Source organism: Numenius arquata, chromosome 2 (genome assembly GCF_964106895.1).
Source record: "Numenius arquata chromosome 2, bNumArq3.hap1.1, whole genome shotgun sequence".
NCBI lineage: Eukaryota > Metazoa > Chordata > Aves > Charadriiformes > Scolopacidae > Numenius > Numenius arquata.
In genome coordinates, this window is record NC_133577.1 from 124160197 (window position 1) to 124215580 (window position 55384).

At 44.6% G+C, this 55384-nt stretch overlaps 2 protein-coding genes across 2 annotated transcripts; one reads left to right on the forward strand and one right to left on the reverse strand.

Annotated features, from left to right (window-relative positions):
* The first annotated feature begins 632 nt into the window (after window positions 1-632).
* Window positions 633-26430, forward strand: DMTF1 (cyclin D binding myb like transcription factor 1). Its single transcript, XM_074168162.1, has 17 exons — window positions 633-705; window positions 2324-2440; window positions 2927-3046; window positions 3971-4065; window positions 4799-4913; window positions 7931-8007; window positions 9522-9679; window positions 10515-10547; window positions 11902-12011; window positions 13305-13533; window positions 15247-15398; window positions 16721-16936; window positions 19328-19413; window positions 20063-20221; window positions 20943-21329; window positions 24127-24274; window positions 25097-26430. The coding sequence occupies exons 1-17, from the start codon at window positions 633-635 to the stop codon at window positions 25204-25206; spliced, it is 2385 nt and encodes a 794-aa protein (XP_074024263.1). The 3' UTR covers window positions 25207-26430.
* Window positions 26428-37486, reverse strand: TMEM243 (transmembrane protein 243). The gene is made up of 4 exons (XM_074168163.1): window positions 37333-37486; window positions 29290-29340; window positions 28148-28252; window positions 26428-26937 (listed from the first exon to the last, which is right to left on the reverse strand). Exons 1-4 carry the CDS (start codon window positions 37408-37410, stop codon window positions 26815-26817), a joined length of 357 nt encoding a protein of 118 aa, XP_074024264.1. The 5' UTR covers window positions 37411-37486; the 3' UTR covers window positions 26428-26814.
* Window positions 37487-55384: the final 17898 nt, after the last annotated feature.

Here is a 55384-nt window from a genome sequence, read left to right on the forward strand (position 1 = left end):
CATTCTTAGCAAATACTGAGTAACTGGTGAAAGAACGGCCCAGCTTTGCTATCTGTTTATTCACTTTGCAGTATCGTTTCAACAAAAAGAAGGAATGGTCTGCTGCTGTATATGGTGCTATAGTTTCTGCTGCTTCTAGATCAGCTTTAGGTGAAGTGCATGATTGACATAACATGTTTTATAAAAATATATCTGTCTTTCAAGTGGTGAAAAGGAAAATAGGTGCTTTCGGCTGATTATAGAAAAATAAATGTTTTCACTGTCTGTTCACGTATAATTAAAGAAGAATCCTCAATGGCATTTCAGGTAACTTTGGGAAATTCTGCTACAGCATTCCCTGTAGTAAAAGTTATTCAGAAAGTGCACATGAACACAAAAAAGAGAATCTTAATTATTTCTTTTGGCCCTCCAGAATTATCCAATTTGTTCCTTCCAAGAAGTTAAATGAATAACTCAAAACTGAATTGAAGAAGTTACAGTCTCCTAATTTAGCTATAACACTTTGGATTTCTTTCTTCTATTTTTTAGAGTTAAGGATGCTTCTTTTGGTTCTTAAAAATCAGTATTATAGCCAAGCGGCAAACATCGCTTCTAGTAGAGGATAGGTCAGAGGCTGTAAAACTGAGAAACAGATGAATCCCAAGGAAGTTACTGCCTCCTACGCTTGCATGTGGCAAGGTGCTGTTGCTGATGGTAGATATGAAAGTCAATTTGAGAACCCTCTGATTTAAAATGTCAACGGTATCTGAAATACTTGACGTGTTCGGAAGGGTAATATCACTTCATTCCAGAAATCAGTCACTACATGTACTTAAAGATGTGCCAAATCTTCATCAAACTTGAGAGGTGATAAGTAATTTTATTGAAAGACTAGCAGTAGTTTTATCTTTCAAAGAAAACGCTGCTCTTGGGAATCTTCAATACCAAAGAACATGTTTTCAGATTAAAAATGAAATAATTTCCTGCTGAAGCAATATTGTTAACGTTATACAGAGAATTTAAAATCCAGGTTGTAAATTCCACTTATGTATGCCTAAGTGGGTGTACCTGCCTGGTGCATGGAAACTTTGTAATGTAATTGTGACTGTTTTTTTTTAAAGCTTATAGCTTTAAAGAAGCTATAGTTAGTGATTTTTTAACAATGTAAGTTAAAATTTGTGGTAGCAGTATTTTGGCTCCAAAATGGAAGTTAAAACTATTTTTTTTTTCCGAGAAAGCACTAGCACTTCAAGGACAAATAGATGATGTTTTCTTTGTACAGATGTCTGCCCAAGACAGTCACCAAACCCACATGCTCAAAATTGCTGAAATCATTGCAAAGCTTCTGAATATTTTAGGTGTAATTTCATTTAGCTTCTGCAGCAGAAAAGCTTACATTTCTTTGATGGATTAGAACTCTTTTGTGGGGTTTTGTTTTATTTCAAAATTAGCAATAGTGATGGTTTACATTGAAATTCTCATAAGCTTTGGGTTTCTTCGTAGTATTTTTATAGTGGAAATGAGATTATCAGAAGTACTTTGCATTGCCATAGTTCACTGACATCAGTGTATACTGCTTATCCTGGATAACTTATTTTCTGAGCAATTTTTTATACCAATGATTGCTCGCACCCTATTTTTCTGTTGCTCCTGTTCTTTCAATGGTAAAGAAAAGAGACTGGCTTCACAAGTTAGTTATATACACGGAAGGAGAATAGAACTTTGCAACTTAGCAATCTATAAATAGCACAGCTATGAGTAGTATGACACTACAAAAATATTTTTCAGTCCTGACTAGCGTTGGGTTATATAATAGTAAAATTATTAAATGAACAGTGGAACAAATATTAGAGAGACAAAAAATACCAGATGTGGAAAAGTAATAACCTAGGTTTGTGTTTAAAAAGAAAATAGTAGTAGATTGCACATACTCCTGAATTGGGAGTCTAGGTACTATTTTTAACTGGAAAAGCTGCTTTGAAACTGATGTTACCCCGTGTGATGTGTAAGTGGGCAGGAAAAGGAAAGGCCGGTGAGTGTCTTAAACCGTGGAATTGTTCATGTAAAAGGACAGACAGACATTCTCCATTCTCTGTGGGAGTTTATGCTGGGTGTTCGAGATAAAGGAAGCAGCATTATGGTCAGTGACCGTCTGAGTGGATGCCCCATCCCTGGAAGTGTTCAAGGCCAGGCCGGATGGGGCTTTGAGCAACCTGGTCTAGCAGAAGGTGTCCCTGCCCATGGCAGGGGGGTTGGAACTCGATGATCTTTAAGGTCCCTTCCAACTCTAACCATTCTATGATTCTATGAGTGAAGAAAAGTAATCTGTGTGTTGCTCTTTCAGGTTTGAGTATGAGCACAGTTGAAGAAGAGTCTGACACAGTGACAGTAGAAACCGTGAATTCTGTGACTTTGACTCAGGACACTGAAGGGAACCTTATACTTCATTGCCCTCAAAATGGTATAGAAGTGTATTGCATGGTATTTTTTCTTCTTTTTTTTCATTGATCCAACCATCATACTTCCCTGCTCTCAAAATTTTGTGAGCTACTTAGATTCAGCTTACTGCACTGCACTTTTGTTCTGTTTCAGTTTAAAGAAGAATAGTGTCAAATTCAGTGTAAATGACAGAATTCTGTATGTGTGTGCCTAACAAGAATATAGCTGTTCTGATTCATTTCAGTGGAAATGGCTTCTTAGAACCAAGCATGTACCCTGTAGACTTAAGGGATTGGTTTGTGTGTAATGGACCGAGGACGGAATTTACAAAGAAAATCTCACAGAAAATATATGTAGAAGAAAGTGTGTGAACTGTTACTGCCCATAACTCAGACCAAGTGCCTGGGCAGTAGTAAAACACCGAAACAACCTATCACATCTGCTTCTACCTTTTGATTTGGTCCACTTTGTTAACAGAAAGTAACCTGTGTTATGTTTTTGTTGTTAGAAGCCGATGAAGTAGACTCTGAAGACAGCTCTGAACCTCCACACAAGAGGCTTTGCTTATCAGAGGATGATCAAAGCCTTGATGATTCCACTCCTTGCATTTCTGTTGTTGCAGTTCCGAGTAAGTTCTCTTATGTACTCTTGTAGCAAATGTTTCTGTTGGTAAGGGTTAAAAGTGGATTCTTTGGATGACATTAGAATATTTCACGTTTTATTTTCAAATTCTATTAATATAATTAGGTATCATCTTTATCTCTCAGAGCCTTGGATAGTTTTACAGCAATTGTTATCTATACAGTACTGACAAAATAAACCTGCCTTGCAGATAGAAGATTGCAGTGCACTGAATAAGTTCAAGGATAAGTGAATGAACAACAAACTAGATACAGAGAGTGATTAGGTTTTTTTTAATGATCAAACACTATAGTTAGTATTCCCGTGTTTTGTGATATTGAGATGCATGGTCTTTTTAAGGTAGAGATTTGTACAAAAGATAGACTGAGTACTGAATTAGTCCTGAGGAAGCTGATTGTGTATTAGAGAGTTCAATATAATTTCCCAAAGGGAGGCAAAACCAGATCTAGCAAGTTAAAATACCAATTTACAATACGTAGGGTGGCTGTTTATTTGGTGGAACTTAGTAGAAAGTCCTTAGAAGTAAAGGCATTATCATGTTGAAGTTGAAGGAAAACGGGAGAAGAGGAATGCAGCTGAAAAATATAAATGTTGTCCTTTAGTAACTGGAAAAGGGAGCATTGATACAGTACCAAATGTTTGCACCAAATCAAACACCTTTTATTTATGTGTTTCACATTAGGTTTTAGTTATAGACAAGTACAAAATTGAAAGTTTCAAAACCCATATTTAAATTTTACAAAGAGCAACAGTGGATAGTCATCTTGATAATTTTACTGTGTCAACAAATCAATACCAATTAAGGCCTCTTTAAAATATTCAGTGCAAAATTAGCAATTTATAAAAACTGTAGCATGCATAAAAAAAAGTTACAGGAGAAAGGCGGACAACTAACTTGTCCATTCTGAAGTTTCAGAAAATGATCAGAGCTTTGAGGTGACCATGACTGCTACCACTGAGGTAGCTGAAGATGAGATTAATGAAGGAACTGTTACTCAGATTCAGGTACAGTAAAACTTCAAAATTGACCTATCTGATATACATTTTTAATGAAAAGGGAAACAAATAGCAGAAAGGACTTATTAAATGAGTAAGATTATTTTTAGTCTGAAACTAATGTATTTGAGCATGGATCTTGTTTGTAAAATGTTGTTCTTTAAAAATGCAGTTGAATCATTTTATGTATGAAAGAGGTTATTTGTAGTGTAACTTCCTGCCCAAAGAACAGTACAGTAAACAGAAATAGACGTAGCCTTCCACTGATAATTACTTGCTCTCTGGTGATCTGCGTAGAAGACGAGTTTATCTGTTACTTCCATCATTCTTTGATTATAAATCCAGCTTTATAACTGGCCTAAAAATGCTTTGTTTTGTCACCAGTCCTACAGTTCTCATTGTGTGTGTGCCACGTTTAAAAGTTCTAAATTGGAGATGCCGGATGTAGCCCTCTTTCCACCAAAGCCAGTGAGACACTTACTATTCACTGTACATTAAACGGGAGGAAGAATGTTACCTAATGAATTCTCAGAACATCTGTATGTTAAGGTGTTAAATCTTACTCATGTTTTAAGAAAAGTGTATGCGCTTTTATTGCCATTTCTAAAAAGTTAGCAAACAGTTAGCAAGGTAACCAGGTGTGCTGGTTTCGTTTTCCTTCACGTTATGCCTCCATGTTAAATGCAAGGTGACAGAAAGAACTGCAGATCTTACTGGATGATTTCATATTGGTCTTTTCAAGATTCTTCAGAATGAACAGCTGGATGAAATCTCCCCAATGGGCAATGAAGAAGTGTCAGCTGTTAGTCAGGCCTGGTTCACAACCAAAGAGGATAAGGATTCTCTAACAAATAAAGGTAAGATATCTCAAATGCAACTCTCCCATGCTTTAAAAAGGTAAGTTATTCCAAATGCCTCAGAACATCTTGCAGGTTGCATAAAGTAATCTCTGGTCTGGCTTTTTTAGCGAAGATACTTGAGAAAACTGATTCTAAAAATGCTGAGAGTAGTAATGCATTGTCTTCACCATCCCTCTTACACCTTGTATGCAAGAAGAAAGTTGGAACTGCACATACACTTAGAGAGGAAGAGGGGACACGCTTGCACTGGTGACAGTGATTCCAGTGGCTGTAGTAGAGAACCGCTGTGTGTCGGCACAGGCTGGGCAGACGGTTGTGTTTGCTCTGTTGCACTTTTACCTGGTTAGGAGGTGAGAAGCTACAGTGAGAGGAGGGTACAACAGGGAAAAAACTAATCTGTGCTGGGGTTAATATGTCTTCCTCCAAAGAGGGCTTGTTAGTCTGGCTGCTGTGTTGTGATTCATACTAAACAGTTTCTGGAATGGAGTTGCCTCAGAAGAAGAGGGATTATGCAGATCAGGATATACTGAAATAATCACCGCTGCTCCTAAAACTGCCACCCCATTGGCATTTCTCTTTGTCAAAATGCATCTGTGCGATCACATAGTAGTTGCTGAACTTTAGAGCTTTTCTGTTCTTTTTTTCCCCCAAGGGAAGTGCCTTTCTAAACCTGGAGAAACAACTCGGTGTCAGATGAAGCCATGTTGTCTCTTCAGTTTCCTCAGTCTCTGTACTATTTTTCTGACACTGACTTTACCTCTTTCTTGGGGAAAAAAAAAAAAGTATCTCATTCAATCAGTCCAAAGCAACTCCCTTTTTTGCTAGAAAACTTTAAGAAAAAAAGTAATGGTTTTCTGTCATAGAAGCAAATCATCTCTTACCCAGTGAGTTCTACTCTAGAAAGCTGAGAGTCCTGCTGAGCCAGTGAAAAAATGTGAGTGAGGCACCCAGAACCTGGGTTTTGGGTATGGAAAATTCAGAGAAAGGGAACTGACCAACTCAGTTAATGACCGTTTCACTCACTGATCGCAAGTGTGCACTAAACAGCCAATAAATATTTTCTCCCCGACATCTCTGTCCTCCTTTATTAGATTTATAGGGCATCAAAGCTATTGAGTGTTCACTGAGAGGACTGGGGCAGAGATGGGCTAGCAAAGAGAGCCCTTTGCATCACTGGCAACTGGGCAGAAGTAGAGAGAAATCATGTTACTGTGCTCCAGCGTGAGAGGAAGCACAGAGATTATGATCTTCCCAGTAGCCAGTGGTGAAGGACTTAGGGAGCAGCATGTTCTCAGCTGTGAGTGGGGGAGCAAGTACTGGTGATTTGGCAGAGAAATGACTGTTTTCATGTGACTTGGTAGCCTCGTGTTTGATGTGTGTCTTGTTAAACATATTAGAAACTTAAAGCATTTGTTCCTTTTGTAGCTGTCTCATAGGCATGTCAAGTGACCACACATCACAAGGGATGAATGAGAGCACTAAACCTGGTGATTCTAATTAAGAGATAAATAATTTGGGAAGACATTTCCGATAAAATATACCTAGAAATATATTTGAGAATCCTCACTAGCGGAACTTTTCTTGGGGTCTCCGTGCTCTGTCACAGAGATGAGCTCTGAAAGAATCTCCCTGTGAGTCTTCTTTTACAGGAGTTTGACGCGTGTTGCCTGAGCTCATAATTTTATAGCAGTCTCCACCTGATAATGCTTTCTTTGAAGACCTGTAGGCAGGTTATAATAATCTTGGCACTGAATATGCAGACACGTGAAGTGCTAAAATAGTTAGGTGTTAAAGATCATTCCATGTCAAGAGTAACAATGTCCCTTTTAAGTCAGTTCAGCTGCTTGGATAGAGGTGTGAATTGCAGCAACAATGGTAGGGTATTGTTCTGTCTCTGTAGCTTTGGAAGAAGAGATTGAAGCCATTGGGCCCAAGGGAGGAGTTTTCTCTCATCAGTTCCAATGGAATTAGTAATAATGCCTGTACTTTTCATTATAATTGGATTTGAGTAAACAGTCTCTTTGGTGTGTTCTGCCTCTCAGCTCTGGTAATTAGCAGGCTGAGAAGGAAGTACCCTGATTTTTCTGAGCAGAGATGGGCAGGTATCCAGCACACACCAGTATGTAAACTGGGTCACCAGCGTAATCTTAATTATAAGTGATTGTTAATATTAAGTATGGTATGAGCATGAGGGGAAAAAGGAGGAATCTTTATATAAATTCAGGGAAGGAATGTTTTAATGTTTAATTGATAGACCTCAGGTTTGACATTTTCTCTCTGAATAAAGTTGATTGGTTTTGCTTTTAAAGCTTAGCTGGCGTTGTAGTTACTAAGGGCATAGACAGAGACGAATCATAATGTTTGTTTCTATTGGTTTGCCACTTTTATTTGAGAAATAAAACACTCAGTATGAGTCTTTATCTTGCCTGTGACCACTGGGCATGATTTCCAATGCAAAAAAAGGGAGAGACAGGGAGCAGCTTGTCAAAATCAACTAGGTACAGTGTTTATGTCTCTGAAAGCACTCACAGTAGGTAGCACTACTCATGTTGGGAAGTGATAAGGTGCATAAGAGAACCCCACGTTGTTGCCAATTCCTCAAGTTATATTTTGAGTCACACGCTAAGTCCCAACTTCTGGAATCATTTGAGCGCATGGAAATTTCAGCTGTCAGTTTAAAGACAGAGATTTTCTAGTTCAGGCTGAAGAGAAAGCCTGAAAATGTGACTTGACAGCACATAGAGGAATCCATGTTCTGTTTTTAAAAAATGGATGGTTTTGAAGAGGGCTCTGACTCACATTATTTAAACATTAGTTGACAATTACTAAGGATTGTTTATCAGTTCTGAAATAACATCTGTTTAAGATTCATTCTAGTGAGTTTAAGTAGCTAAAATTACTACTTTGTTTTCTTCATTAATTGAAATAATGAGAGTGGTGTTTTTCTGATATTTTTGTTGTTGTTGTTTTGCTGACTTTCACTTTGGTAATTAGTTTGTCATTTCTATTTTCAGGCCATAAGTGGAAGCAAGGGATGTGGTCAAAGGAAGAAATCGACATTTTGATGAGTAACATTGAGCGTTATTTAAAGGTATGTGTTAGAGTATGGTACCTGGTAGTTGGCGTGGTGATGCAGCTCCTGCTAGAAAACAACTTTCTTTAGTACTTCCCACAATGTGCAGTAAGTGATTCTGATCAGTTTGTAGTAGAAATGGCGATTACCCACTTGAAATACATAAGATAGTTATATCCATATACAGGATTTAAGACTACTGAATGTAACATTGCTTTCAATTTGTGTACTTAATATAACCCATTTTAAAATTTCACTTCAGGGTGCTCAAGTGGCTTAATCTCTTTCTCTGAATATACATCACTCATGAAATCTTTGAAGAAAGAGGGAAAAATTGCTCTAGGAATAGAGATAATTTTCCTTACAAAGCATTGAATATAACTTCCAGACTTTGGTGCTGTATCTGTATTCTTTACTACACTCACAGTAGTATGTACAGATGCCTATATCAGCTTTCTTCCCTTTAATATATTGTTGTCAGAGTTCAGTGTTAAAATAGGCAAGCAGTTAACACGCTGACAGTGATAATTGCCCATAAGTCATATTGATGGGAGGCTTACAGCTGGGAGTATTTGAGCTGAGCGCTTACAGCTGAGAATGTATGACCTGGGTATTACAGGTTCACTAGCCTTCATTTGTGAATCAAAAAAAACCCTGAGTATAGTCTTCATTGGTATAAGAATCCTCAGTATTAGTGGTAGAAAGCGTGCCTGCCCACGTGTGTATTAGAATTTCTGCCACAAAATCATTCATAGGTAATATTTTTTAAATCTAGAGCAGCTTTTTTTAGCTAGCTAAAAAAAAGTTACTGATAATTCATTTGATTTATTATTTTCCCATTTATCTGCTTTCTTGTACTGCTTCGAATAATTGAAATATAGTGATTCTTAGTTTAAGCTGAAGTTAAATTAAAGCTTTCCTTTTGTACTTAACTCCAGTGGTTTTGTATCAAATTTGCTTATAGTTTCCATCAGAACAAGAAGAGTAGTTTAATTGAAAAAATTGCTTTCAGACAAAAAATATCTGAAATTATGTAATGAATTGATATGGCACTTTTTGACAGCCTTCTGCTATATAATCCCAGGGTAATTCCACCAGAATTTTTCCATGATGTTTATTTTCCATAATGTTCTAAATGATGCTCCAGTTTTTGATCTTAAATATACATTGGATGGATTTTTTTAAATGTAGATTAAAGTTAAAATTTCCATGTCTACCTGGAGTCCAGTGTAAAAAAAAAAAAAAAAAAAACAAACAAAAAACAAACAAACAAAAATAAAACCCCAAAAAACCAAAACAAACAAACAAACAAACAAAACCACTAGTGTTCAAGGGTTTGTATTTGAGGTAGCTAATTTATAATTATTCAGTGTAACTTTTGGACTGTAGTATTTGAGATACATAGAATGTTGCATAATAGCGTGCTAGGCTTTAGTTCTTAAGTATTTCACTTCTTCATTTCTAGGAGACTTTATCTAAGGTGTCTTGTTTGTGATTTGTTTGGTTGGTTTTTTTTAAATGTTTTCTTCTAGGCCCGTGGAATAAAAGATGCCACCGAAATTATATTTGAAATGTCAAAAGATGAAAGAAAAGATTTCTACAGGACAATAGCTTGGGGTCTGAATCGGCCTCTCTTTGCTGTCTATAGAAGAGTTCTTCGCATGTATGATGACAGAAACCATGTTGGAAAGTATGAAAACCTCTAATGCTGCATGGTTTTATTGGTATGAGTAGGGTCGTGTATTTAATGTTATACGTGAGACAGAAGATTCCAGCCAGAATCAGAAGATTCACTCTTCTGAATCATAAGTCACCTCTGCTGAATTCTGGTAGATCAGCCTTGACAATAGTTCTGTTAAATTGATGGTATCCAGAACTTTAAAAAAAAAAAAAAACCAAAAAAACCAACAAAAGAAAGGTGGAGAGAGGATTCTGATATGAATAGAAGATTTTGATGCAAGTGTGGATCTGCTGAGATGTAGTTTCTTTCTAGAACTGTAATCTTGAGCTAATTGATTTTCATCCTTGTGGCCTTAGTTTGCCCATCTGTAGAGCAGTGGGTATGGCACCTTCCAGAAGTGCTGAAAAGGTTGTTAGATTTTATTTTTTAAAGGTAGTTGAAAATTAATAATACCATCTCAGTGCTGATTTTTTTTTTCTTTAAATGGAAAGTCAGCCTTATGGTGATTGTGAACTGAGACAGGAAGGAAAAAATGACTTTTTATCTGAGAGACTAATACACAAAATTCTAATTCTGTTCTTAGTAGTAAGATCACCAAGAACGAGGAATTTTACTGGTAAATGAGAGGAATGTTAAACCTGATAATCTTAGAAATGCACTAATGTGGAAAATGACATTTGTTCTTCACGTTCTTCTGAAGCGTTCAGTCGGATTGTTTCTTACAGCTGAAATTCCTTAACCTCTCGTTGTAACTAAATGTGTACTGTGTGGCTAGTAGAACAAAAATATTTATGCTGTATGCTTTCTGTTTAAAATCATGTCTTTTTATTTACCTGTTGCTTAGGTATACTCCTGAGGAAATTGAAAAGCTTAAAGAGTAAGTATTTTTATTAACCAGGTCACGCTACCTTGTTTATATTGAGTGGTTTTTACAGGTTTTGTTATGTATCACTGAAAAGTTACAAGTAAATTTGACTGCTCTAACTCTATCAGAAAATAGTGGTTACTAAATGAATTTGAAGAAGAATGAAGCCACTACAGTCGGTTTTCTAATGTGTATTCAGGACATGAGCAATATGAAACAAAGTTCTAAAGCAAGCCTTCTGTTGAAACCAGTAATGTTTCGGTTTTTTACAAGCACAGTCAACATTTGCAGTTATGTTTGTGAAAAACAGAAAGTCTCTTTCTCTAGGAACCTGAGCAAAGGTTATTTTTAAAGAAAGTGGCAGGTCAAGGCTAGGATCTCCCCGATGAAGTGTTAGAAATACATAAATTGTCATTAAGGCTCTTTGATTTTGACTATGAACCTGATAGATCAAGGAGGGGCTGCAGACTTTATCTCCTCTTGCAGCTTTCTGGGGTTGAGCAGTTTGAAGAAACCATGTTGGACTGAAGGAAGGAAGGGAGTCTGTTGCATTGTGTTGGTGGATATGCTTGGATCAATTTAGCTGGTTTGTGTCAATCCCAAGGTGCCTGGGGTTCCAGATGTGCCAAAAGCAGTCATGGCTCAACATGTTAAGCAACCTGTTGTCATTTATGGGAGGAACATAACAGTTAAGATTATGAACTTTATTATACAGTGTTTTGCCTCATTTAACTTGTAGGATGCCTGGGTTTTCATCAGGCATTATTTAGATTTCTCAAGTGATCTCTGTACCACCTGAAGATCTTTGATGAGCTTGTGTGGAATGGATGTCAGCTGTTTATCTAAACATGCATGTTGTATGTTTACAACATACAACAAGAAATTCTTTACTGTGAGGGTGGTGATACACTTGAACAGGTTGCCCAGAGAAGTTGTGGATGCCCCATCCCTGGAGGTGTTCAAGGCCAGGCTGGATGGGGCTTTGAGCAACCTGCTCTAGTGGAGGTGTCCCTGCCCATGGCAGGGGGGTTGGAACTCAATGATCCCTAAGGTCCCTTCCAACTCTAACCATTCTATGATTCTATTTAACGCAGTAATTAAGCCTCACAGCATTCCTGCAAGACAAGTGGATATTAAACATTTTATAAGTGAGTATCCTGTGGCTTCGCTGGCCCAAAAGGCTTCTAGAGCACATAGAATTAGGAGACATGACAGAAAATACGTTAATGCTGTAGTATCAAAATGGTTCTCCATTCTGTCTTTAAGCCTGTAAACTGCACGTTTATCCTGTTTTTATTAGAGCATATTTGATATTTTTGGTAAACTCTTAACTGGATATAGTGCTAATGAGCATGTTTCTGTTTAGGCTGAGAATAAAGCATGGTAATGACTGGGCCACAATAGGAGCTGCACTGGGGAGAAGTGCTTCATCTGTAAAAGATCGGTGTAGACTGATGAAGGATACCTGCAACACGGGTGAGGCAAATGCTGGAGTCAGGAAGGGATATTCTAGTTAAAACTCTGTCGCCTTTGCCTTTGTCAGTGGTGTTTTGAGAGATGTGTAACTCTGAACTGAGGAACTTAGAGTGTTCCTCAATGTACAGTTTACAATCTGAGGACGTTTTTAGAACATATTTGGTATAGGTTTCTCTAGCTTCACTTCTTAAAGACCAGAACAGTCTGTTTAGTTTTGCAGTCCATTATCCATCATAAGTTTATGCCACTGGAGCATATTTTGTTGAAGTGTATTTAAAAGTACTTTCCCTGGTGTTTAATGTTTGTAAACATACATTATATATTTTATGTCAGTTAAGAGACACTTTAGGAGTAAAGTATGTTTATTTTGTAGTGTATATAATCTAATAATAATAATCTACCTGAAAGGAGGCTGTAGAGAGGCAGGGGTCGGTCTCTTCTCCCAAGTTACAGATGATAGGACAAGAGGCAATGGCCTCAAGTTACGCCAGGGGAAGTTCAGGTTAGATATTAGGAAATATTTCTTTACTGAAAGGGTTGTCAGGCATTGGAATGGGCTGCCCAGGGAGGTGGTTGAGGCACCATCCCTGGAGGTATTCAAGAGAGGAGTTGACATGGTGCTTGGGAATATGGATTAGTGTTGGGTGGTGTGGTGGTGTGTGTAGTTTGTTTGTGGGTGTTGTGTGTTTTTTGTTTTTTTGTGGTGGTTTGTTTTTTGTTTTTTGTTTTTTTTCATCGGTTGGACTAGATGATCTTAAAAGGTCCCTTCCAACCTAGGTGATTCTATGATTCTGTGATTCTGTAATGGAAGGAAAATTTAGTCAGACCTCATGTAATTGCCATATGCTAAATTGTTGCATAGTTAATTTACTTCAACTAACACAATTCAGGTAGCTTGGACCAGTTTGCTTTGGGTTAGTATTTTGATTAAGTTCTATGTTGTTTCATTTATCTGCAAGAAGAAGAGAAGAGAAAGAAACTTGGCAGCAAAACAATGGAATTATAACATCATAGAATAGTTTGGGTTGGTAGGGACCTTTAAAGGTCATCTAGGCCAACCCCCCTGCAATGAGCAGGAACATCTTCAACTAGATCAGAATTATGCATTTATTAATCAAGAATGGGTATAATATAAATTGTTAGTAAGTAAAAACAGTTATATCTTCTTCGCAAGTCAATATTTGCATCTGGAATAAGGTGTTAGGCACTGAAGATAAATGTGTGTTGACGAGTTACAGATCAGAACAGAGGGCATCTGCTGTCAGTTAAGTTGGAGGCTTTTCTCTTTTTCAGGAAAGTGGACAGAGAAAGAAGAAAAAAGACTAGCAGAAGTAGTGCACGAGCTCACTAGCACAGAACCAGGTGACATTGTCACACAAGGTGTATCGTGGGCTGCCGTAGCGGAACGGGTCGGGACACGCTCCGAAAAGCAGTGCCGCTCTAAATGGCTCAACTATCTCAACTGGAAACAAAGTGGGGGCACTGAGTGGACCAAGGAAGATGAAATAAATCTGATTTTGAGGTTTGTTATTTTAGTTACTTTTAAAGCTTTGTAATACATGACGCTAGCAGGATTCCATTGGGGTCCCTTTTGCTGGTTTCTTAGACACTAAAAACTCTAGAACCCTCCAAAAATCACTGCTGTGTTTACAGTTCCCAGAGATTTATTATTGAACATATTTTTTGTTTTTTGTTTTTTTAGTGAATGTTAGTGTTCGTGAAAGGTGTCAGATTGAAAACCCTGGAGACTGAAGTCTTCTTTATTCCACAGAAAAGGTACAGCACAGGCAGCGACCGTGCAAGCTTCCCACACGTGGCCCCACCAATGCGCTTCAACCCTTAACTGGAGGGTAGTTCAGTCTCCCTGCCCGTTCAGTCCTTGGCCTCTCTGCTGAGATGACCAACAAGGGTCAAGTGTGGTGGTGGTTTCTGTGATGTGGACATCTTGTCTACAAAGAACTAAATCGAAACTGCAAATTAATTTCATGTAGGCCACCAAACACTGATTAGATATCAGCATCTTTGAACTACATTTGAACTGGCAACCTGGTAGTAACTTTTGCTCTCTCCAGTCCTCCTCCCATTTTGAATGCCTTTACCTCAGGCTTTTTAGCCAGTGGATTTTTATGGGTTGATAGTTTTGGGTGGGAATAAAAAGCCAAGACATACAGGGAACCTAAACATTTGCAGAGCAATATTCAGTGATTTGCTGAGGCTGTTTGACTTGAACTCAAAATGAGGAACCTGATTCCACATTTCAGAAGGTGCTGGTTATCTGGTTATAATTATTAATATATCTGTACAAATGGGTATCTGTTTTGGTCTGTCCAGATATCCTTAACTCATCCTGCAGGGTTGCTTGGTTGGTTTTGGTAGCTTTTTTCTTTTTTTCCTTTTTGGTTTTTGTTTGTTTGTTTGCTTATTGCTGTGGGTTTTTTTTTTTTTAGCTAGCAAGAGTATTCAGTGCTATTTCTTTCTTTGTGAAGAAAACTCTTAACTTTCACAAAAATCTTTTCCCTCTCACTGTTCACCTCTTTTTCATAAGCTCCAGGTACAGATGAGCTGGAGGTAATTCAGAGATATTTATAGTATTCGAACAGATTCTGATAAAATCCAATGTGTGCATAACATCTGCCAAAATTATGTGAAGACTGTCTCTCACCTGGAGAGCCTGATGGGATTGATTTATGAGGAACTGTTTAATACTGTAGTTAACTTCATCTACTTTGACTAAGAAGCATCTGAGAGGAGGCAAAGATCTATGTTAAGGATGGATGAGTGTTATTTAGGAAAAAACAGAAGTAAATATCATAACATGAAATTAATTAAGTGGAAGTTCAGAGTGAATCTTAGGAAAAGTTTCCTGCCTTGGAGATGTGTTTGGGGAATGGTTTTCCAAAGAGAAAAGATGCAAGTACCACCATTTGGAATGCTTCATGACAATCTGATCAAACTCCTAATGTGTATGTAAATAAGGAGAATAATTCTGCATGGCAGGGAGATGGACTGGATCATCTAACAGGTCGAGTCCATCTTCTGTTGTTTATGATTCTGCTTGACCTCTGGCAGCGTGGAGCCTTGGGAAGCCTATGTCGATTCATGAGCTCTGGTGGACTATTATTCACTAGCATGCCATTTTGCCGCTGTTACGTGTGAAAAGACCAGAGAAGTGCAACACTCCTTCCAGTCTGGAGGGTAGTTTGTAATAGGTCCATTATTTTCTGTATCCTGCCAGGATAGCGGAACTTGAAGTTTCTGATGAAAATGACATCAATTGGGATTTGCTAGCTGAAGGATGGAGTAGTGTCCGCTCACCACAGTGGCTTCGGAGTAAATGGTGGACCATTAAAAGACAGATTGCAAACCACAAAGATGTTTCATTCCCTGGTAACGTACAACTTGCACACTTCTCTTCTGAAAGCTCCTTTCACAAATCTCAAAGGAATAAGGCTGTGTTTTGTTGCCTACTTACAGCATTGCTGGCCAAAGAGCACAGCGCTCCTTGGCTGGAAGTTACTGGCCCCTTGGATCTGCTGGTTGAGTTGCTCCTACAGGCAATCCTTAAGTGTTTCAGTCAAAACAAGCCAAGCTGATGTATACAACTGAACAGTAGATTTCGCCAGCTCCCCTCACTTTGCCTAAAGTGAGAGCATGCATATAAGCAGCTCAGCTGGCAGATCTCAGAGGATGATGATGATCTTTGGTATGGAAGGCAGTGACCTCTTCAGGTGGAAAAGTATATGTATCTGCAGCCTAACAGTATCACCCCAGGTTCGATCTATTACCTAGCACCTGAACCAAAGGATATTTCAGGCTCTGACCTTTCATTGAGTCCTTCTTTTCTCTGTCTTGGGGAGAGGAAAAAAATCAGAAAGACTAGTCGCATTATAATGAAAGGTGTAATTTAATGGGCACTTTTGCTGTGGTTATATATTAGTCACGCCTGGAGGCTGCAATTGAGAGGGTAACCCTGTTATGCTCAATGTGGTATAAACCATATGTTAATAGGCAGTTGTTGCATCAATTAATTCCTAATATAAATATGCTACTGAATCAACAGGATCCACTTTCTTTTCCCAGACAAAATGCCATGCTGTCAGGATTGGGAGATGTTTAAGCAGTTTCCTGTATTGAGTGCTAGAAAAACAGCTCATATATGTCAAACGCTCCCTCAGCGGGACCAAAGTGATCATAGGGAAGAAAGATGGGCAGTTTTATTGGAGCAATGGGCCACTTCATGCACAGACAAAGAAGTGTAGTATAGCCACTGCGAGATTAATTCTCTCTTGCTTCCTATTTCCAGTGATGCTTCTGTCAGCCTCTTGGAACAAATCCGCTTCCGTGTTTTCTGAGATTGGAGGGTTTATTTCTGATAGCAGCATTACACAGCTACTGATACTGGCACTTGATTGTAGTTTAGGGATATATTATACATATTTTTAGAGAGGTACAAAATTTTATAAGCTTTTTTTTCCCCAAGCACCCTAAAATGTCTAGGTTCCTTGAGAAAATCAAATTCACTCCAGTAGTTGACTATAAATGTGTTTTATGTATGTGCTAAATTTCCAGTTGATAGATCTATATATAAATTGTTTAGGTTCCAAATTCAGAAGGATATTGGTTACTTTTTTTATCTTGGATAAATCTCACATGCAGCATTGCAAATGTGCTGCTTCAGCATGCTTTAGCATGAGTATTCTTTCTCTCAGTGCTGATTAAAGGTCTTAAACAACTCCATGAGAACCAAAAAACCAATCCAGGGCACCAGCTTTCGGAGAACAAATCTGGAAGTGGATTACCAAGCGCTAATTCCAGTTCGGGAGTTCAGCACGTGCAGATCCGAGTGGCTCGCTTAGAGGAGAACACGAGCAACGCCCCAAGCCCTATGGCAGCTTTGCAGATTCCAGTCCAGATTACGCATGTCTGTAAGTAGCTGAAACCAATGACTCTCTGTCCTCTAAGGAAACCTAAAGCTTTCTTATGTTAAGATGGTGGAGGAGGAGTGGGCGTCTCTTAAAGACTTTTATTAATTCCGCTTTGGTCATGTTGTAATTTCAGATTAAGGTTTTCTGGATTCCATTTGCCTGTTTCTAACTTCGTTAGGCAAATGTAGATATTACTGTGACAACAGACCGAAGAACCAGCAATTGGAGCACCTGAACATAAGGGTTGTATCTGGCTGGCTGTGTGCGTGCACACAAGAGTTTGCCATATAAAGTGTTCTTTGAAAAGGCTTCAGTACACAGGCTTCTTAATGGAAATGCAGAATATATGTTCATTCCTTAAATTTCTTCTGGTAGCTCTTGTCTAGAGCAATGAACATAATGTACAAGATTTCCTTTTGTATAATATATACACTGCTGTGCCTAAGATCTGATGAAGGACACTCAAGCAAGAAGGTATATAATGTTTTTTCTAGTCCTGCTGTGTATTACACAGTTATTTCTAGGCACAAACACTTGAAAGTATTAGTTGTGGAGTCACACTGATGTTCAGCTGATGATCTGCTCTAACCACTGTATATTTTTTTTAAGTTGGTGCTTCGCATCCTCTTAAGGATGAACTTTGCTCATTATCAAACATTTATTACCAGGTTTACTTTGATTGTAGTGCTTATTGTTTGTTTTTGTAACTTATTAAGTAACTCCAGTAACTCCGATCCAGCCTGTCATCTCCATTGCCTACTATTTTGCAGTGTTTGTGAATTTTATTAGGAAAATTTAGGGCTTCAGTCTTGGTCATTACAAAATTAATTAATCAGGCTAAGAATTGTTTATTCAGACTGACTAGATAGGCATTTGGTAGACAATTTTTTGTTTATAATTTCATTATATTAGCCTATTTTAATCTACTTAAGTGCCATTTTCATTTTATCTGGTTTATTTCTTAATTAAAATGTCATGCAACACCAAGCCAACAACTTTTTCTCTGTAGTAACACTTCAGTGGTCTCATGCTTTGAACCAAGCTTGGTACAAGCTCATGGGTTTTGATGAGCAGGCAAGATGTGCTGGTATTCTGTAACTTCTAGTCCTTTCTGAATTAAATCCTGTAATAGTTATTTTGTGATGTCACGTGCCTCTGTTTGCCTAACAAGCCTTTTTCCCCATTTTGGTCTGCTTTCCTGAAGAATTTCTGTTTGTGTAATCCAAGTGAGTTTTGTATTGCGTCTTTTCTGTCCATTTCCCAATCCCATGAGAGCTGAACCTATTACCCACTTACAGCTGCACTTGATAGAAGGCTCAAGGTTTCAAATGGGCAATTCCTGTATGCTTTATGAACAGAACTGGCCAGGGAACAGACAGGCCACACGTTACAGCTGTCTGCTGCTAGGTGCCAGGAAATCTGCACCAGGAAACCTTGAACGTGCCACTACAACAGTAAAAGCTTCAAAACTGGAGCTTGTATCTTCTTAAGAGACCGAAAATTATTCTACTTTTAATGCAGCTCTGACATCTGCATCACAGAGTCTGAGATGGCCAAGTTTCCAATGCTTGGAACACTGCTGTCGTCATGTAGGTCTTTTGCCCTTTCAGTATTTATGGAATTACTGGATAATCCCGGGCAAAGTATTAGTTTGCCTCCAGCTTCCTGGAACTTGAGAGTTTTTAAGTCAAAATCATAATTATGGTTCTGAATAGGTTTTTTGATATTTTATAAAGCTTTAGGTGCAAGCAGTTTTGACCCTGTGATCTTGAAATGTCTGATATGTAAACTGTTTTCAGTGCTTCTCTCCGTTACTTTTAGAATTAATGGAGATAATTGGATAAATAATTGCACACTTGTAACAATACAGCTTTTATACAGTGCAATCATAACACATAGGGTAGGCAAATTTCATGGGGAGCATCTGATGTTTCATCAGTGGTGGACATACGGTGGAGGGCAGAAAAGGTTAAAAATACCCCAAAAGAGAGGTCTATGAGAAACATAGGAATATTAAACTTGATGCCACTTTGAAGCAAATAATACATGATCCAAAGAATATCGTTACATCAGAACCTCTTATAAATCTCATTACAAAAAGCAATTTGATCACGTCAGATAACTTTATTTGTGTGCTTTTATCCCTGTGCACTAAAACCATACTTTCTTTCTTTTGCTCTTTTGGATTGTAAAATACCCTCTTTAAATAGTATCCGATCTTGGGTACCAATTAGAGAACCTTGTCATTAGGATTGCAGCCAGTTTTCTTTTCTGTATTATTGGAATTAACAGTACCCTGCTATGTAGTAATTATAGTACGTTACGCGCTCTGCAGGGCTGAAACATTTTGGTTTACATACTTATTTTTTCTTTTTTTAATTCCTCTTGCAGCCTCAACCGATTCCCCTACTGCTACTGTTGACTCTGAGACAATAACACTAAACAGTGGAACGCTACAGACCTTTGAGATTCTTCCAGTAAGTAACAGAGAACTGTTATTTGTTACTGTGTTTTTCTTTTGAGCACTTCTTACTTTAAGCACTATGGAAGCATGTATTTACCCCAAAAAAAACCAGTTCTCAAGTGGAAAGTTTGGAGATGTAAAACTTAGAAGATCAAAGTAAACTGTATTTCTCAAGGTGTAATTCATTAGGGCTATGGAGTAAAACGTGAATTACAGTTAAATGCTTTAAATCTGTTTTAATGCCTAAGTGCTATCAAGTTTTCCTTTGTGCTTGTTTTTTTGTTGTTGAAATCTGACATAACGGAGCCAGAGGAAGCTCCCGGCAAGTAAAGATTCTTTCAGTTCCATTGTACTGTAATTTATAGAACAGTTTCTCTTGCATCTCAGCGCTAAAAGTAAGTTGAATTTGTTCCTTTCTTACCCGCTGTTGTACAGCATCATACAGTCCTGCTTGACTCTTAGCCTCAGTGCTTTTCTTGGGAGCCTGAGGCTGTAGATGAGCGAGTTTCTACGTCTTGAGTGCAGTACAGCAATCAGTGCAGCAGAGACTGGATTTGTTCATCTCTTTCAGGCTAGTTCATGTAAACAAGCATTCTCTGAGCGCTCGGTGTGGCCCAGGAAGGCAGCGTGTTTGGGTATTAAACTGGTGTTGTCTTCTGTAGTCTTTCCACCTCCAGCCTACTGGGACACCAGGTACATACTTACTACAGACGAGCTCGAGCCAAGGCCTGCCCTTAACACTGACGACCAGTCCCACCATGACCCTGACGGCTGCTGCTGCTCCGGCCTCCCCGGAGCAGATCATCGTTCATGCCTTATCGGTATGTATTTGGAGCAAGGAAAAGATTGGAGTTTGGGCAGTGGGGAGAGCAGAACATCATCATGCAGGCCCCTATATGTGCATGTTAAATTTGTAAAGCAGTTCTTAAGTCACAACCATGTTACTTTACTTAAGATACTAAGAGTGAAAATTTAGTTTTCAGTACTGTTTTTAAAAAGCGACTCCAAGTTGGTTGAAAACAGCTTAGTAAGCAACTTGGTTGTTACTGTGGCTGTGCAGGATGTCTCCATCTAGTGGCTTGTCCCACCAAAACAAAACACTCTGGTTTCCTGATGTTACACTCACAAACGAAGGTTGGTGTTCAAAAAACTTGTGTAGTAGTGAAAGTATTACCTCTTATTAGAGGGAAGGAAGGAGAAGCAAACTGGAGACTGATGCAAAATTCAGGGAAAAAAGATCTGATCTTTTGAATCTGTGGCTATCCTCACCTGAGCGGTTGCTTCTGTTTCATATTATGTACTTCATTTGTGAATTACGGAACAGTCCACACCAAATTCAGCCTAGTTATTCACCATTTAAGGTCAGGAGAGGATGACAGATGACCTGGGCTGACATACTATATATGTATAAAACTCTAAATTACACTTAGTAATGAGTTCTTTGAATCCTTTTGCTTTTATTTGCTGAAAGATTTGAAGATACGTGGAGGAAAGTCTCTGACGTTTTTTGTTTGTGTCTCTCTTTGCAAATACTGCTTGCAGCCAGAGCACTTGTTAAACACGAGTGACAATGTTACAGTGCAGTGCCACACGCCAAGTGTCATAATCCGCACCGTTGCTGCTGAAGACATCTCCTCCTCTGTCACTCAGGCAGAACTTGGTGTTGATACAGACATTCAGTCGGCCGACCTGACGGATCCTCCCGATACCCTGGAAACAAATACTTTCCCAGATGATATCCATCAGTCCAAGCTGAGTGACGAAGAGCAGTCGGCCTACAATGAAGATGGTGCCTCCAAATTCAGCAGCAGGAACAGCAGTGAACTGATGGACGGAGTTATGGTAAGAACTGAGGAGGAGATTCCAGATGCCAGCCTGAAACAGGAAGAGGATTCTCACTCTGATTTACCCAGCACTTACGTTACTGAGGTAATGATACTTGATATTTTCCCCATTGCTGCAAGAAGAATGATTGCATTGCATCTTTGACCTTTATGTTAAGCTATTTGTATGAATGTGTCAATGATTTCATCTGTATCATAGTTCTCAGAGCATTTTGTTCAGATCCTCTATCCTTGAGTTTTGTTAATATGTTATGTGGCTGTGACAGTGTTAGGATTTAATTTGGAACTAAGGCTTATATTTGACTTCAGCTGGAGCATTGAATACCTCACTAGCTGTGGAGTTGCTTCACTGCTCAGGCTGCTTTTTTGTGTGATGACTGTGGAAAGCAGGAATATTGGTGGAACCAAACAGTTGCCTTCATCTGATTGCTATTTGATGCTGTTGCTTTAAACTAGGTTGTTAATTGTCCAACACGTGTACTTTACATTGATAGATTGATAGTCTGCAGAGCAAGGGAGGTGAAGTATTTAGCTTTTGCTCTATGAATCTAATAACATATTTCTAGCTGCACCACGGTTTCCATTTTTGAGGACTTCTATTAAACATAGTACTCCAGTTAAGTATCCGTCAAATGGGAATTTGAAGCATTTAAGCCATCGCTCTCTCTGGCCTCGGTTTTTTCAACTCCAACACCTGAGAGGCAGAAATGAGTTTATCCAAATTATTTCAGGCATTTGGATTATTTATACTAAATTCCTCCATCTTTCAGTTCCTGGAACTATCATAATGAGTAAGTCAGAGAAAACAGAGATGTTAAAAAGAAGACAATTCTCTTCAGTGGGTAGAAAATACCTCTTTCCTTAGAAGTTTGATTAGGTTAGACAGTAGAAAGATGCAAGTTAGAGAACAGGAATGGGGTATTTGAATCTAAAACACCATGATCTATAGTTGCTGTAATGATGCTCTGTCAGTTTTGCAAATCCATTGTTGATATGCTTGGACTTCGTGAGGCTTTGTCTTTGAAAAAGTTCACAGACGCTGCATATCCATTATGCTTTTACGAAGAGGAGGATCTTTGTGCCTCTCAACAGTCTGCTGCTGCAGAACTATTTGGATCCTAAATACATCTGAGGCTGAGGATGATTGTTCCATTTTCTTCTTCCTTATCTCATGCTTGCCATAGTTGTGATAAGATTCTCAATGGCTTAGGCAGCCCATGAGCTTTCTACTTTCAGTTTAAAACTACAGCGTCTCAAGATAGAATTAGTAAACCTTTGCTACAAACCTAGTTCCTAATTAAACTTTGCAAAAATCGTTTATGGCTGGCAGGATATAAAGAGGTAGTAAACTTTTTTTTCTGTACAGAAAGACAAACTGAGTTTGTAATTCTAATTTGTCTTACACTTCTAGTCAGATTCAAGTTTGACATGTGTATTTAAATTCTAGGAAGTAGTGAACTGTCTGTGAGTGATTCTAAGTGAAAATTTACTCTAGAAAGACATGCCTAAATTTTGCTTTCTTTAAGTCAGTGTTATTTTTACGCACTTGCCAGTGTTGTATTATCACTGTGGGTGTGGGTAGTGGGAATCAGGCAGTCATGCTGCAGGGTTTTACTATTTCTGGCTGGGAAAGGTGCCCATTTGCCACAATGGCTTCTTCAGTTTTTTTCACGCCTCCTTTTCCCAGTTTCAAGCCTTGCGACACGCTGCTTGTCATGGGCAGGTTCAGCTCTGCTCGCTGCAGAAAGCTGCTTTTGCAGATCAGGGAGGCTGTGCCTTGCATGAACGGATAACGTATGGACCGAGTCTGATTCACTGAGCTGCAGCACCAGGAAGGGACTTTCAGGCAGTTGCCTTTGCAAAAACATCGTGAAACTATGTAAGGAAACAAGTTTTCCTAAAAAAACTACATGAAGTTTGAACAGAGAAAGCTGTAACCTCTCCCAAACATTTCCTGCTCCCTCTGAAAAACAGGGATAAATCCAGATACTTTCCATTCTGCCAGCAACACCTGCCTTGCATTCTGCATCAGTGATTCCTGAGGCTTGAACAGACCTTACGCGTGTTACACACACAAACTGGAACCCAAATATCTCTGCTTATTCTGGCAGTACTGTCTGGGATGCCTTTTCACTCCGCTGGAGTGTGCTGTGACGCTGAGCAAGCCAGGTGTGTTACTGCATTTCCATCCTAGCGCTGCAAGAGCCAGCGAAGAGGCAGCAGCACCAACTATTATGGAACTGAAAGAGGGTGGGGGAGGTATTGACAGTTTGTACCTGGAAGGAATCAGTGTGTTGCTAAGTTTTTGGTATAATGAGGCTCAGCTAGTAAAGTTTGGAGCCACCCTACAGTCAGCAAGCTACAGGGCAAGCAAGGCACAGCAATTAAAATCGGTCTTTTGAGCTCTGTGTCCAGTAGTTAAAGCTTGACACAGAAGCAGTTGTGAAACTAAGTGTTAAGTTCAGGTGAAGCTATTGCATTTGTGGAGCTGGGAAGTACTATAAAGGTATTGCTTCGGTATCTCAGAACATCTAGACAGCAAGTAGTGAAAAATCTTAAATATTCCTCTTCGTAGACAAAATGTTTGACGTAAAGAGAACATTTTATCACCCCCTTGCAGTCTCTCCTTTCCTCTCCCCCTGCCCTCATGCTGCTCACAGGGTAGAGTTCTTCTCATCTTGTTTTTAGATGCCTGCGCTAGGATGAAACGTGCCCTATAAATGCTGAAGGAAGATAGCTCAGATGCTGACATTTCAATTTAATGAGAGAAAATTCATCCAGAGAGTCTGTTGCATGTTACGGAGTATGGCTGCCCACAGTAGGTTTTTCTGTTTATGCTACCAAGAATCCACCCTTACGCCCTGTTCTTCTGTGTCATGCAGGACCTGGGTTCTCCAACGATAGAAGAACAAGTTGATCAGCCTACAATAGATGATGAGACCGTGCTTATTGTTCCTTCTTCTCATGGTTTTATCCAGACAACAGATGATATAGATGGCGAATCAGTCTTGCCCCTGACAACTCTGACAGGTACATCTGTCCCTTCGTATGGTTGATGCTGTAGCTAGGACTCATTAAAGCAGTGTGGCACTTCTGAGTTCCAGTAAACACCACCTCATGGATCCTCGCTTTCTCTTAAATAATTTTCCAGGTCATTGCTATGAAACTTTAAGCAAGTCGGTTTCCACACTTGTATCAGTAGAAGTGGAAGAAAATCCCACTTAACCTTGTGGGAAAAGCAGCTGCTTTATCACTTGCTGAGCTGTTTCCATCACCCATGAGCCTTGAATTAGTACACACGAGCTAATGAGTAACTCTTTCTTTAGTGTGCATTTCTTCATGCCTGTGCTTGAAAGAAATGTGTTTCTTATTTGAGAGAAGACCAGAGGCATTAGAAGTGCACTTGATGCCTCTCACGGTGAGGGGCTGGGCTCTTCGGGGGTGTGTTTGCACAGCACTCTCCTGGAAGGGCTGGTGAGCTCATGCCACGCTTCCCAACGCCAAGAGTCGCCTCAGACTTGGAAACAGCACAGAGATATTCTCCCACCGCCACACCTAACAGACGCTCCTTTCCAGAGGAAGGGATCTCCTTGCAGAGCCATCTGAGGGGCAGCGCTGGGCCCAATACAGCAATACCCAATTAATCCAAATGTGACTCACGCTGGTTGCGTCATTATTAGTCATAGCTTACCTTGACACTAGAAACTGAGAACTGATTAGTTTCATTTGAGTAACATCACCTGAAATTGGTTAAAAGTGCAGACTGCATTTTCTGTCTCCTAAGGGCATACTTCATCTCTTGTTATAACGGCACAGTAAGTAATAGTTCTAATGTACTATGTCTCTTGACAGATCCTATCCTGCAGCATCACGGAGACGGGTCACACATCATTGGCTCATCGTTGGGCAGTCCCGACTCCGAAGATTCAAAGGACGTTGAGGATTTAGTGAGCTGTCACTGAGAAGCAGTTATCGTGTCCATTTTCTATTGACCATGTGTGCATTGTGAAATTAGTTACAACCCTGTGCCACATCTCCAAAGAAAGCAGTCAGTCCGTGGTTTGAACCAGAAACTTCCAATTTGAAATGATTCCGGCGCACTTTTTCCGCTCAGGCTAATTACCTCATTTGTAAAGGGTTACAGAGCAGCCAACGGAAGCCTGACACGCGGCGTCGCAGCCGGGGTGTCTCAGTGTTTTAAGGAATCTGTTGCAGCGCTCGCTGCTGGGATCCACGCGGTCAGCTCGGATCTGACTCCCTTACCGGTGTGCTGAACCGCACGTCTGGAAAACTGGGCAGAAGTCAAAGATCGTGGACCGCCACCTCTTCGTGCCGCAGCAAGAATGAGTTTGCACATGTTTCATGAGGAATGGGTGAGGATTTCTGCACTTACTGACTCTTGTAATACGTGGAGTAAGAGACTGTTACATTTCAGGAAGAAAGGGTCTGTGTTCCCATCTCAGCTGGCTCGTTAGTACGTCTACGGCATAGGAAGAAGACACAGATGCTTATGGGACTTGCCTGGTCTGCTCGCTCCTGAGGAGTCCGTTGCTGGCAACGGATAGAGCTCAGAAAGATCACTTGTGGAATTTTTTTTTTTTAACTTTATTTTTTACTTTCTTTTCTTTCATCACTACAGCAAGCTAATAAAAAGGGAAGGGCTATGAGAAAGGGAAGCTACTGGGAGCCACCAGCCTCCCCCCCACCAGCTTATAACTTCTTTGAAGATTGTTGTGAGCAGGCTGGGACATTTGTCTCTCTCGCTGTTTACACAACACTACCAGCCACCTCTCCAGAGGTGATTTATGCAGCAAGACAGGAGATGGGGGGGTGGTCTGGAGGTGGCAAAGTCTTGGGGGAAAAAAAAAAAGCTCTGAGAACTTGAGCACAAGGCCCTGAGGCAAAGGAAGCCAATTAATTCCTACATTCAAGGGTTGAAACAGACACTAGGCTGAGCAGCAGCCTGTTAGCTAGGGACTGAGAGAAAAAGCTATAGAAACTAAAGACTCCTGTATAAATTATTTTATTTATTTCTGTAATTAGCTCTTCATAATCAAGAGTTGGTCTTTTTCAAGTCTGTGGTTTTTGTTAATGTGAAAAATAAGTTGTAGTTTCAAATGGTTGCCTAGGGAACAGAAATAATTGTATATTCAGTTTAAACGAAATAAAGAGTATTTGTCTTACATAACTGTAAGATGCCATTTATTTATACTGCTACAGATCCTTGCAATGCTGCAGTTTATTTGTACAGTAATAAAAAAATGCAGTTTTTTCCAAAATGAAAAAGCTTGTGCCATTCTGAAACATCAGTACAACTGGAATGTTCATTAAGTGCAACAGTAGCTCTTCAAAAAAAAGCAGAATGTCACGTCTTATGGCAATAATTCTCCCCAACAAGAGGGACATTACATATACATTTACATGAAAATCATGTACTGATTTGTCCTTGCACAACCCACTTCTTTCCTCTCAGGCTGATTGTCCTCACGTGAATGTCTCAGGTAGCGCTGAGAGCTGAGCTGAACGCAGTCCGACACAGCAGCATCGTCGCTGGGTGTTCCCAGTGTCCATCATTTACCCACTTCATGGAAGTACAGGTTGGCACATATACATAACATGACGATAGAAAATAATATATAGTAAATTAGGTTCCTAAATTTAGGCTCCAGGTCTCCTTGTCGATACCAGTAGATCTAGAAGAGACAAGGAGTTTGTATTAAAAGGCCAGGTAGTTCTTCTGAGGAAGCTTTCTGTAGTAACTGTACTAGGCAACTTCTCGAAGTTGTTTTGGGTTTGGGGGACTTTTTTTGTCTGTAAAATAGCCCAGCTTCATCTGACTAGAGAAGACTGGGTGTGGAGTCCAGCTAATTTTCTTAACAATTAAGAAATACCACCTATGTTTTCTTGGCATGCTTGTGGAATACATGAACAAGAACTTGTCAAGGTGTTTCTCCCCAAAACCATGGAATGGTTTGGGTTGGAAGGTACCTCTAAGTTAGGTCATCTAGTCATTTAGTCTGAACAACCAAACAAGGCTGTTTGTGAAACTAAGGCGCCAGAGCTATGAAGACCTGGGTTATCTTCTCAGCATTGTTGAAGAGGGTAGATTGGTTGGTTGGTTTGGCTTTTAAACAGTCAAAACTGGCTACACGCTGCTGCTGAGGACACGTGTCAGGTTTTGTCCTGCACAGTCTGTCTTGGGCAGAGTCGTGGCTAACAGGCACAGAACCAGAAACTGGTACTGACTGGGCAACCCAGAGCACCGAGAGGCTGCAACCATTCCAGGTCACAGCTGGAGGAAGGAGAACACTCTGAAAAGCTACAGCAGAGGAAGGAGCTACCGAGAACTCTGACCTGCCCCTTCCCTTTGCCAGCGCTCGGGACCAGCTCTCCGGGGATGCTGCAACTGCTGAGTCGGGAAACCTCTGCCACTACCCAGAAGAAGTGCCACCTGCTGCAGTCTCCTCCCACCTTAACTCATCCCCTGTCCCAGAAAGGCAACTGACTTCTACAAGCGCCCAGCTGCCCCCACCGCTCGTGGGGAGTGTTTTGCTCCACCCCTACTCTTCTGCAGCACAATCCATCTCTGTGTTCCCATCTCACTGCTCTGCTCTCCAGTCTCCTACTGTATGTCTCCACCGGCAGCTACAGGTGGCATTGTCACAGAGGTAACAAGTTTGCATCACAGCTTGTCTGCAGACGTTGGCTCAGTTCACACGCTTACCCTGCAGTAAACACGAAACTTCTTACCACTCCTTCATTGTCAACTTGGTCTAAGAGGCAGGAAAGCTTTTCTGGGAGAGTGTAAAAAAAGAAGGCAGCTCCACGTAGAGCAGATTTTACTGGGATTTCACCCTCAGTCATGCACTCAAAAGCTCGCCTGGCAAACACAGCGGTACTTACAAGAATGCCAGCAGAAACACAACACAAGGAGATGCAGAAAGCAAAAAATATATTCACAGGTTTTGGAGGTAGTTGCGGGAAGACAAAAGCACTGATTAGAGTGACCTGTATGGAGGAAAAGAGAGGTGAGGACTTCGCTCTCTTCAGAGCTGCCGGGAGAAGATGTTCTCCCTGGCAGCCGGCGCACTGCAGCGCTCGCGTCCACCCCCGCACACCCCCCCCTTGCTCTTCAGCTCCCACCGTGTGAAGAGGTGGAGGGAAATGTAAAATTCTGGAGGAAAATCGCTTTGACACAACTGCAGACTTAATGGGTGGGAAAAAAAAAATGCTGAAAGCGTTGCTACTCTGACTTGTTGCTGGGAACCATCCTCCAAATACCTGGAGAGCCAGCAGGCACAGGGGGCACGCTGCCTGTGTAGGAATCATAGAATCATAGAATGGTTAGAGTTGGAAGGGACCTTAAAGATCATCGACTTCCAGCCCCCCTGCCATGGGCAGGGACACCTCCCATTAGAGCAGGTTGCTCAAAGCCCCATCCAGCCTGGCCTTGAACACCTCCAGGGATGGGGCAGCCACAACTTCTCTGGGAGCATCCCTTCTGCCAAGCTTTCCACCAGCTGGCACCTTGGGTGTCCCTAACGCCTCTCTGCACTTCAGCTTGCAAACGGTGGTGCCACCATGGACTGCAGAACTGATGCTCTCCAGTCACCATGGCGTTGGGTTTGTCTTTAAAGCTTGGGGAAAGCATAGCTCGAGACAAAGTGACAAACTTTGGAAAAACTAAGCCATAAATAGAGGGAAATAAATCATAAATAGAAGGAAATAAAGAGAAGCAAACACATTCTCCTGGGTCATAAGCATATTGTCACCACCAGCCTCATGCTCAGCCAGGATGGACAATATACCCACGGACTTGGGGCTTTTTATTGCACAACCAGAACTTAAAACATGGCTTGAAGAAAGGTATTCTCCTTCCCCTCTTGTCAAAGAGCTTTGATGCTCCCCAAAAGTGACTACCTGGGCCCCAAACTACAGCCTGTTTGGTCAGTGAAGCTTCACCGCCCGTTTTGGGGAGGAACTCTGGTTTTCACCCCGTCACCTAAGGGAGACACAAAACACGGGACGGAACAGGGGATACTTACTACAAGCAGCAAGGACGTTAAGCCGCCAACAACTAGATTGATGACTCTGTCCTGAAGAAGAGAGAGGACAGTTACAGGCACGCCTTGCCGAATAAAAAAAAAACAACCAAAACCCACATAAAACAGAACATTAATGGACAATGCCGAGAGCACCGCACCGGCCAGGCCCCACGTCATCCCCAGCACACCCAGTAGCACCACTGAGGCTTCCTAGTCAACTTTGTGAGGTGGTACTGGCCAAGGGAGGCTGTACTGGCCGAGTCCTTGGGCAGCAGGTTTGCTCACCTGCCGTTGGCTTCTTCGCTACATCCAAATCAATTACAGTTGTGCAAAACCTTTTAAAAAACATTTAAAAAAGCGGGACTGTGCAGACGGAGGTTGTTAGAAAAAGCCTCAGAGCCTGCGAGTGAACTTGATGGTGTCTTAGATGGGAATTGGTGGGCTGCTGGCAAGGAGAGGTGTCCCCCCAACCCTGGCCATTCCCCCAGAGCACCAACAGACCTGAACGCGCCTGGGGGTGGCTCCGCTTGGACAGACAGATATCCCCCCCACTTCTTTCTGCTACTCCCCATCGGTATAAAACACTCGGCTGGGAGAAGACAACCTTGTGGCACCTGGGAAGAGGTATCCCTCGGTGTTGGCATCACCAGTGACACCATCCCAGGGCAGGACCCTGGTACTGACACACTTGCTGGAGCAAGAAACGATTTGATGGAAAAGGAGACCACTCCCATCCCTGCCGGGACACCTGCCTCCCCCGCTTTCTTCAGGTGCTGCTCTGAGTATAAACATCTATCCCCAAAGTCGGACTAGGTTGTGTCATCAGGTGTGACAACCCAGAGAGCTGGCTCCCCCAATAGAGGCTAGAAGAGCAGGAGAAAAAGATGTGCGGAGGAAAAATCCAGAATTCAATTAATAATACCGAGAGTCATTAAATAGGTATAATTAAAAGAAAGTGAGAAAAGGAGAGTCATTTATGAGAGCTGAGGCGGCGAAAGCATCTTGTCTGAAGACATCCCAGCCAGTGGGCAAGGCAGCCCAGGTTTCCCTCCACATGGTCCTGCACCCTTCTTCCTCTCCTGCCGTTAAATTTTGGAAGCTGATTTATACAAGGAGAAGCCCCAGGCTGTGAAAAAGTAACACATGGCAGCAGCGGGGCAGGAGAAGAAGGCAGAGCGCCCAGCGTGCTCTTGGCAGGAGACCACCAGCCCTGAGCTGGGGCTCAGTGGAGCTCTGGTGCCTGAGCCTGCGGTTCGGTAACATGCCGTGCCCTCACCGGTGGCTGCTGGGTCCCTCCGAGCACCACGGGATAGGGCCACAGCCAGCCGCGTTTTAAAAGCTTCTTCTAATAGCCCCTGGCTCCTCGGCGTAAACCCAGACCATCGATGCTCCTACAGCTCAGAGATCCTGAGCCCTGAGGGCACGGCGGTGGCTGCAGCAGTGGGAAGTGACCCCACGTCCACAGGGAATCGTCACCAACACCCCCGGTGCAAGGTCCCCCTCCAGCCAGGCACAAAACCCTTCTCCTCACCGGTGTATCCCCACGCGGTGTCAGCGATGCAACAGCAGCCTCTGGGAGCCATCTACGAGGTACCCACCACCGACCCCCAAAAACGAGCCAAGAGGAGTAACTCCGGGCAAGTAAGAGAAGCGACAGGGCAAAACGCAAGCGGGGAGCGCACTGCGGCGTCTCGGCTGGGCTCCTCCACCTAAGCTAAAGTTAGTTTTGAGTTAACTAATTAATTTAAGCTAGATGGTATGCGGAAGGGTGCCTACCCCCAAAGCAACTCTGGTACCAGGTCCTGCCAGGAGAGGACGGCGGTTTTCTCTGCCTTGCCCTGCAGACCCATCTGAGCCCACCAAGGCGGTTTTACGGAGGGGACCGGAGTTTGCATTTGGGTTCAGCTCCACAGGGAGAAAAGGGGTGGCTGGAGGGGAGAAGGTGGATCCCTTCTCCCTCTGTGCCGTGGGGAGATGGGTTTCAAACGGGAAGGGAAGGGGGAAGGGAAGGGGGAAGGGAAGGGGGAAGGGAAGGGGGAAGGGAAGGGGGAAGGGAAGGGGGAAGGGAAGGGGGAAGGGAAGGGGGAAGGGAAGGGGGAAGGGAAGGGGGAAGGGAAGGGGGAAGGGAAGGGGGAAGGGAAGGGGGAAGGGAAGGGGGAAGGGAAGGGGGAAGGGAAGGGGGAAGGGAAGGGGGAAGGGAAGGGGGAAGGGAAGGGGGAAGGGAAGGGGGAAGGGAAGGGGGAAGGGAAGGGGGAAGGGAAGGGGGAAGGGAAGGGGGAAGGGAAGGGGGAAGGGAAGGGGGAAGGGAAGGGGGAAGGGAAGGGGGAAGGGAAGGGGGAAGGGAAGGGGGAAGGGAAGGGGGAAGGGAAGGGGGAAGGGAAGGGGGAAGGGAAGGGGGAAGGGAAGGGGGAAGGGAAGGGGGAAGGGAAGGGGGAAGGGAAGGGGGAAGGGAAGGGGGAAGGGAAGGGGGAAGGGAAGGGAAGGGAAGGGAAGGGAAGGGAAGGGAAGGGAAGGGAAGGGAAGGGAAGGGAAGGGAAGGGAAGGGAAGGGAAGGGAAGGGAAGGGAGCCAATTGCAGAGCACAGTGGGTCACCGTCCCATACAGCTAACCCAGTGAGGGTACAGTCACAGCCTGCTCTCTGCAGACAGCCTGGCAGGGATGGACACACAGTCACACGCCTGCGGACAGGGTACACCATCCAGAAGCTCAGCCATGATTAGGTTTCTCCTAATTAACTATGGACTTAGAGGGTGGCCATTTCAAGATGAGGAGAATTCACCCGTTTTGCCAGTCAGAGACTCATCTGCTGGGAGGGGGTCGGACCCAGGGGTGACCACGGAGCATCGCCCTCTGCCTGTTTTACAGGGTGCAGGAGAGAGCGTCCCCCCGGCACAGGGACCTCTCACCTCACGCCGCCGAGTGACGGACATGGCGGTGACGGCCGGATCAGGTAGGGATGCCGGCAGCGGAGCGGCTCTGCCACGCGGCAGCCGTTCCCTGCGGGTCAGGGCATCCCCTTCCCTGCGGTTAAACCCGCGGTCACTAAAATTTTCCAAATGCGGTGCCGGCAGAAGAAGGTATTTCAGGATCCGTGGATTAGAGGCACTGATCCTGAAATCCCAGGCTTGGCAAAGCGGCGAGAGGCTGGATTCCCCGGTGCCCGCTGACACTTCAGCCCCAGGCAGCTTAGCACAGCAAAAAGGTTAAAAATACACAAGCAGAGGCCGAGACGGCTAAAGGGATTGGGGATGACGGAGCCTTTCACCTCCGCGCCGTGTCTGAGCGCGCTGCCACTCGTGGACACCGACCGGGCACGCAGGAAGCGGCTGGGATGAGCCGTGTGTCCCGCAAGCCGTGGCAGCGACGGCACCGGCAGCTCTCGCCGCCAGCACAGCTGACTCGGGAGGGTTTTTCTCCAGCATCACGACGTTTTCTCTTGAGCAAGTAAAAAGATTTAAAAAAATAAATAAATACAAAAAAAAAGAGAGTGAGCACACGTGCTCCTCAGTGCCCAGCCAGCGCTGCTGGGAGGTCACCTGCACCAGGGCAAGGCACTTGGACATGGACACTAACTCCAGAGACAGCTCAGCGGCGTGCAACAGAATTACAGAATGGTTCGAGTTGGAAGGGACCTTTAAAGATCATCGAGTTCCAACCCCCCTGCCATGGGCAGGGACACCTCCCACCAGACCAGGTTGCTCAAAGCCCCATCCAGCCTGGCCTTGAACACCTCCAGGGATGGGGCATCCCCAGCTTCTCTGAGCAACCTGTTCCAGTGTCTCACCACCCTCAGAGGAAAGAATTTCTCTCTGATATCTAATCTAAATCTCCCCTCTTTCAGTTTAAAACCATTACCTCTCGTCTTATCGCTCCACTCCCTGATAAAGAGTCCCTCCCCATCTCTCCTGTAGCCCCCTTTAGTTACTGGAAGATGCTATAAGGTCTCCTCGGAGTCTTCTCTTCTCCAGGCTGAACAACCCAAACTCTCTCGGTCTGTCTTCATAGCAGAGGACCTCCAGCCCTCTGGCCCTTGTGGCCTCCTCTGGACCTGCTCCAACAGGTCCATGTCTTTCCTCTGCTGGGGGCCCCAGAGCTGGAGGCGGTACTGCAGGTGGGGTCTCACCAGAGAGGAGCAGAGGAGCAGAATCACCTCCCTTGCTCTGCTGGTCACGCTGCTGGGGATGCAGCCCAGGGTGCAATTGGCTTTCTGGGCTGCGAGTGTACGTTGCCGGTGAACATCGAGCTTCTCATCCACCAACACCCCTAAGTCCTTCTCCTCAAGGCTGCTCTCAATCCATTCTCCGCTGAACAGGGATCCCCGTTCCACCAGCCGGTTCCCCATAAAGGCGCTGAATCCGACATTTCAGTGTTGCACAAGCCGTATTTCGAAACATGAGGGTTTCTGACCTCTCCTCCTATGCCCGAGAGGGCATCGCAGGGCCTGGAGGCACCCGGCCGGCCCCAGGGAGCTGCTGTGGCACAAAGGTCTCCTTCCAGCTGCCTCAGGGCAAGGGAGACCAGGTCAGGAAGCATCAAGTCCTCACAAAGCAGGAGAGCACAATCCAAGATCCTTCAAGATCTGGGTCAGGGTTACTTTGAGGAAGAGGGAAACCGAGGCAGGATGGACGGTGTACCCACATCCCTGTGCTCATAGCATGGGCCCTGACAGAGCAACAGCTTTGCTCTTCACCCCGTTCCAGCTCGGCACCTTGCTTAGATTGGATATTAGGAAAAATTTCCTCACTGAAAGGGTTGTCAAGCCTTGGAACAGGCTGCCCAGGGAAGTGGTGGAATCACTGTCCCTGGGGGTATTTAAAAGACAGGTAGACGTGGTGCTGAGGGACATGGTTTAGTGGTGGTTTTGGCAGTGTGAGGTTGATGGCTGGACTCAAATGATCTTAAAAGTCCCTTCCAACCTAGAGAATTCTATAATTCCACTCTGTGATTCTGTCCCCCAAGTTAGGGGCTTGCGGGCTGAGCCCATGGGGAACAAGCTCCCGGCAGAGGCTTGGTCAGGACGGGGGAAAGGGCTGGTCCCCTGGAGGGTGGGTACCTGGTGGCATCTCTGCAGGCATGACGGAAAAGCCATTTTTATGCCTTACATCAGCAAGTCCAGATGGTCAGAGCAATCGCGGCCCATTGCAGCCAGAGGGGATACCTCAGTCCAGTGCCAGAGTAAACGACGCGGAGCAGCGGACAATACATCGCTGTACACGACAAGAGCTGTGCTCACCACCACCCTGGCCACCCCCTCGCTTCAAGACACAGGGAGAGGATGTTGTGCCCTCAAAGGCTGCTCAGTCCCGTCTTGGGGTGCTCAGTCTCTTTATACTGCCTTCTGCTTCCAACCCACAGCAGTTAACACCCACTCACTTATATTGAAACGCTCCCATCACGGAGGAGCCCAAGCAGCTTCTACTTTCAACCTCTTTCCCAAGAAGTCCTGCATCTGTGAGGCTCAGTCTCCTCTTTGCCACCTGCCCACTTGTGCCTTTGCTTTGCATCGTCTCACACCTGTTCACTGCCAGTGCTGCGAGGAACCACAGCTGAATCCACCACCATCGTCTTGCTCCACCCCCAATTCCCACCAGAGACCTCTTTGGTACCAACTTGCCCCCAACATCTGCTCAGCAGCTGGCACAGGAGGTCAAGAATGGCAAGAGCAGCTGGACCACGGCAGAGGAAGAAGACCGACGCTGCTGCCCAACTCTCTTGTCCCCACAAGGTGGCTTTAGCCCCAAAGCCACAAGCTTGGAGACCAGGAGAGCATAAGAAGGCAAGAAGAGGGCATCCCCATCTCTACGTCCATCTCCAACCACTGACAGGGGTGCAAGACCTCCAATTTGGCCACAGGGCTTCTGGGGCACGAGCACTGCCCCTCCCTGTGGCCTCATGCCCAGCCTGAGCAGAAGGTCTCAGTTTGCTGGAACCAAAAGTGGATCCAGATGCTCTTCTCCTGACAGACCTGCTCCCATTTTAAGGCGAAGTTTAGCTTCACCGTTTCCGAGATGGAACATTCCCAGTTCCGGATTTCACCAGCATCAGTCTCCAACCAACCCCAGTGCATCACAGAGGAAACCACCCCAGCCCAGCACAAGGGATCCCATGTGGGGATCAGACATGGCTACAGCAGTGAGAGACCATCGGCCACCACCGGTCCCATAGGATGGATCATAAAATCAGCCACAGGAGATGGGCAGGGGGTGATGTGCGGGATACTGGACCCCCGTTCCAGCCCGGGAACTGGAATTAGCACCCCGTGTTTATGATTCACCACGAGCAGAGCCTCAACCAGACAGAGACAGGGGGTCGGGGAGGGAAGGTGTGACCTGGGCTGAAAAGTTTGGGGTTTGCCCGCTGGGATCGCTGCCCCCAACAGCACATCCCGGTCCCCAGAAGTCCCCACCTCTGAAGGCTTCCCAAAATCCCCAGCAAAGGACCAGCCATCGTCACCCTGCACAGAGCACCGTGGTGAGGGTCCCCTCACCTCCAGCGCTCCCCATCAGGGCTGGCACCCGCTGGCGGGGGGACGTGTCCCCCCTCAACTCATCCTCTTGGATGTTCTCCTCCTCCTACCCCATACCGTTCTTTTTTTCCCAAAAAACTGGCTGCTATCACTTTATTTTTATTTTCTTTGATCACTATCATTTTAGCAGCATTTCCAAGCACTGGGGGGGGGTGGGGGGGTGGGGTGTGATGCATTTTATACACTTTAGTGACTGACTCCGCACGATTTCACCCCGCCAAGCCCAGGCTGATGGGTCCCACCAGGGGACAACCCCCAAGCCACCCACCGCCCTCACCTGGCTGGAAAGGGGTGGGCAGAGCTGGGTTCCGGCAATTCCCAAGGGATCCCAATGCCGGGGAGCCCCCACCCCAGCACACCCACCCACCCCCCCGAGAGCCACCCGGCTTTTGGGGGGGGGGAGAGGGATTGACACCTGAAGAGTCACCGCTGCTGCACATCAGCCACCGCCACGGGGAAAAAATTAATTGCTCAGGAGGGTAATTAAAAAGAAACTCCCAAAAGCAGCTCCCACCCAATCCACACCAAAGACACACACCCCCCCCCAAAAAAACTGGGTGAGATGCAGCTTGGGGGGGGCTGCAGCCCTAAGCCCCGTCTTGGGGTGGGGGGGGCTGCAGGGCCCCGTGTGGCCGGTTGGGGCACCCTGGCTGGGGTGACACCCCCCCCCCCCAAACCAGAGGGTCCCCCCGACAGTGGGGGTCTCTGCGCCCCAAGGCCCCGCTCCCCACTGCGGGAGGGATTATTTGGAAGTTTATTTTTGGGGGGGGGTGGGGGGGCTGTTTGGGGAGTTTCTTTGGGGAGGGGTTCTCGCTTTGGGGGATTGTTCTGGGGATGTGTTGGTTTGGGTGGGTTTTTTTTTTTAAATTTGTGGGGGGGGTATTTGTTTGGGGTGTTTTTGATGGATTATTTTCATTTTGAGGGGTTTGGTTTTATTCTTTATTTATTTTTGGATTTATATATATATATTTTTTAATGCTTTTATATTTTTTTTCCTGCTAATTTGCAAGGGTTTCTTTCTTTTTGGAATTTGGGGGGGGTCCTTTTATATTTTCCCCCTTGGGGCACAGCTTTGCTGTTGCTTTATTAATGTTTTATGCTGGGGGGGGGGGGGGGGGAGGGAGAGGCGGAATATTAATTCTTATTTTATTTTATTTTTTATTATTATTATTGTTGTTATTTGCAGGATTTGGGCAGGTTCCCGTCCCTCGGTCGTTCTCCTGCCTGCGGTACTCGCTGCTTCTCCCGAGCCCGGGGGAGGGCTGCCGTTACTCGGGGGCGGGGGGGGCTGGTGGAACTGGGGGGTGGGGAGGGGGATGGAACTTGGGGGGGGGGGGGGATCCTTCATTACTGGGGAGTATTTTCCTTGGGGGAGGGGGGGGGAGGTTGCAGCAGCATTTCCTTCGCGGGGGTTCATTTTGCTGTAGTTGGCGGGGGCGGGGGGGTGCGGGTGTTAGGGGTCCCCAGGTGGGCTCCGGGCAGCGTTTCGCCCCCCCCCGCCCCCCCGCCGCCCTTACCCTGGCCGAGGTCTCCCCGAAGAGCGGCCGGTTGTCGGGCCCGCCGGTGCCGTATCCGCGGGCGGCGAATCCCTCCATGGCGCGGGGGCGCTGGGCCGGCCGGCGGGGACGGGGGGGCGCGCCCTCATGCTGCGCCCCCGCTCAGCACCGCTCCGCTCCGCGCCCCGCCGCGCCGCTCCGCGCCCCGACACGCCCCGCCTCCCCCCCCCCCCCCCCGCCGGGACACGCCCCCCCGGCACGCCCCGCCCCGGGGGGGGTGGGGGGGCTGCGGAGGGGATGGGGGGGGGGGGGGGCCATACGGGTGTCTATAGGCGCAGGGGTATATGGTTATGCCGAGCCTTACGCGGAGCGGCTCCGCGGGACCTGCGCTGCTGCGGAGTCTCTAGCGCCGGACCTTGGCGGGGGGGGGGAGGGAGAAATTAAGGTCACCGGGTCTATTATTTATTCTACTTATTTGTTATCCAACAAAGTTACTATTTGAACAAATCTCGTTATCGCTGATGATATCGTGATTTGGAGAAATTAAGGTTTTATTTTTCCTTTGCTTTTATTTTTTCTTTTCTTTCATTTTTTATTTCATTTTATTTTATTTTTGTTACTTTATTTTATATTTTCATTTATATTTTGTTATATTTCTTATTTTCTTTTTTGCTTTATTTGTACTTTTATGTTATTTGTTATTTTATGTTTTGTTTTCATTTTTGTTTTGTTATTTATTTTTTTTATTAATTTTAATTTTATTTTACTTTTTATTTTTTATTGTACTTTTTTACTTTTATTATTATTTTTTCTTTCATTTATTCGTTTTATTTTAATTTTGGTGGTTTGGTTTTTTTTTTGGGGGGGGGGGGGTGTTAATTTTCTTTTCTATTCCTTTATCCATCTGACACTGGCTGAGCGGAGAAATGAACGTACGCGCTCCTCCCAGTCACCGACACCCGTTACCTACGTTGTCACCATCCTTGGATGAGTTTAGGAGCCGCTTAGATGTGGTGTTGGGGGATACGGCGTAGGGAAGAACTTTGTAGAGTAGGGTAGATGGTTGGACTCGATGATCCCAAGGGTCTCTTCCAACCTAGACGATTCCATGATTCTAGGTAAATCAGATGAAAGGCAGGGATTATGCCCGGAGCTGGGGGGTCCCGGTAGACAGCAAAATGACAATGAGCAAGCAGTGTGCTCTTGTGGCCAGGAAGGCCAACGGAATCCTGGGCTGCATAGGGAAGAGTGTGGCTAGTAGGTCGAGGGAAGTCATTCTCCCCCTCTACTCTGCACTGGTGAGGCCACAACTGGAATACTGCATCCAGTTCTGGGCTCCCCAATTCAAGAGGGACAGGGAACTACTGGAAAGAGTCCAGCGAAGGGCAACGAGGATGATTCAAGGATTGGAGCATCTCCCTTATGAAGAAAGGCTGAGAGAGCTGGGACTCTTTAGCCTGGAGAAGAGAAGGCTGAGGGGAGACCTTATCAATGCTTATAAGTATCTGAAGGGTGGGTTGAAGGAGGAGGGAGCCAGACTCTTTTCAGTGGTTGCCAGTGAGAGGACGAGGGGCAACGGGCACAAGCTGGAACACAGGAGGTTCCACTCAAATATGAGAAGAAACTTCTTTATGGTGAGGGTGCCAGAGCCCTGGAACAGGCTGCCCAGGGAGGTTGTGGAGTCCCCTTCTTTGGAGATTTTCCAGACCCGCCTGGATGCAGTCCTGAGTAACATGCTCTGACATGCTCTGGGCAATCCTGCTTCAGCAGGGGAGTTGGACTAGATGATCTTTATGGTCCCTTCCAACTCTAAAATTCAGTGAAATTCAGTGAAAACCTGAACCAACTGGGTGTTCCATCCCATCTGCCCCATGCTCAGTACAAAGGCTGAGGGATCAAAGGGTCAACCCCTTCCTGTGATGGCCGACGTCCAGAGAGTACTCTGCCTGTTCATCTGCCTTTGATCCCGATCCGTGTGTTCCTGACTCCAGAGCTGGGATCCAGTTCCCATCCGTCGCTGAGTCCAGTCTGGGACTCCCCCAGTGCCTGCCGGTGACGTGACTGTCATCCTGGGAGCTTGATATGGTTTTGTATCTATTGTATCTATTTCATTATTTTCTTCTATATTTTTATATTTTATATATTTTATATATTTTATATATTATTATATATTTTATATATTTTATAATTTAATTCTTCATTAAAGTAGTTTCGTTCATTCTAAACTTGTGAATCTCCTTATCTCTTTCTCCTCCTCTCTCCTCTTTTTTTTTTGGGGGGAAGGGGGGGGGAAGGGCCATCTGTCGGTCCGGTTTTGGTAAATTCGGCCGAAACCACGCCACAGAGAAACATTTTTGCTCTACACCTCGCGTGAGCCAAAGTTTTCTCCCAACTTCCTCGAGCGAGATCCCCTGCGCTGCCCCTTCGCCTGGACCTTTGCTGCTGTCTCAGAGCCGGAGGTGGGTTTGCAGGCGTGAAAGCCTGGAGATTTCTTAATTTAACTTGTAATTATTTTTAATTGCTTTTAATTTTTATTAAATTTTATTTTTATTAGCTTTATTTTTGTTATTTTTATTATTTTTTATTATTTTTCATTTTTATTTTATTTCTGTTGATTTTAGTTTTTCTTGATTTTATTCGATAGTTTACTTTTTATTAAATTCCTTTTTTCTAACCACATCGCTTGGTCTCGCAAAATGTCTTTTCCTCACGGATGTCCCCAGACCGTCATGGCTACAACATTTCTCCAAGTGCATTTTAGGATGAAAATATACCAATTAAGATGCGCTAAATGTCACATCTCCCAGGACAGATTTTAGGCTTTTTCATTCAAACTGGCTCCGGTGTTTCCTCCCGACCCTGTTCTCCCCCGGCACGCACCTCTCCACGACTTCCCAGGAGGTTTCTTGCCCTGAAAGACAAATTCCAGTAAATACCAGTTGAAATTTAGTAGAAATAGGATGGGCATTTCCTTCTTGCTGGACAGAAGAGCTTTAGAGGCCAGATCTGCAGGAAAAAAGACCAGAAAGAAGAAAAGCAGCTGTAAATACTAATTTACGGTGCGGTTGTTTGGTTGGGGGTCGATTCCTGCCCACCCCCTGACCCCACTCTTCAGGCCCCTGGTCACCGCGCGTAGGAGCACCCCAACTCTTGAACAAGAGCCCAGTGAAACCAGCCACTTTTCTTGCGAAACATTTGGGTGGTTTTAGGTGAAAAGCGGTGCCGGAGCGGCTTGGCCTCGGGGCACGTGCTGTGTACACAGGGCTTCAGGTCCACTTGATCTCCACTCGGCCTCCTGTGGTCAACGCGCTTGAAGACCAAAGCACCGCCAACTTCAAAGATGAAAGGCATTAAATTCAAGCAAGGCCGGAAAATCATAAAGCTTTCGACGAGCGTGACTTGGTCCTGAGCTGAAGTACCGGGTGGAAAGTCGGAAACACCTCCCGGAACCCTCCATCATTTGTTCCCACACTCACTGCTTGGTGAAGAAGGGTCTCCAGGACTCAGTGGAGAGACTCTTCATGGCATCTTGAGCCACTCGGAATAAAAAAATCCAGTGGAGTGAAGGACGTGGCTTCCGGACACACAAGTGCTCTTGACCTACGGAAACCTTACGGCTGGTTTCATGCTCGTTTTTCAGCGCTTATATGTTTCATTCCTGAGCCGGCTCGGGCTCTGCCCTGGTTAAATCCTGAAGGTTGCGTTGGGTCTGGTGGGGCCAGAGGAGCACTGGGTTGCTGGAGGGGAGCGACTGTGGGAGTCCCCTGCATTGCGTACCGTATGGGGCAAATGGACACAACCTTCTTCAACAGCTATTGACTAATTAACGGTAATTAAGAACAGATGCAAAACACAGGCCAGACCTGATAAAACCCATTACTTGAGCATAAATAGCACCAATAAACAGTTAACAGGTGAGAGGAAGATGCCAACCAATGATAGGTGGGTTTCTTAAGACAAGTAAAACCATTCCAGCCAGAGAAGCTGTGGATGCCCCATCCCTGGAGGTGTTCAACACCAGACTGGATGGGACTTTGAGCAATCTGGTCTAGTGGGAGGGGTTGGAACTAGATGATTTTTAAGGTCCCTTCCAACCTAAACCATTCTATGATTTATCTGTTGTTCCGCCAGAGGTTTCACTTGTGTAGCTCATTTCAAGATTCCTTTCACATTCTGGCCAAGGAGGGTGGGTTGTGCTTGTCTCAACTTCTTTAGGACATAAACTCCCTTTCTATTGCTTCCTTCCTTCCCCATCAGCAGCGCCTCCAACACTTGAAGCTCTCAGATTTTGGTACAAAAGGTGCCTCTTAGACTGGTCAGGAGTCAGAAGACCAGACTTCATCATTAGAAGATGAACAATATTTTCTGTTCTTGAATGTTACTAGACAATAGCCATTCGTTTGACCTCCAGGATGCAGTGGCCTGTGGTCTTCAGAGATGGGTCACAGCCCCAGTGAGCTGGTGCCATAGCAGCATGGAAATCACAGCTGGGCCTCGGTGGTGGTGTGGGACAACCCTGGTCCCTACGGGCTGTCTCCTGACCCTGGGACCAGCCAAACACACCTTGGAGGGGACAAAGTGCTCAGGTGTCCATGCTGAGAGCAGAACAGGGGAGTTACTCAGCCCATGCTTTGCTGCAGTATCTCATTTTTTAAATGCTGCATGTCTTCTCCACTCAATCGATCTGCATCTCCCACCTGGACCAGTTGCTTGTGCATCCAAATGTTTCTCTGGGTGACACCTTCAGTGAGTAGGCAGCTAATTTGGTGAGGGAGAATCTGATTGAGCCAGGAGATAACGTGTCAGACCCAGGAGATAACGTAGTGGATTTAGCAGCTGACTTGGTCAAGCGTCTGCTTTCGGATTATAAATGGTATGATGGATTGTGTCTCCTGCTCTAGTGGAGGTGTCCCTGCCCATGGAAGGGGGGTTGGAACTCGATGATCTTTAAGGTCCCTTCCAACTCTAACCATTCTATGATTCTATGATTCCTCCAGCAGATGACAACACTTGTTCTGACACACTTGTGTCTTGTGGAGCTGGGTCCTCTTTCTCCGTAGGAGCCACACTTGGGTCATTAGGTGCGGAACGTCCCGTGGGAGCCAGTCTGCTTCATCCAAGAGATGATGCTCCCCAGCAGCAAGTATCTCAGCAAGACCGACTGCTGCTCAGGCACATGGTCCCGGCCACGAGTTTCGGTCTCTCTCTCAGCGCACGATGCAGCTGAATTCCTTCGGAGGCTGGGAATGAATAACTCTTTGTAGCAGTAGGTCCTCAGGGAAGGGAAGAAACAAGCTAAGATTGAAAAGTTTCTCTGAGAGATCCTTTATGGGAGGCTGTGCGGGAACAGCGGCAGCGAGGGGGGTGCGGATGTGTCAAGGCTCACGGGTCGCTTAGGGACAAACAGGAATTTCTGCCCTAAGCTGGGATTTCCTCCCTCAGAAATGGAAAAGGAGGAGAAAGCCTTTGGTGCCAGTCATATGATACCCTTGAACAGATGGGGTGTAACAGCGGTACAGATCCCGGGAGAGGAATTTCCACAGGAAAAACGAGTAATTTCTGCCACGGTACCAGGTACCGGTGAGATCCCAGCTGGAGTCTCCTCATCCTTTTGGCCACTTGAGCTCGGGAGAGACTGTTTTGTTCTGCAACAGGCACTGGGAGGAGCTCAGAGATGGGACGGTCAGCACAAGCGCCCGTCCTCCAAGAGGAAACTGAAAAACTCGGCTTGGTTTGCCCCACAAAAGGGAGGCCAAGAAGGGGAACTGCGGGTTTTGCACACAACATGGGAAGGAGTAAATGCTAAAGAGAGAGATGTTTAATCTGATGGGTTATGTTGGCACAAGAGTAAATGGCTTCAAAGGATCCACCTGAAGTATCATGTCCTGACTGGGGGATTTCAGTCACCTGAAGGAGAGCAGCCCTAGGACAACCTTTCAGGCAGAGCTGTGGGGAGCAGAAAACCAAATTGCTTTAAAGATGGTTTTTGATCTACTTGTGAAAAATAGTATAAGGTGGGGGAAGGGGGTTGGCATTGGAAATCAGACATTCTTTTCAACCTGAAGTCCTTTTTCCTCTTATTTCCATTTCTTTTTCAGTTTGGCAGCAGATCCTACTCCATTCATGGGCTTGGATGCATTTGTTGTGGTCCCTCTCCTGCAGCCAGAGCTCCAGGAGCAAACCCTGCTGACATCAGGAGGCTGATAGACAGGACTTGGGATGAAGGATCCACTGAGCTCGTATTTCAGAGCTCATCAAACCTCTGAAATCTCCCTTGGGAAATGAGACCAAGCCTCGAGTCCTGGCACATGTGGCTAAAGACCCTTCTAGCTTAAAATTTATGTTGGTACTCAAAATACATGTCTCAAAGTTTTCAATCATCACGTGGATGCACTTGTTATGAACTTGATGTCAGCATCCATGACTGCCATAATTTTGATGCCCCATAACATTGACTCACTTCTTCCTACAATTTAAAGTAAGTACATCAATCTTCAGTGAAAAGTACGTACCCCTCTCAGGTCTGAAATAAAAAACAACCTGTTTTTTAATGGAGGAAATAACAGAAAAAGAAATCTCAGATGGTTTAACGTTGCAAAGGTTTGTTCTGCTCAGGTGGGACAGCATTTGCCTTCCCTTGTTCTTGTTTAGCACGCTTTACATTTATCATAGCTGGCCGCGTCTCAGTGTTAGAGCAGTTCCAAGGTTTACATGCTGAGCTTGAGCTCTCCTTTCTCAGAAAATAGTCCTGGCATTGCTTCCAAGAAATAGATTTGGCCTATAAATTGCAGAGAGCTTTGGAGTCTCTTCAGAACATCAGCACCGTAGACTCATAAAAAAAATATATGTTCTCTCCTGTCTAATATTTTATTTATTCTAAAGGCCATCATGTGGTTTTTCCTGTACTCTGGGCGAAGATTTAATTCAGCACATATATGAAGATTTTAATATATCCCAAGGCTAATTATATATCATTGTCATTGATGCTGCTGCCTCCATAACTCATCAGCTAGCTGTTCAAGTCCCAAGGTGGAGGTCAGTAACTCATCTGTGCAGGCAACGCTGCCTTTAGCTCGTCACCGACCCGGCTCCCTGATGCTCTGCGTGTCCTTTCAAGTGATCTAATGCACTGGGTTTCCTAATGCATCAATTTATCCCATAACTCTTTGTTAGCACTGCCTTTCTGCTGCAATTTATCTTAGTCTCAGCTCCAGCAACGGCAGCCGCTGCTCTCCTGTCTCCTTCCCCGTAGCGATTTCGGGTTCCCAACACAGCCGTTAGTGATTACAGCCTGGTAATTGGGTTTTGCACCATTAAGTCAGCCCCCAGCTCCCAGTGCGATAGCCCTTTGGCTATTCTATTTGACATGTTTTATTCTGAAAGGGTATGATTTTAGTTCGAGCTTTCTAACAAAGCTTCCACAACCCCAAGTTCCTGGAAGAACCAGGAGCTGTTTTCACCTGCAGTTTTATGTCCAAAGGGAACTTGATTAATAAACTTGCTTTGTTACGATGGACTTTAAACTCATCTCTGTCCTAACAAATCATCAAAAAGCTCCCAACCTGAGGAAACACTCTGGAAGAGGAAAAAATGGACAAGGTATTATGACACTGAGATTCCTCTCTGTTATCCCAGAAGAGTTGTGTTTATCTCTCTCCACCTGCCCTGGCAGATCATGAGTGGGAAACCCAGCTTGAGGACATCCAGCATTGCTCCTCCACTTCAGAGCAAGGGGCATGTTTTTTTCCCAATTAATCCTGCAGGGCTGAGATTGCGCATTTCCTGCATGTGCCAGGGGAACATGCTCTGCTGGGGGACATGGGGTTTCTGAGGGTTGCGTGTAAAAAGAGAAGAGAAACCAAAACCTTTATGTTTTGCAGTTCTCATGGTTGGTTTTACTCAGTAGCTGCATATTAGGACCGAGCGAGTTTTAAACTGACACCAAGCGGTGTTACAGACATATTCAAACTGAAAAAAAATAAAAACAAAATCAAAATTCACCAAAAATACTTCAAGCAGCCGTAATCTAGCGATCTAGCCAAAAGTCCCTACTTGCTGCCCTCAGCTTATAGCGACTTTTTTGAGCCTTACAGCTTTCACAGATTTTCCCTTAAACAAGGATTCACACATTGTTTTAGCATTAATGAAGGACTCCAGTGGCGGTGGGACCCGAGGGGCAGATGCCACGCAGGAGAACGTGGCACTGCTGGAGTTACCAGCAGCAGCACCCTGGGGCTGACGTGAGCAGCCCAGATCTACCAGCTCCCTGGACATCCCGGTCATTGCCGGGGACTTGGGGAGGAACACTGGCCCAAGAGGAGGGGGAAAACAATCAGGGTCTTTTTATAGTTGGCAATCAAGGAGAGGTTTGGGGGAGGCAGTCAGCAGAGGGAGGCAGGAGCTCACAGATCCAGTGCGAGCCTCAGCCCCTGCCATCCCTCCCAGCTGGGAAACGCAGGCAGCAGGCTTTAAAGGGTACTGCAAAACTAGTCCCTTTTACTTTTTCCACTTTTATGTTTAGCTCCTGGAGATCAGATGAGAGATGGGACAAATGAAGAAGCTGAAACATTCAGAGTTGGAGATGTGTTGTCCAAATTACTCGTTATAATTGTCACTTTCTGTCGGGTTTTCAGCAGTTTGAATTTCATGAGGATTGTGGAGTCTCCCTCTTTTACATTATCTTATTTAATATATCACAAAAGCTTTCTCTTCTGCTCCTTCATGCCCCAAAATCTCAACTAAAAGTCACAGCTTTTGATAGATGATTTGGAGAAAAAAATATCTTTTTTTTTTTTTTTGAGGAAAATATCTTCAGAAAGATAAATGTTAATATATATATGTATGCATATATCATGAAAATTTCCTTGCTGAGCCTCTGATACATGTACAAGCAATTCAGCCACATCCAGCCCTTCTTTCAGGCTGGTGACAGACTTTAAGTGGGGCAGCACCTGTGGGGCTGCTTCAAACCATCCCTTTGAAGAGCCGGGGAAGACGCTCCAGGTGACACCGGTCGTTTCTGCGTGTGGAGCCTGTGAACCCACAGAACGGTGAAACCAGCCCTCTCGTCTGCTGCGTTTGCAAATTAGGCATCACTTGTCAGCCCCAGGAGGGTGGCAGCAACATCACGGGGTAATCTAAATTGTTATTGTATTTTCAAAAGGGAAAAAATGCTGTTTTTAATAAATCACAGAAGAACATAGAGCAACAGTACCACCTCCCGATTTTGGAGGTTTTCTGTCTTGTCATTTAAGCTTTCCACACCAGGATGAAAAGAAAATAAAAATCTCCCCCTCCCTGTCCTTCTTCATTGTGTGCATATGGTCCCCTTGGCATCACCACATCCTTGAGATGCGGAATTTTGTGATGCTCTCAGCGGAGAGGCGAGATAAAGAACCCTCCTGGCTGGCAGCAAGCACACTTCGCCCTGCCAAGAGAGGTCATCCCACCAGCAGCGAGGGACTGCATCACTCCTGCACCTTCCCGAGTCACCTCAAGGCCATCCAGCAGCCAAGCACGTCCAGGAGGAGGAGGTTTCCTTCCCCAGGCTCTGTGTCCCCGAGGCACACGCTCCATTAAACGCTGGTTCACCACGGGGTGACTGAAGCACCTGCCTGAAATCCAGGCTCCTGCCTCCTCTGCTGAAATGTTTCCAGCTGGCGCTGCCAGCAACCGCAGGCTTTTTCCTCTCCGTGGGCTGTGCAATTCAAAACCGGCGGCAGCTACAGCCCCTGAATTGATGAGCAAGTAATTTAAATCCTCTTTGCTCAGGGGAGCTGTGATCTTACTAAAAGTTCATGGATTTCACGGAGTCGGAAGGCAGAGGGCTCCATCCCGTGTGAGAGGTGTGAACCTCTCGTCTCGTGGTCTTGCCCAGCACCAGTCACTGCTTTTATTTCGGTAACTCTGGGCTGAGATTGATGATAGCAGTTAGAAACTGCTTATTTTACTGGCAGTAAAATAAGATGTTCCAGAAACAAAACCTCCGAAGCACCTATTTCTTCATCTTTCCCGTGGCTCGTCGCTGATACTTCAAATCATCCAAGATGCATCGGATCAGCCAAGAACAGAGGAAAATACTTTCTAACTCCTTTTTTCTTTATTGACAGAGTCCCAACATAACCACTTCATTAATTTATCCTGGATTAGAGTGTGTTTATCCAGTCTAGTATCATTCCCTTTTAAATAGGGGATCACGTTGACCCTCCATGGCACCCCTCATGGCACCCCTCCAGTTCTCCAAAGTTTGTTAAGATCTAAAATTAGTGAATTGGAGAGTCCTGAGCTAGTGGTCTTTAGACTGGGAATGTACGTGACCCCAGGCTTCTAAACTGGAAGTGTTTATATTTAGCAGGTGATGCTTCACATCCTCCTCGGTTACTGATGGTAGATTATTTCAGCTGGTGTGGATGGATCCCCCTACTTTGCTCTGATATAGTACAGCAGGAATTATGAATGTTTGGTGAGTGTTTTTCTATCTATCTGATGGATGTAAATGGTAAAACTCTATTAAATAACAGAGAAGCTATTCCAGAACTGATTCCCAATGACATTTTAATGTCTTCTTACTGTCTGTAGCATACTTAGGCTTTTATATTTCTTCTGTTTCTTTTGCGTTGTATTCTCAACAATCTACTTGCAATATGCATACAAATATCTCTCCTAAACACCTCTTCTGAACTCATCCTTCAGATACATAAATCTTTCTGCTCTGTTGAAATATTGCTCTGGTCTGACAAAATATTAATCCAATGGGATTTTAAATAAATCTCTGTGGGTGTAGTTGCAAGGGTGGTGATCTTTCTCACTTACTGAGGCCAAAGTTGTAAGTGATAGGCTATCAAATAGATATCTCATGTTTTTGATGAGCATCTCCTCAAAATGGTGATCTTTCACTCCTTGGTACATAGACCTTTTGAAGAGTCAATGGACAGAAACAGGGTCCCTCTGGTCTGTGACTCAAGTTTCTTCTCAACAAGATGATGATGGATCCGTTGGAGAGGTTACGATAGGAGTTAACAGGCTCTACCCACCACAGCTGCAGAAAAGGGCTGCAAAGCAAGAGCTCTGTTTTCTGTAGCATCAGGAGACCAGGGCCATGGAAAGAGGCAGATCTGCAGGACCACTATGCTCATTCCTCCAGAAACACTGCCCAACACATCCCTGTATCGAGCAGCCTGGCTCCAGCCCATCTCTCCATGCACAGCATCCTGGCACCCAACTCCTAGCGCCCACAGCCCACCTCCTGGCTCTTCCCAGCTTGCACCCCAGCATTGGCTGTTCCTCAGAAACATGGTGTGTTTGGCAGAAGCACGTCCCCCAGGGCAGCACAGCGCAGCTGATGGCCTCTGGACACCCCAGGCAAAAATGAAGAACTTGTCACATGTCCAGTCTGCCTGCTTTTTGCTCCCTTGCAAAACCAAGCAGCTACCAGCAGTTTATCCACCCTAGCAGGACACCTTCTCCTTGGCTGAGGTATTTGGGTGCTCCTGCCAAGGCAGGATGCACATCTGCAGTGAGATGCTGGGACCGTGTCCTGCTTCCCCATTCAACAAGAACTGAGCTGCTGCCAGCAAGGGAGGAGGTTTCTGTGGGTAGAAGATGGCTTGCAAAATGCTGATGCATCCGTGTGGTTGACTCCTACACACACTCATGCTTCCCTGAACTCGTGTCCTTTTTCTCTCCCTCCCCCATCCTCCTCCTCTTGCTTTTAGGCATTCCCTTCCCTTTGTCTCCAGGTCCTTAGAGCTGCCACCTGCCCGGAGGATGTCTGTGTAGGTGCCTCTACCCAGCATCATCCTTCACACAGCAGCCAACCCTCCTGCCTCGAGGAGCTTGGCGTGAGGACATGTGATACCTGAGAGCATCTGGTTGGGTAAGTTATTTGGTTCAGGACTATTCCATACCATAGAAATAACAAATAATGAGGAAAATGCTAAATTAAACACACAGACACACAAACATTAACGAGCAGGTGATGAGAGAGATAATAACGGAGGCCAGAGCTCGCCAGGCACTGGTGGGCCATTAAAAGAACTACACCAGCCTTGAAGAGTGATAGATAAAAAGGAGAAAACATGGTTAGGATGAACATTAAGGGATATTTGGGGGAGCCTGGGGAAGTGCCCAAAACTTACTATTTTTGGTATGTTAGGAAGTTTAGGGGAAGGACTGAAGACACAAGAAGGGAAGGGTCAGGGTGGAACAAGAGTGGGAAGATGGCAAGGAGGGAGGTTGGAGGGGTCAGGTCTATGTGAGCAGGTTGTCAGGCAGGACGTTCCCCTGACTGGGCCCTGGCCCTGATCCCTGCGGCATGGTCTGTCATCTTATTAAATCCCATTCTTAATTACCTTTTCTGTGTCATCTCGTCATCTATCCTGTGTGCGAACCCCTGGAGAAAGGACCATGGGTGACAGGGAGCAGAGGTCTGGGTGTTAGCACCAGAGGGAGGGGGACATATGTGCTTGTCTGAGGGGTGTAGGTGCCAGCACTCCCAGCGACCTGGCTCTGTTTAGATTTCCTTAGGGAATTTAGTCCCACATGGATGTAATTTGCTAGCAAACATCAAGCTGCACTAGCTGGCAAGTAGAAGACTCAAGGTCTGAGCCAGGGCTGGGTAAGAGAGCCACGGCACAGGCACAGACATTGGAGAAGGCTTCCAAGGGATCCATGAGCATGGCGTACCTTTTTTGGTGCCAACCTGGAATTCTCCTGACAGTAGGCACTCACCAGTCACCCTCCCAAACGCTGCTTGTGGGTGTGCTGGGCTTCAGACTTGAAGTAAATGCAGAGTCTCAACTGCAACGAGAAAGAAAATGTGTTTTATTAAGTAATCACAATTTGGCAAGAGGAGCTCAGCACTGGCAGGCGACTCAGAAAGCAGCTCTTACCAGTAAGTACCAGTTCAGTGGAACTGGGGTAGCAGGAGAGAACCTGCAAAGACCACAAGGCACCTCCATTCAAGCTCCTTTCAGACAGACTTCGCTTGTGTCAGGAAACAGCAGCGTCAACAGCTGCGGAAGTTACAAAGCTGTCTTTAATGAGTTTGGAGCCAGTCAATCATTTTCAACACCTTGAAGCAAAGGAACCGTGTTTGAAAATAAAAAAGGTGAGGTTCAAGTGTCTTCAGAGCTGGAAAGACAACTGTCCACTCAGGTACCAAAGCGAAAATTAAAACGGTTACACCATTTTTTGTGCAGTGCTTTGGGCTGCTGTGACTGTAAAGCAATCAAGGAACGGTAGCATCACTTCCAGACAATACTGTTCCATAATGAATTCAAGTAAAGGCTGAAAACACAGCAAACCGGCCTAGAACACACAAACGCAGCCTTTATTTCCCCAAAGGAACTGGGTGAATTCAGAGAGGTTGCACCGTTGCCATTTCACTTGTAGCTGTCAAACAACCAGGCCTGAAAAGTAGGTCTTGGAAAAGTTTGTTTTCCCTCCTTTTATGAGCTCCCACAGGCACAAAAAGCGTTTATTCTTGTCTTGTACAAAGCCAGGGAGTGAATTAGAATTCAACGAGGCACCTCGGAGTCGGGCAGCTGGAAACGGTTCGCCAACAGGGAGCCTTCCCATGGCTGAGCTGCTGCAAGTGGTCGTTGAAAGCATCACAGTGTCCCCTGATAAGAGGAAGACCGACAGATAAGAAAAGTACCTCGGAAAGTATTTCCAGGATTACTTTTTAGTAAGACTCAAAATAGCAGATATTTTCAATCTCTAGGCAATAAAATGGAGAGACGTGATTTTATCTCTAACTCTTTAAAGTTACTAAAGTTCAGTAAGAAAAGTTTTTGTAACGGCGCTGGGAAATAAGGTATTTATCTTGATAAGAACTGTTGTGTCACCCTGAAAATGAGGCACACCTTCCCTAGACTGCTTACTTCCCATACTTTTTCACAACTTACCAGTTGAATATGAGCCGGCAGTGTGCCCAGGTGGCCAAGAAAGCCAACGGCATCCTGGCTTGTATTAGAAATAGTGTGACCAGCAGAAGTAGGGAGGTGATTGTCCCCCTGTACTCAGCACTGGTGAGGCCACACCTCGAGTATCGTGTCCAGTTTTGGGCACCTCAATACAAGAGAGATATCGAGGTGCTGGAGCGAGTGCAGAGGAGGGCAACGAAGCTGGTGAAGGGCCTGGAAAACAAATCATATGAAGAGCGGTTGAAGGAGCTGGGACTGTTTAGTTTGAGGAAGAGGAGGCTGAGGGGAGACCTCATCACTCTCTACAACTACTTGAAAGGACACTGTAGAGAGGTTGGTGCTGGTCTCTTCGCACAGGTAACTGATGACAGAACGAGAGGGAACGGCTTCAAGCTCCAACAGGGTAGGTTTAGACTGAACACTAGGAAAGAATTTTTCACAGAAAGAGTGGTCGGGCATTGGAATAGGCTGCCCAGGGAGGTGGTTGAGTCACCATCCCTGGATGTGTTTAAGAGCCGTTTAGATGTGGTGTTGGGGGATATGGTATAGGGGAGAACTTTGTAGAGTAGGGTAGATGGTTGGACTCGATGATCCCAAGGGTCTCTTCCAACCTAGACGATTCTATGATTCTATGATTTAAGACACAATTATGGGAACAGTTCTCAAAATTCTTGAAACTGAGGCGACAGATATTTCAGTTAAGGATTTATCAACTAGGAGAAAATATCGACACATTAAATCCTTTTGACAGCTTTTTTTGACTGAAAGAGATACATCCAGCATAATGGTAGCAGAGGAAAACCTGTTAGCACTCAAGTCTCAGCTACAATCACAACAAGGACAGCCGAATGCCAGAGCCATTTCAGGAAGAGCTTTGACAGGCTGGAGGGATGGGCCCATGTGAACCTCATGAGGTTCAACAAGGACAAGTGCAGGGTCCTGCACCTGAGTCAGGGAACCCTCGTTATCGATGCAGGCTGGGGGATGAAGGGATTGAGAGCAGCTCTGCAGAGAAGGATTTGGGGGTTTTGGTTGATGAGAAGCTCAACATTCACCAGCAATGGGTGCTCACGGCCCAGAAGGCCAATTGCATCCTGGGCTGCATTCCCAGCAGTGTGGCCAGCAGGGCGAGGGATGGGATTCTGCCCCGCTGCTCTGGTCAGACCCCACCTGGAGTATTGTGTCCAGGTCTGGGGCCCCCCAACATAAGAAGGACATGGACCTGTTGGAGCAGGGCCAGAGGAAGCCACAAAGATGCTCAAAGGGCTGGAGCACCTCTGCTGTGAGGACAGGCTGAGAGAGTTGGGGTTCAGCCCGGAGAAGAGAAGGCTCCAGAGAGACCTTATTGAGGTCTTTCAGTACTTAAAGGGGGGGTTATGAGAAAGATGAAGAGAGACATCTTACCAGGGAGTGTAGTGACAGAACAAGGGGCAATGGTTTTAAACTGAAAGAGGGGAGATTTAGATTAGATATTAGGAACAAATTCTTTACTCTGAGGGTGGTGAGACACTGGCACAGATTGCCCAGAGAAGCTGTGGCTGCCCCATCCCTGGAGGTGTTCAAGGCCAGGCTGGATGGGGCTTTGAGCAACCTGGTCTGGTGGAAGGTGTCCCTGCCCATGGCAGGTTGGACTAGGTGATCTTCAAAGGTCCCTTCCAACCCAAACCATTTCATGATTCTAAGAACGAACTCAAGCAAACAACCCTATATTGGATTAGTGTTACTTTGTGATCACAACAAATCTGAACTCAGGCGAGACCCCCTGAACATGTCTCCTTTTACAGAGAGGAGCCCTTTCAGCTTCACAGCTGAGGCCGTTACACAGCTACCAGCTTTAAAAAAGGGGAGTGGTTTTAAGTAACCTTAAGTTTAGCTTGAACTGTAGTGAAATACGGATACGAGCTGGGTGTCAAAGGAGAATTCTAACGGACACTCTCACTGCTGATAGAAACCTGCTTTTTGCTAATGAAGCGAGCAAGCTCCCAAATACAGCGTCGGAGCTGACAAAGGCAAGGTCTGCAAACCGGCCCCCAGCACTAATTACAAGGCTTTTCTTTCCTTTTCACTCCATTACTCTTTTAAATATTGCAGCGAGATTCAACTTTTTAGCACGCTGACAGTGCTGCAGAATGTTAGTAATAAAATCTCGGTAATTCACTCTCTCAAAGCCAGAAGAATCTGCCAACTCATAGAAAATCAACACTTCAGAAGCGGAACATCAATTCCCACGCTACTTGTTTGAAACGAAAAGAAACCCCAGGGGGCTGTAAGAAATGCACACTCATGGTTTTAAAACATAATACAAGAGAGAAAGCATCCAGCAGCACTACAAAAAAAACCCACTGAGGCATAGTCAGGTAAAACAACAGGAGCCCAGAACAATCTTTTATGCTTCTTTCAATTTTAAAAAGTTTTTCTTTTTAAAAAGTTAAACTCTATAGGGGTACTTTGAGTTTTAATCCCTGTTCTTGAGTACCCGACTATGTGGTTTTTTTTTTTATAGACTGAGCAAATGGCGGTATCAAACATTCTTACCTATTCTGTGTGCGCTGACAGCAATCATTTCTGCCAATAAATTTGAGTTGCCTGTACAACACACCTGGTTTTGTGAAACTTTTGAATGTCCACAGGAAGTTTTCTTTTTTAGGGACCTATGAAGTTAACAAAGTGAGATCCACTACCTTAAAGTGACAAAATAGATGAATTATCCTCATAGTTGTTCTGTTCACAATATTCGATGGCAAAGTACGCAATAAAAGTTTTCTCTTAAAAAGTACATCCAGAGCAATCACAAAAAAAAAAAAAAAAAAAGAAATCATAATGAAAATCTGAAGCAAAATTTACGGTAGCAATGCTTTATTTCTATCGTTGCGATAACACTCTATTTATATGCCATTAAAATCTGCCTGGAATAAAAAGGCTTTCACCACGCCTTGCAGTCACACCTCTAACAGAGCTCGTACAAATTTAAGCTAAACATTTCCAAGTGGTCTAAATAAGGCGGAGAGATCATCGTCACCTACTGTCAATGAGATCTTTTGAATATTGCACCTCACGACTCCTTTTGGCTTGGAGCTGTAACTCCTCTGTTTCACACCCTGAGTTGGCCACTGTCTTAGGTTCAAATGAAGAATGTCCCTAAGACAGATGGTCAGGTGTAGGCTGCTAATCCATGCCTAAAACTTAATTTAGATACCCGTTTGCTTTATGCTCTACAGGCAGGAGATATTAATAACAATTTTGTGTAACTACCATGAACACACCTACTGGTTTAGATAATAATCTGTTCTACAGGCCAATCATCTAAAGAGTTTTGGCATCTTAAAGCATTTTACTTAAATTCCCTAATGAGCGAAGGCAAGTATGACACCTTGTGTTTACCAGGTGTCGCAGAGTTGGAGCACACGTCTGGACAGCTTCTGAAGAGCTGATGGCACAGCAACACGTTCAAAGCAAACGTTACATATCTACATTTAGAAGAAATTAATTGTGCCCAGAAGAGCCAGCTTCTCTCCGTTCAGAACAAAAGGAGTCCAAATGACAAGATCAGGTGTAGATGTTGACAATGGTATTTGAAGTTAGATGAGATTAATTCTGCCCAGAAATCCCGTATCATCTGCGTAAATTACCCACCCATAGATATTACTTGCCATGGGTTTCACGTTCGACCTGCAGTTTTACACCACCTGAAACCACTGTATGTAAATCCACAATCTTTTTTTTCCCCCCCTCCATAAAAGGTATATGCTACCAAGTCAATTAATACTTCCTCTTCAAGTAATTAATACTTGCACCTAACAAAAGCACTTCGAACATACCTTATCTATTGCTCAGAAAGGCATTTTTGTGGTGACTTTCTATCCCAATACCTAGTTATTAAATCTGCAGCTTAGCACTGGTCCTTGCTACTCAATTGTTGGGTGTCCTTCAGGAAATTCTCTGCTTGCTCTTCTTGCTGTTCTCCACGGGAACTTTAGCCTTTTGGCCTGACTTGGGCCACTTGTGGTCTCACAACCCTTAGCTATACCAAGAGACTGGGGCTGATGTTAGCCTGTGTCAACAGGATTCTATTATTTCGAATAAAGATTGATGCCTGTACTTATAATGGACTTTATACACAGTTAAACCAAAACATTTGTAAGTAGGAA

Bases quoted from the DNA above. Each gene is read 5' to 3' on its own strand.
- TMEM243 (XM_074168163.1), bottom strand. From the start codon at position 37,410: ATGGAGGGATTCGCCGCCCGCGGATACGGCACCGGCGGGCCCGACAAC. The intron at 29,341-37,332 runs GTAAGGGCGGCG...TCTCTTCTTCAG, and splicing joins TCGGGGAGACCTCGGCCAGG to GACAGAGTCATCAATCTAGT. The intron at 28,253-29,289 runs GTAAGTATCCCC...TCCTCCATACAG, and splicing joins TAACGTCCTTGCTGCTTGTA to GTCACTCTAATCAGTGCTTT.
- DMTF1 (XM_074168162.1), top strand. From the start codon at position 633: ATGAATCCCAAGGAAGTTACTGCCTCCTACGCTTGCATGTGGCAAGGT. The intron at 10,548-11,901 runs GTAAGTATTTTT...GTTTCTGTTTAG, and splicing joins GAAATTGAAAAGCTTAAAGA to GCTGAGAATAAAGCATGGTA. The intron at 21,330-24,126 runs GTAATGATACTT...TGTGTCATGCAG, and splicing joins CCAGCACTTACGTTACTGAG to GACCTGGGTTCTCCAACGAT.